This window comes from Sebastes fasciatus, chromosome 14 (genome assembly GCF_043250625.1).
Source record: "Sebastes fasciatus isolate fSebFas1 chromosome 14, fSebFas1.pri, whole genome shotgun sequence".
Taxonomy (NCBI): domain Eukaryota; kingdom Metazoa; phylum Chordata; class Actinopteri; order Perciformes; family Sebastidae; genus Sebastes; species Sebastes fasciatus.
The window spans coordinates 24,928,683-25,000,771 of NC_133808.1; the positions used below are offsets into that span (position 1 = coordinate 24,928,683).

The 72,089-nt window shown below is 41.3% G+C and overlaps 2 protein-coding genes across 3 annotated transcripts; one reads left to right on the top strand and one right to left on the bottom strand.

The window, feature by feature from the left end:
* Nucleotides 1-4,586: 4,586 nt before the first annotated feature.
* Nucleotides 4,587-11,522, top strand: umps (uridine monophosphate synthetase). Its single transcript, XM_074657496.1, has 10 exons — nt 4,587-4,850; nt 6,265-6,418; nt 7,396-7,520; nt 7,644-7,831; nt 7,913-8,010; nt 8,166-8,326; nt 8,418-8,535; nt 8,642-8,817; nt 8,911-9,025; nt 9,831-11,522. The coding sequence occupies exons 1-10, from the start codon at nt 4,701-4,703 to the stop codon at nt 10,007-10,009; spliced, it is 1,464 nt and encodes a 487-aa protein (XP_074513597.1). The 5' UTR covers nt 4,587-4,700; the 3' UTR covers nt 10,010-11,522.
* A 5,986-nt stretch (nt 11,523-17,508) lies between these two features.
* On the bottom strand, nt 17,509-51,701 carry fn1a (fibronectin 1a). 2 transcript variants are annotated; one of them, XM_074657498.1, is made up of 49 exons: nt 51,408-51,701; nt 49,412-49,537; nt 49,174-49,311; nt 48,727-48,858; nt 48,392-48,529; nt 47,419-47,577; nt 46,692-46,889; nt 46,246-46,428; nt 45,730-45,906; nt 42,001-42,156; nt 41,580-41,708; nt 41,257-41,400; nt 36,795-36,916; nt 36,537-36,705; nt 35,895-36,080; nt 35,528-35,656; nt 35,213-35,302; nt 34,930-35,124; nt 32,374-32,649; nt 31,948-32,211; nt 31,244-31,338; nt 30,719-30,887; nt 30,513-30,599; nt 30,011-30,202; nt 29,186-29,458; nt 28,469-28,583; nt 28,267-28,343; nt 27,863-27,952; nt 27,411-27,677; nt 27,194-27,310; nt 26,880-27,044; nt 26,605-26,760; nt 26,383-26,496; nt 25,991-26,260; nt 25,582-25,793; nt 25,173-25,260; nt 24,843-25,028; nt 24,629-24,718; nt 23,693-23,884; nt 23,478-23,567; nt 22,438-22,546; nt 22,071-22,290; nt 21,722-21,892; nt 21,489-21,627; nt 20,685-20,852; nt 19,710-19,835; nt 19,416-19,522; nt 19,153-19,272; nt 17,509-18,954 (listed from the first exon to the last, which is right to left on the bottom strand). In XM_074657498.1, exons 1-49 carry the CDS (start codon nt 51,535-51,537, stop codon nt 18,886-18,888), a joined length of 7,515 nt encoding a protein of 2,504 aa, XP_074513599.1. In that variant the 5' UTR covers nt 51,538-51,701; the 3' UTR covers nt 17,509-18,885. The 2 variants fall into 2 exon arrangements, with proteins under 2 accessions (XP_074513599.1, XP_074513598.1); XM_074657497.1 differs by having other exon boundaries at nt 32,374-32,652.
* Between the last annotated feature and the right edge of the window lie 20,388 nt (nt 51,702-72,089).

A 72,089-nucleotide genomic window follows, 5' to 3' on the forward strand; every position in this document is an offset into this window, starting at 1 on the left:
GTTTACTGTCTTTTAAGTGACACCAAGCGTTTTAAAAATAATAATAATGGTAATAATAATAAAAAATAATAAATAATAATAATAATAATACGGAGCAAATATGTTTAAAAAAAGTTATTTTTATAAAACGGTCGCTATATCGTGACAGTAGTACATGAAACAGGTAACCTGAAAAAAATCATGTGCCTCTGTGTCCTCTGGTGTCCCCCGGTGCTCCTAACGGCATCTGCAAGATTTCACATACCGGAGGAAAACAAGCAGTAAGAGCTGATCTGAGGTCTGCTGTCCAGCTGCCGTCTATGAGAGCCGGCTGTCATCATTCACGAACTCCGACCAAACGGTCAAACTAGGCAGCACTGATCAAATATGAATCAATATTATATTACATTAATGCCTCTTTCTCGCCTCAAATGTTTTCAGAATCATCTTGTAGTGCACAGTTTAGTTGTAAAATTAGAAAGTTTGTGACGCGTTACCATTGAGAAATCTGGTGAAGGAACGCCAAGTTTCGGTCACATGACCAGAGCACAGCCAATAGGAACGCTCTCTCAATGAAATGACCTGTGATTGGTCAAAGTCTTGCCGTCACGGGATGGAATTTTTAAAACCTAAAAGGGAGAGAGAGAGAGAGAGAGAGAGAGAGAGAGAGAGAGAGAGAGAAAAACAAAACAAAAAAAGACCCATATGCCGGATTTACATCTGCAGGGCAGCTGCTGGAGCAGCTCACCCTGACAGCTTTTCCCTGAGTGGCTCCTGTGAGCTCAAGCATGAAGCTTAAGACTCATTATCAGAACCACTGAGAGGCAACTACAATGGAAAACCACTGTAGGGATATCTCAGGTGAGACTAGCACTTGCCTGGCATACACAAGCGGGTGATTTGAATGACAGAAAGGGGTCCTATAAGTAAACTTTTTTGGGAGGCCCGTGACATCACATATGACGTTCCGTGTCATGTGTGACGTCACATATGACGTCACACATGACACGGAACATAAGCCCCGTCCAATAACTAGTACTGCTGACATCCCCTGTGACGTCATACATGACATCACGGAATTAAGAATCCCCATGTCACATTCTCGTTCTGGAATACAGTACTATATAAACTTCACTAAACCACAGTGGAGGTAATCCTGTGTAATGCACTAAAGCAGGTGAGTTTACTGTCTTTTAAGTGACACCAAGCGTTTTAAAAATAATAATAATGGTAATAATAATAAAAAAAAATAATAATAATAATAATAATAATAATAATAAATAATAATAATAATAATAATAATAAATAATAATAATAATAATAATAATAATACGGAGCAAATATGTTTAAAAAAAGTTATTTTTATAAAACGGTCGCTATATCGTGACAGTAGTACATGAAACAGGTAACCTGAAAAAAATCATGTGCCTGTGTCCTCCGGTGTCCCCCGGTGCTCCTAACGGCATCTGCAAGATTTCACATACCGGAGGAAAACAAGCAGTAAGAGCTGATCTGAGGTCTGCTGTCCAGCTGCCGTCTATGAGAGCCGGCTGTCAATCATTCACGAACTCCGACCAAACGGTCAAACTAGACAGCACTGATCAAATATGAATCAATATTATATTACATTAATGCCTCTTTCTCGCCTCAAATGTTTTCAGAATCATCTTGTAGTGCACAGTTTAGTTGTAAAATTAGAAAGTTTGTGACGCGTTACCATTGTGAAATCTGGTGAAGGAACGCCAAGTTTCGGTCACATGACCGGAGCACAGCCAATAGGAACGCTCTCTCAATGAAATGACCTGTGATTGGTCAAAGTCTTGCCGTCACGGGATGGAATTTTTAAAACCTAAAAGGGAGAGAGAGAGAGAGAAAAAGAGAGAGAGAGAGAGAAAAACAAAACAAAAAAAGACCCATATGCCGGATTTACATCTGCAGGGCAGCTGCTGGAGCAGCTCACCCTGACAGCTTTTCCCTGAGTGGCTCCTGTGAGCTCAAGCATGAAGCTTAAGACTCATTATCAGAACCACTGAGAGGCAACTACAATGGAAAACCACTGTAGGGATATCTCAGGTGAGACTAGCACTTGCCTGGCATACACAAGCGGGTGATTTGAATGACAGAAAGGGGTCCTATAAGTAAACTTTTTTGGGAGGCTCGTGACATCACATATGACGTTTCGTGTCATGTGTGACGTCACATATGACGTCACACATGACACGGAACATAAGCCCCGTCCAATAACTTGTACTGCTGACATCCCCTGTGACGTCATACATGACATCACGGAATTAAGAATCCCCATGTCACATTCTCGTTCTGGAATACAGTACTATATAAACTTCACTAAACCACAGTGGAGGTAATCCTGTGTAATGCAGATTTTACAGTATAGTCAAGAGCTTTTAATGTAACATTTAAATATATTCTGAAGGCCTATCTGTAAATGATAACATTTGATTGTAAATTGATCAGTATTTACATCCAAATTGAGTATGAAAAACAATTTACAAAAGGTAGAATAACAGATCTTCCACCTGGAGGATGTGGAAGTTTAAAACACAAATAACCCAACAGTATTATTACATAAACTGGGGAAAAAAAGTTCGGAAACTTGTGTTTGGTGGATTATTTCTCTGTTTTTACAATGCTTATTGGCATTGTATTTTACATCGTTGGAAAGCCTGTTTATTTACCTTTACAATGATGTCCAATTTGTAAGGATCATGCTTTTGTGGGATGAGCAGCACAGCTGAATATGTGGGTAGCGCCCAAGAAAAATTTGCCAAAATGCTCTGCGTTTTTAGAACATATAAATTCAGGATTTGAGACAGTTTTCGAGTCCACATAAAGGTCTGCAAAAACAAAAGAAACTCTACACCGGAATTCATTCTCCCTGCAGAGTCGGGTAGTGGATGACTGGCTTTTCCCAAAAGTTTCTCATCTGGGAAACTTCTCTCAAAAGGTCAAAACCTATAGGTTTAATGTGTTTCATTCTGAGTTTCTTTCTTACATAAAAGCCCTTAGAGTCATGAAAAACAAAAATGCTTTGAAACTTCTTACCATAATAGAAGAATATGAATTACAGGTACAGCCCCATAGCCCTTAATTTCATTTATTATTATTTTCATGTATAATTTTACATATTTTATCTGTTCTTGTTCTGTATGCACCTTGACCTTTTACTCTAATGCAATGATCTATGAGCCATGTTGTTTGTAAATCAGAATTTGTTCATTTAAAAAAAAAAAAAAAGAGTGGGATAGTGGCTAGAAGGGAGTTTTTGCAAGTTTTTGCAGATCTCATATATCAGATTTCGCAGTTTGCGAGCTCCCTTCTAAGACGACAGCAGCGTCGTGGAATACTGCGTTCTGATTGGTTCTGCCCGATTTCCGGTTAAGGCATCTCCCCTTTCAGAATAAAATTAATACATTTAAAATAAATTTCACTCAAGAACAGGAAATATTTCTTGAGTAAAAATTTAGACACGTGCACAAAAGCTTAGATCAATGGTCGTATCAGAAAGAAAACACATTATGTACTTCAACCAATCTGTCTTTCTTCTTGTGCTGTTGTAATTTTCCTCCTGCTCAATAACATTTGATCTTATCCAATGAATATTATGTGTCATCTGTTTCAACTATTAGGAGCCTACCTATTAAACTATATGTTAATATATATAATATGATATGTAAAAATAAAAAATAAAATATAAAAATATAAAATAGTTGCAGTGTTTACACAGTTTTAACTTCTCTGTTTTTCTATTTTTTTTACAATGTTTACATTTTTATATTTTTATCTTAGTATCCTAAGTTTACTTTACTTATCTGTACATACTATAATATACTAGTTGCAATGTTACACAGTGCTGTTCACACATTTCTTTATTCTAGTAACTCTTTACTTAATGTACGTCATTTTTTTTGTTTTTATTCCATACATGCTTTGGCAATGTACACGTGTTTACCATGCCAATAAATCTCTTTTTAATTTAATTTAATTTAATTTAATTTTAATTTAATTTAATTTAATTTATTTTATTTTATTTTATTTTATTTAATATAATTTAATTAAATTTCCTGTAGACCTGCACTTTAGCTTAATTCGCACTAATAAGCTAAACTCTGTAACCTTCATGAAAATCTCTTTTTAATTTAATTTGATCTAATTTAATTTAACTTTATTATATTTTATTTTATTTTGTTTTGTTTTGTTTTGTTTTAATTTAATTTACTTTAATTTAATTTCCTGTAGACCTGCACTTTAGCTTAATACGCACTAATAAGCTAAACTCTGTAGGCTTCATGAAAAAAAATCTCTATTTAATTTTAATTTAATTTAATTTAATTTAATTTAATTTATTTTGATTTAATTTAATTTAATTTGATTTAATTTAATTTATTTTGATTTAATTTAATTTAATTTATAAATAATTTCCTGTAGACCTTCACTTTAGCTTAATTCGTACTAATAAGCTAAACTCTGTAGGCTTCATGATAAAAAAAAACAAAAAACAAAAACACTATAGGCCCTGAACAATTTCGCTGAACTTTGAAATACTCTCACCGTCAGACTTTGGATGACGCTTTTATTCTGAAGAACCAAGAGCGGAAGTATTGTTGCCGCTGAGGACGCAGTGAGAGTCAGTCAACACGTTAGTTAGTCGGCTACAAGTTGTAGAGAGAAAACTCCTGTTAACCCTCCTGAAAACAGACAACATGGACCAGGTCTCCCTCGACAGTCTGATCCTGAAGCTCCACGATGTGGACGCGGTGAAGTTCGGAGAGTACAAGCTGAAGAGCGGCATGATGACACCCATCTACATCGACCTGAGGGTGCTGGTCTCACACCCGGTGCTCATGAACCAGGTAACAACAAACACGTGCTTCTGCTGCTGCTGCTGCTGCACGGCGTGGGCCCCTTTGACTTATATATATGTCATTAAAGCAACAGCACACAGCTATCCAAAGACTACATGTTGTTATAGTAAAATGTAAGTTTCTGGGGTGTTTATCAGCTAAAAGTGAAAGTTGTTTAACCTCCACCTTCATGCAAGATGTGATTGTGTAGCAGAAGTAGAATGGTTGCTGGTAGACTGAAGGACACCACTCAGACCAGGAATCAGGATCTGCACCTTTATTTGCTATAAGGAGCAGCACAGGGCACAGTCAACACCGAGACATGGCAGGCTCTTTCTCAGTCCCCTGTGCAAAAGCTGTCCATGCTTTGCCCTATGTGTATTTTGTAGAGTATACACATATAACAAAATACAGTTATAAATAAAATATGTGCACACAAAAAAAATGCAGAAGCTACAAGTGTATTTTTAAATCAGTAAATACAGCAAAAGCTAAAAGAAAATAAGAAATAAATAAAATGTACAGCCCCTGAAATTAAATGTAATACTTTTACTAGGTTTCTAAACCCTCCAGTTTACATGGAAGTAGAAGCATTTCTTCATAAAATAAAATAAATGCACTTTAAATAATGAACTTATCTTCACATTAGGTTACTCAACTAATCCTTCCTTAAAACTACACAAGCAAAACATACAAACAACAATTTAACACCATAACGCACCTATAAGGAGCAGCACAGGGTACAGTCAGTAACTCACCCAAAACACTTCATTCATGCTTCAAAACTTTAAGTTATTGTGTCAGTAAATTGGCCACCAAAATGAAAAATTGTTTTTTTTGTTATCATGTGAGCTGCATTAGTCAAAATGCTTAGATGTTTTTTCACCATGGCAGAAAACCCTGGAAATGATTCTTGTATACAAAATCTCCCTTTTGTTCTACTTTTTGTAGACTATACCAGAATATCAGTTGTGTCTGAATCTGAATGCTCTTGTGTATCACACTGAGCTGTTAGATTCCCATTTAAACAGCAGGTCAAAGTTTACTGGGAAAAGTGTAGTAGCTACAATATTGTATATACAGAAAATATAGATATGATATAATAATATAATTTAGATATGCACACTTGTGTTTACAGTAAATGCATTTGGGTAGAAATGTGTTGCATGTATTATAAACAGAAAATTCACCATACAGTGAACGGAACATTTGCTACAAAATGACATCCATGGCAAAAAAACAAAGCCCATAACAATGAAAAAAGCTGCGTAGCAACAACAACTTGTACCTTCCCACAGTACATCACACCATGTCCTAGATATTCATGTGGACTTCCGTGTGCCTTGATTGTCATGTAGCCCTTTACCTATAACACTGCTGCATTTTAGAGTCCTCACCCGTTTTGTGTTGCTGTATTTTGCAGGTGTCAACTCTCATCTACCAGCGAGTGCTGGAAGAGGAGCTCCAGTTTGACTCAGTGTGTGGGGTTCCTTACACAGCCCTGCCTATGGCCACCATCATCTGCTCCAGACACGAACTGCCGATGCTCATCAGGCGGAAGGAGGCCAAGGACTATGGTGGGTGGCCGGACGACTAGGCCAGCTTTATTTATCAAACGTTCAAGAGTGTTGACCAAACCACAAGTAAGACATTTTGTTATTAGGATAGAAGGGATGGATGTTTGCAGCATCGGAAGCAGATTCCCGTTCATTCCTAGGAGGGTTGCTCAGTTGGCGCTTGAAGCCCAAATGGCTCAACTGCTGAGTGATAAAGTACCCGGATCATCCGTCGATCTTCCGCATCCATTGGGCCCATAGAGCAGGCGCAGTAGCGTTTCCTTTAACTCCGCCTCCCAGCCCTTTGTCTGGCGCTCATTCACATGAATGGAAGAAGGGAAATAACTCTTTATTCTTTAGACTTAATGATTTAAATAAGGACTATTCAAGTGTTCATACTGGGAAGTTGATTAACCTCAAAACAAATTATCCGCTGAGTTACAGACGTCTCTTTCCCAATGTAAGTCTATGGGGAAAAATGGGCTCAATGGCACAGACACGGAAGTTGTAGTACCGCAGTTTGGCCACTAGGAAAATTTGCTTCACAGCCCGGCGCTCTTCCTGCGGGCTTTCTCTATATGGCTTAAATGTTCACTAATGCAACAACTCTTACCAGTGATGCTATAGCAGGTCTATCTCTCAACCGTGAAAGACAAACACTTACTGAGAGCTGATTTACCTATTTAAATAACCTCAACTTGCTTTAGATAAGCGCGTTGTTCCTTTTAAAAACAGTGAACACTGACCTGCATGCAAAGCCGTCCGTCAGCCATAGATCTCTCTGGCACTACAAAGCTAACAAGACAATTGTAGAAAATCTAGAAAGTTAAGTTTCCCTCTCCTCTAAGACAACCTCTATGTATACGTGTGAATCAGCAGAAACATTTACTCCATTGGAAGATGACTTTGCCAAGGCCTTGAATTAGAGTAGAAGTGACACAATAGCTCAAGTTTGTCTAGAATAGGGACTCATAAGACTCCTTGTGTATCCCTTCTAGGAACCAAGCGTATGGTGGAGGGCTCGTTTCGTGAGGGGGACACATGTCTGATCATTGAGGACACGGTGACCAGCGGCAGCAGCATCCTGGAGACGGCTGAGGTGCTCTACAAAGGGGGACTGAAGGTGCACCGTCAAAAAAGATCACAGTAGAAATGATGCTTTTTTGTTTGAATGATCACTGTAGTAACGTTACCAAGGGCAGCACAGTGGTGATAATCGTCTTTTGAAATCTTTTACCGGTTCCAGGTGACAGATGCCATAGTACTAATGGACAGAGAGCAAGGTGGTGTGAAGATGTTGGCTTCTCAGGGGATCCGCCTCCATCCCATCATCTCCATGTTCAAGCTGCTCAACGTGCTGCTGGCAGCCGAACGCATCGACGCCAAAACAGCCCAGAGCGTCCGCAAGTTCATTCAGGACAACAACACGTTCAGGTACAGCCGCGTAGTTTGTGTGTGTGTTTGAACGCATACCTCAAATGTAACAATTTCTAAAGTAACATTTGCCTCTTTCAGCCCCAAGGACGGGAATGGCAACGGGGTTCCTGCCACCAAGAAGCCATGTGTGGAGCAGGACGTGGAGCTGAGCTACGCAGACAGAGCCAAACTACCAAGTATGTAGTCTTCCGAGCTAGTCAAGTGGCCAGCACTACTACAGTAATGCCTCTGCAAGGTTACATCCATATTTTCCACTCTTGGGGCATGATTTTAGTGATCTTTTTAAAGCATTTATAAATTTACATAGTGAATATTGCATTTTTGTCTGCAGACGTCCACCCTCTGGCGTCAAAGCTGCTGACGACCATGGAGGAGAAGCAGTCTAACCTCTGCGTGTCCGCCGATGTGACGAGCAGCGAGGAGCTCCTCCAGCTGGCCGACTCTCTCGGCCCCAACATCTGCATGCTGAAGACCCACGTAGACATCCTAAAGGTCGGAGAGAAACAAAGTCCATATTTTTACAAAGGAGAAGAAACGCCGTCACGACAAATGATCCTAATGCTCTTCTCATGTCTGCTAACAGGACTACACAGCGGCCTTCAGCCAGAAACTGCAGGCTTTGGCTGAGAAACACAACTTCCTCATCTTTGAAGATCGCAAGTTTGCTGACATTGGGAACACAGTCAAGCATCAGTATGAAGGTGAGAGGACTTGTGTATGAAATACATCTGTCTTCAAGATGACTTTTGGAAAAAAAAAAAATGTTTTGTTAATATTGTAAGTATCTTCATCCAATTTTTGTCCTAGGTGGTTTGTACCAGATCTCATCGTGGTCCCACATAGTGAATGCCCATGCGGTGCCGGGGCCCGGGGTCGTGAAGGGCCTCAGCGCTGTAGGAAAGCCTCTCGGCCGAGGCTGTTTGCTCATAGCACAGATGAGCTCCCAGGGGTCACTGGCTACTGGTGAATACACACAGGCGGTGGTAAGCATGTCTCTGCATTGTCTAGGTTCACTCAGATGTATAGTCCATTGTTCAGGGTTCCCAGTTTACAGTTTATCTCTGTTATCTTTCCAGCTGACGATGGCAGAGCAGCACTCAGACTTTGTGATTGGGTTCATCTGTGGCTCTAAGATCACCAAGAGGCCGGAGATCATCCACATGACCCCCGGGGTGCAGATGCAGGCTGGAGGTAACATTTGACTTCCTTATTTTTGACTTTCTTCTTTGTATTCGTTTCCTTTGTTTTCCTAGAAATATTGTAATTTACATTCACAAGTTTATATTTACATGTAATTAATTTGTTTTTAAAAGGATATACATACATACACACTTGTATAGATGCATACGTACACACTTCAACTTCAATATTCTTTATCTGACATGTGTCTCGAGTGACCACTTGTGATCGGGTCTCACTTTCCAGCGCTATATGCAAATAAAGACGTACATCTTTTCCGTTTGCAAAGACCAAATGCAGTTTGTCTTTTGAATTATTTCATTTACTTACTAGACTAAGAAAAAATAATTTAATTCACCGTGCTGCTCAAAGGTTACCGGCAGCTACCGGCAACTTTTAAGGTGCGATGTTTACTCGATGCATAAGTTCACGTCGTGAATCAGTCAACACACGTTAAAGGTGCTAAATGCAAGATTGGGAGCATTTCTATTGCCTCCTCATGGCTCTCAACATGGCGACAGCGGAGGGACACACAGAGGCAGAGCAACTTCATTCTCTGCTCATGTAGAAATTATTACACTATATCTTTACCATTCCAGTTGGTTTCATATAGGCTCTCTTGCATGACATACGCTTTAGTGATGATTGGATCTTCAAGCACTTAATTATATGAATATGGGTCGTTCCGTTGCGCTCTGGCTTTGACACAAGGAGGAGCTCTAGTACAAGAAATGATTTCTGGGCCTGCTATCAATACTCCTCAACAACCTCCCTCTTCCTCTGTCTCCCCTCCTCACCCATCCCTTCTCTGTTCCAGGTGATGGGTTGGGCCAGCAGTACGCCACCCCAGAGGAAGTCCTCTGCAACAAAGGCTCTGATGTCATCATCGTCGGTCGGGGTATCCTGGAGGCCTCCGATAGGCTGAAAGCTGCTGAGTCGTACAGAAAGGCAGGCTGGGAGGCTTACACAAAGAGACTGGGCCAGAGCGGCCAATAGGAGCTCAGGACTGGCATCCGCATCGTTATGTCTAATTTCAAATTGAACCTACAACTCTAATAAGGATCTTTTAAGTATTTTCTCTTTTACATCTTCAAAGAACACCAGTGTGCACATAGTTGTATACATAGAAACATATGTAGACATTTGCAGGAGGTACCTGGCAGGTGTAGGGAACCAGACACTGATTCTGTCCTATTAATAAGCTGCTTCTGATTCCCTCCTATGAACTGCACAACTTGATTTTCACAAATCAACACATTTGGGGAAAATGTTTCAGTACTTCTTTTATGATGGTGAATTCTTCCTGTCCAGGTTAAACCATGCAGGGTTGGAGATGCGATGTGGATTACCTAGAATAGCTAGTTTTTTTTTAATGAGTTGGCTGCTAAAGTCCACTGAGGATTTGTTTGTTAAACAGGATTACGAGGTGTTTCTCATTCCTTTCACAAAGACTCCTTCTTCCAGTCAGGCTGAAGCTTTTCTGTCGCCACAAGACCACCATTCATCTGTATGCTTTCATATAATTGCTGAAATACTACACCAAGATTTGTAGTACAAATAAGAGTGGGTACGGCTGAAACTTTTTAATGGTTGTATAATATCTAGGCTGTAATTCAGGGAATTTTCCAGCAGTAAATCACAGCTAGTGACAGAGGTATTAGTGTTGAACTCCATCTTCACAAAGTGTTAAGTTGATTTTAAACCTGTTTGTACAGTTACTTTGTTTCATAGCAAAGGGAACAGCTTGGCCAGTCATAATTTACTAATGAACGCTGGGTTTCAGATAATGTTTTGACCGTGGTCCTGACTTGACTATGCTTTTCTTAAAGGGAACACTTCATGTAATGAATTTCATAGGTCAACTACAAAATGATGGCTTTCTATTTGCCTGATTGATTTCAACGTCCGAAAGAGAATGCGACAAAAAACTGTGGACCGTTTGAGTGTTCGGCCTGCTTGATATTTATTTTTCAACCTTTTCTCAACAGCTGCAGTTGTTTGATTATTAGTTTGGATGATCAGTGTGTAGCCCCTCAGATGGTTTTTAATACTTTAAAGGGAATACTAAATGCAGCCGGGTTAGACGTCACATCTGTCTTAAGTCCAATGTCTTCCGTCCACATTGCTTAACTCAAAATAACAAATACTGAGGTGAGAGATATAATTTCAGTTACAATGTGACACGATCAGTGATCCCAGTTGTTCTCTTTCATCAGGTTTGTTAAGACAAAGAGAAAATTGCCTTCAGTTTCTGACACCTCCCTCTAAAAGTAAACAGATTTTTTGTAGTCGGTTTGTCCTGGAGCCATGACAGTTGTGCTGTTAGTACTACAGTAGGCCTACATGCAGGGAAATGGCTTCATGGTGATCCTGATGTATTCTCATACTTGGTTAAGTTTCTAATCCAACAGAGACCTTGTTTGGCTTTTCCCCTCCATGACTAAAAGAAGAAATGCAATGTCTTTTTTTGTAATGTGAATACTTCAATAAATCCTGTGTTGAAAAACTACTTTTTTTCATGTTTAATATTGCTCCCCTATGGTACATATATGTAATATGTGGCAAATTTTTCTGGGGCGCTACCCACATAATCAGCTGTGCTGCTCATCCCATAAATGCATGATCCTTACAAGTTGGACATCATTGTGAAGGTAAATAAACAGGCTTTCTAACAATGTAAAATACAATGACGATAAGCATTGTAACAGAGAAATAATTCTCCAAACTTTTGTTTCCCAGTTTATGTAATAATACTATACTAAAAAACTACTTTTTTCATGTTTAATATTGCTCCCCTATGGTACATATATGTAATAGTACTATACTGTTGGGTTATTTGTGTTTTAAACTTCCACATCCTCCAGGTGGAAGATCTGTTATTCTACCTTTTGTAAATTGTTTTTCATACTCAATTTGGATGTAAATACTGATCAATTTACAATCAAATGTTATCATTTACAGATAGGCCTTCAGAATATATTTAAATGTTACATTAAAAGCTCTTGACTATACTGTAAAATCTGCATTACACAGGATTACCTCCACTGTGGTTTAGTGAAGTTTATATAGTACTGTATTCCAGAACGAGAATGTGACATGGGGATTCTTAATTCCGTGATGTCATGTATGACGTCACAGGGGATGTCAGCAGTACAAGTTATTGGACGGGGCTTATGTTCCGTGTCATGTGTGACGTCATATGTGACGTCACACATGACACGGAACGTCATATGTGATGTCACGGGCCTCCCAAAAAAGTTTACTTATAGGACCCCTTTCTGTCATTCAAATCACCCGCTTGTGTATGCCAGGCAAGTGCTAGTCTCACCTGAGATATCCCTACAGTGGTTTTCCATTGTAGTTGCCTCTCAGTGGTTCTGATAATGAGTCTTAAGCTTCATGCTTGAGCTCACAGGAGCCACTCAGGGAAAAGCTGTCAGGGTGAGCTGCTCCAGCAGCTGCCCTGCAGATGTAAATCCGGCATATGGGTCTTTTTTTGTTTTGTTTTTCTCTCTCTCTCTCTCTTTTTCTCTCTCTCTCTCTCCCTTTTAGGTTTTAAAAATTCCATCCCGTGACGGCAAGACTTTGACCAATCACAGGTCATTTCATTGAGAGAGCGTTCCTATTGGCTGTGCTCCGGTCATGTGACCGAAACGTGGCGTTCCTTCACCAGATTTCACAATGGTAACTGTCATGTCTAGGGTTAACAGGCCACTGTTAGAATGTTGAAATGCATTATGGGTAGACGAGGAGAAGAAAGGAAAATAAAGAGAACGCGCTAAGCAGCAGACGTGTGGTCCCTGTTATTGGATTCAATTCGAATATCCCTGCTTAATTCAGGAGTAAGGCAGAGATATAACAGTAACGCGTCACAAACTTTCTAATTTTACAACTAAACTGTGCACTACAAGATGATTCTGAAAACATTTGAGGCGAGAAAGAGGCATTAATGTAATATAATATTGATTCATATTTGATCAGCGCTGTCTAGTTTGACCGTTTGGTCGGAGTTCGTGAATGATGACAGCCGGCTCTCATAGACGGCAGCTGGACAGCAGACCTCAGATCAGCTCTTAGTGCTTGTTTTCCTCCGGTATGTGAAATCTTGCAGATGCCGTTAGGAGCACCGGGGGACACCGGAGGACACAGAGGCACATGATTTTTTTCAGGTTACCTGTTTCATGTACTACTGTCACGATATAGCGACCGTTTTATAAAAATAACCTTTTTAAAACATATTTGCTCCGTATTATTATTATTATTATTATTATTATTATTATTATTTATTATTTTTTATTATTATTACCATTATTATTATTTTTAAAACGCTTGGTGTCACTTAAAAGACAGTAAACTCACCTGCTTTAGTGTCAAGTAGTTTTAAGACCATATTCTGTGTTTGCCAGTAGGTGGAGGTATTGGCTTTAGTATGTCAGCGACTGGTGCTGTTATTCTTCTGTAGCAGGAAGTCAGCCCAGTACAAGAGTAACACAGTCAGGATAGCAGCATACAAGAAAGTCGACGTTCATCCATGACTGTCCTTTTACTGTGTTACAGAGCAATACATGTACCTGACACCTGGATGGAAAAAAGGTGTCTTCATTCAGTGTGTTGGTAACATGTGTCATACTTTGACAATGATTAGAGCAAAGTTGATGATGTGTTGTGGCTCCTCTTTGACACAAGGAGGAGCTCTAGTACAAGAAATGGTTTCTGGGCCTGCTTACAATACTCCTCAACAACCTCCCTCTTCCTCTGTCTCCCCTCCTCACCCATCCCTCCCTCTTCCTCCTCTCTTCCAGGTGATGGGTTGGGCCAGCAGTACACCACCCGAGAGGAAGTCCTCTGTAACAAAGGCTCTGATGTCATCATCGTCGGTCGGGGTATCCTGGAGGCCTCCGATAGGCTGAAAGCTGCTGAGTCGTACAGAAAGGCAGGCTGGGAGGCTTACACAAAGAGACTGGGCCAGAGCGGCCAATAGGAGCTCAGGACTGGCATCAGCATCGTTACGTCTAATTTCAAATTTAACCTACAACTCTAATAAGGACCTTTTAAGTGTTTTCTCTTTTACATCTTCAAAGAACACCATAGTTGTATACATAGAAACATACGTAGACATTTGCAGGAGGTACCTGGCAGGTGTAGGGAACCAGACACTGATTCTGTCCTATTAATAAGCTGCTTCTGATTCCCTCCTATAAACTGCACAACTTGATTTTCACAAATCAACAAATTCCTTTTTGATAGTGAATACCTCCTGTCCAGGTCAAACCATGCAGAGTCGGTGTGTTGATGTGACTGACTTCACTATGTTTCTTTTAAAGGGAACACTTTATGTAATGAATTTCATAGGTCAACTACAAAATGATGGCTTTCTATTTGCCTGATTGATTTCAACGTCCGAAAGAGAATGCGACAAAAACTGTGGACCGTTTGAGTGTTCAGCCTGCTTGATATTTATTTTTCAACCTTTTCTCAACAGCTGCAGTTGTTTGATTATTAGTTTGGATGATCAGTGTGTAGCCCCTCAGATGGTTTTTAATACTTTAAAGGGAATACTAAATGCAGCCGGGTTAGACGTCACATCTGTCTTAAGTCCAATGTCTTCCGTCCACATTGCTTAACTCAAAATAACAAATACTGAGGTGAGAGATATAATTTCAGTTACAATGTGACACGATCAGTGATCCCAGTTGTTCTCTTTCATCAGGTTTGTTAAGACAAAGAGAAAATTGCCTTCAGTTTCTGACACCTCCCTCTAAAAGTAGACAGATTTTTTGTAGTCGGTTTGTCCTGGAGCCATGACAGTTGTGCTGTTAGTACTACAGTAGGCCTACATGCAGGGAAATGGCTTCATGGTGATCCTGATGTATTCTCATACTTGGTTAAGTTTCTAATCCAACAGAGACCTTGTTTGGCTTTTCCCCTCCATGACTAAAAGAAGAAATGCAATGTCTTTTTTTGTAATGTGAATACTTCAATAAATCCTGTGTTGAAAAACTACTTTTTTTCATGTTTAATATTGCTCCCCTATGGTACATATATGTAATAATATGTGGCAAATTTTTCTGGGGCGCTACCCACATAATCAGCTGTGCTGCTCATCCCACAAATGCATGATCCTTACAAGTTGGACATCATTGTGAAGGTAAATAAACAGGCTTTCTAACAATGTAAAATACAATGACAATAAGCATTGTAACAACAGAGAAATAATTCTCCAAACTTTTGTTTCCCAGTTTATGTAATAATACTATACTAAAAAACTACTTTTTTCATGTTTAATATTGCTCCCCTATGGTACATATATGTAATAGTACTATACTGTTGGGTTATTTGTGTTTTAAACTTCCACATCCTCCAGGTGGAAGATCTGTTATTCTACCTTTTGTAAATTGTTTTTCATACTCAATTTGGATGTAAATACTGATCAATTTACAATCAAATGTTATCATTTACAGATAGGCCTTCAGAATATATTTAAATGTTACATTAAAAGCTCTTGACTATACTGTAAAATCTGCATTACACAGGATTACCTCCACTGTGGTTTAGTGAAGTTTATATAGTACTGTATTCCAGAACGAGAATGTGACATGGGGATTCTTAATTCCGTGATGTCATGTATGACGTCACAGGGGATGTCAGCAGTACAAGTTATTGGACGGGGCTTATGTTCCGTGTCATGTGTGACGTCATATGTGACGTCACACATGACACGAAACGTCATATGTGATGTCACGAGCCTCCCAAAAAAGTTTACTTATAGGACCCCTATCTGTCATTCAAATCACCCGCTTGTGTATGCCAGGCAAGTGCTAGTCTCACCTGAGATATCCCTACAGTGGTTTTCCATTGTAGTTGCCTCTCAGTGGTTCTGATAATGAGTCTTAAGCTTCATGCTTGAGCTCACAGGAGCCACTCAGGGAAAAGCTGTCAGGGTGAGCTGCTCCAGCAGCTGCCCTGCAGATGTTAATCCGGCATATGGGTCTTTTTTTGTTTTGTTTTTCTCTCTCTCTCTCTCTCTCTCTCTCTCTCTCTCTCTCTCTCTCTCTCTCTCTCCCTTTTAGGTTTTAAAAATTCCATCCCGTGACGGCAAGACTTTGACCAATCACAGGTCATTTCATTGAGAGAGCGTTCCTATTGGCTGTGCTCCGGTCATGTGACCGAAACTTGGCGTTCCTTCACCAGATTTCTCAATGGTAACGCGTCACAAACTTTCTAATTTTACAACTAAACTGTGCACTACAAGATGATTCTGAAAACATTTGAGGCGAGAAAGAGGCATTAATGTAATATAATATTGATTCATATTTGATCAGCGCTGTCTAGTTTGACCGTTTGGTCGGAGTTCGTGAATGATGACAGCCGGCTCTCATAGACGGCAGCTGGACAGCAGACCTCAGATCAGCTCTTACTGCTTGTTTTCCTCCGGTATGTGAAATCTTGCAGATGCCGTTAGGAGCACCGGGGGACACCGGAGGACACAGAGGCACATGATTTTTTTCAGGTTACCTGTTTCATGTACTGTCAGGATATAACGACCGTTTTATAAAAATAACTTTTTTAAAACATATTTGCTCCGTATTATTATTATTATTATTATTATTATTATTATTATTATTATTTTATTTTTTTTATTATTATTACCATTATTATTATTTTTAAAACGCTTGGTGTCACTTAAAAGACAGTAAACTCACCTGCTTTAGTGCATTACACAGGATTACCTCCACTGTGGTTTAGTGAAGTTTATATAGTACTGTATTCCAGAACGAGAATGTGACATGGGGATTCTTAATTCCGTGATTTCATGTATGACGTCACAGGGGATGCCAGCAGTACTAGTTATTGGACGGGGCTTATGTTCCGTGTCATGTGTGACGTCATATATGACGTCACGGGCCTCCCAAAAAAGTTTACCTATAGGACCCCTTTCTGTCATTCAAATCACCCGCTTGTGTATGCCAGGCAAGTGCTAGTCTCACCGGAGAGATATCCCTACAGTGGTTTCCATTGTAGTTGCCTCTCAGTGGTTCTGATAATGAGTCTTAAGCTTCAAGCTTGAGCTCACAGGAGCCACTCAGGGAAAAGCTGTCAGGGTGAGCTGCTGCAGCAGTTACCCTGCAGATGTTAATCCGGCATATGGGTCTTTTTTTTTTTTTTTCTCTCTCTCTCTCTCTCTCTCTACAGTTCACGGCATGTCAATGAAACCTGATGCAACAAACTGAATGCAACAACTTTATCAATTCATTTGACTTTAATTTAGCGCAGACTATCTGTGAGTTGATGTTTAATTGGTAGTGTAGTACTGCTGACATCCCGTGACGTCATACATGACATCACGGAATTAAGAATCCCCATGAGAATGTTATTCCCCAGAAAGTCATCTTTGTTATTGTCCATGACAAGACCATAAACAATGTCCTTTTGAGAGAAGGTTATTGATTTATATTTTCTTTCTGTCAAACAACCAAATAAAGACAACATTCGGCTTGGATTTTGTCCGTTTATTAAAAATATTCAGTCCACAGTAGTTCAGATTTTGGCACCAACAATATAAAAACAAGTTAATCAAAAAATAAAGTGTACACCCCAAAAAAGCATTGAACAAAATGCCTGAATAAAAGGGATAAATAAAAGAAATGAATTAAAAAATAAACAAAAAAATACAAAACATTTATGTAATTAAAATGCATTTCACTTGGAAATAATGGTGAATTTTCCAAAAGGCCAACATTTCTTTTTCTTTTCTTTTTTTCGAAATAACAGTTTTGGTCAGTCAGCTTTTGCTTTATACATTTCATAGGCACTATACCTTGTGTATCTTTTAAAATACCCACATTACAGATCACAGAATCACATCTACATGGTGACTTCAAGAGCCTATCCTGTAATAATAGCAACGCAACGTTTTTTAATACCAACTCAAAAGTAACAGTGCTTATCTTTTTAAGGAAAGTTTGTTGTTTTGAATTTCTTGTAATCTAAAAGAGAACTCTTAGTGACCCGTTGCTCTGTTCATCAAAATAGCAGGATGCTGACAGTATTGTACGTCTTTTACAACTGTAATCTCCTTCATTACAAAGAATGCTGATTATCCAAGATAATAAAAACTGTCTAATCAATTTAATTTAAATCTGACTGAGATGGTCTGGTTTGTCTAAGTCAAGCTGAGACGACTGTAAAAGTTGTTTTGGCCAACAAAGTAAATACTGCATGGCTTTAGAAATTCCTTTGCTGATTTGGAAATGTCTAAGGACCCAGAAAATGCATTGTACCATTACCTAAATATTGTCTGAATATACATTAGTCACAGTGAGACTCAAAATGTAACAACAGTTATTATCAGGGAACATAATTATAAAAAATCAGACGCATTTGAAGTGGTGTGTTTCGACGTGGTCAAAGGAAGATAATCGTCATGGAATGTCCCAAAGCAACAGTAAAAAATACACAACAATACTGCATCTGGTGTGTGTGTGTGTGTGTGTGTGTGTGTGTGTGTGTGTGTGTGTGTGTGTGTGTGTGTGCGTGTGTCAACACTATAGGCAGGGTTGAGGTGATAAAGCAGCAGGATTTTTGCTCTAACAGATTGATGTCAAAAACTCCTCGGTTGAAGAATTCCTTCTTTCTACTGAAGAAGAAACATGAAAGGTTGGGCAGATGTTTGAAAAGGCACAGAGGTTGGTGTAGAAAAGTCTTGTTAAGGCACTTAAATTTGGCGAGGGAACCTTTAAAAAGGCACAGATCTGATGGAAATGTCTTCTTTTTAGTGAAAACAGGAGGAGGCTTCCTTCTTGAAGTGGTAGTGACGCTGTAAGGGGTCTCACTTCTTCATCCTCCTTTACTCATACTCCTCCTCCTCCTCTCTAATCTGACGGGGTGTGAATGTCTGCGAGCAGCTCCGGCCTCAAACACTCGATCGGACACTGGATGTTCTGGAGAGCAGAGGAGGGAAGGGCAAGAAGAGAGAAGCGATGTTGTGATTTATTAGTTTTGACTTGGTTCACAGCAACATCCTCTACATCAATGAGAAATTACAGATCACCAAATCTATGCTGATTTGAACACTTTCATAATGGGTAGGGCTAATAATAGCAGAATATTAATAGTAAAACTTATAGTGAGACACTGACCAGTTTGCGTAGAGCGTTTTCTCTGTACCGGTCGAAGACATCTGAATGAACAGGTTGAAGGAGGTCAGCGTCCACATCAGTGTGTCCTACCGGCCTCTTGCAGTCCTCACAACGCCAGCCCTGAAGAGAAGGAGGGAGAGGTTGATGCTCACACACACACAACACACAGTCTGAACACAAAGACTCCATAATGTAGGTTCTGATCGTAATACGCATCGACATTACCCATAAAGCAGCACTGAATAGGTTTTTGTGTTACACACCTGTTGTCCTCCATAGCAGGTGCAGGTACAGATGGCGCCCAGGTATTCCTTCTGCCACTGGTTTCCCACCTGGTACATTTTCCCATCGTCGAAACATGTCGACTCATCTGGAGGTTGAGAGTTTCATATCAAAGATCAGTTCTCAATTCATTTCACAACAGACATGAATGGGCAATTGAATATCCGTGAAAAAGAACTGAAAGAATAAATATAAAGGAACCATCCTGTATCACAAGCCTGACGTCTCAGTGAGTATAGTTCTAGTTCTGTGTGTGTGTGTCAGTCTATACTTACGGGGTTCACATTTGAATTCTCCCTTGCCATTGCCCAGGCAGGTACAGCTCATCATGTGACCGTTCTCAGCCTGGCGATCCCACTTCTCTCCGACGCGATAGTTATTATTGTTGTCATGACACCACTCTGAAGGAGGGAGGAGACGTAGGAAGAGAGAAAGAGCGAAAGAGAGTATAAAGGGAGGGAGAAGAGAAATGCATGAGGATGGCGTGGAGAGGGAGGAAAGTTGGATCGGAAATGGCAAAGACGGGGAGAGCAATTCCAAAGGTCAAACTTTTCCTCTTCACATTGCAGATAAAGATTCACAGAAACTGATTTTTCCACACAGCTAAATTCATAACATCTGTAAAACAAGCATAAAACACAATCTGAAAAAAATACATTTGTATTTCAAACAACATGTGATCTCATCCTTTAAATTAGACAGAGTGTGAGTGAGTTTTTCTGGTTCCCAGTTGAATACACACATTGTCCCAGTGGAGACACACACATAGACATACAGGCGGGTGATGGATGGTGATCTCAGTTTCTGGTATTGTCGTGTTAGATACATGGACAATACAAATAACTGAGACTGAAGCTGGCCAGTTAGTTTAGCTGTCTCTGTCACAGGTTAAAGAGGCAGATCAGAGATACCAACATGGGCAGACCACAAACAGACTATATTCAATTAAACAGTCTGCTATAAATGATCTAGTTACCGTTGCTAAGGCTGCCAATGCCGTCATTTTAGTACTGCGTGTTGCTGCACATAGAACAATTCTATGGCCTTTGAACTGTAGCTCAGGAATTTATAAAGTGCGTGACGTAAAACATTGTTTTGTGTCCCACATAACTCCAACAAGTCTTTTCAGTTTTGTTTATGATCCTCTTATAAATTCCTCTTTGAGTAAATCACATAGAATTATTTGTTTTCTAATTCCATGGTGTGTTGTTTGCAAAGCATGCTGGGATGGGGTTATTAAGCTCACTCACTGGATGAATCACATCTAAAGTGTCCGCTGCCCAGCCCCAGGCAGCGGCACCACAGCTTGAAGCCCGTCTCAGACATGCGCTCCCACTCAGAGCCAACCTCTTGGTAGGTCTGCGTGAACGTGTCGTAGCACACGTCCCGGTTGCCGTTAATGGGGATGTCACCTGGAACTAAGGGATGGAAGAAACAAATGTGTTGAGAACAGAGCCATCTGATGTGGTTTACCTTCACAAAGATAGATGATGCACACATTATGCTCTATAATTTGATTTAAATGTTATAGTCATCAAATTGTTCATATTTAAACATTGTTAAAAACATTTATTATAGTGTCTCTATACAGTTACTATTCATAATAAGATTTTATACGATTAACTAATCGTACATCTTTGTGTATACATGTGCTACATAGGAATGCATATTAAACTTTAAACATATTAAAGAGGACCTATTATGCTTTTTTGCTTTTTCCCTTTCCTTTAGTGCGTTATAGGCTATAGTTTTTTATGCTTGTAAAAGGTCTGCAAAGTTATAAAGTCCACACCAAACCTGCCTTTTCTCCCGTAACGTGGTGATGTCACCAAGTAACACTTAAGCATAATACCTGCCTAGTGGCTAGTTTAATACGGCCTTAAACAAAGCTAGTTAGAGCGGAGCCGGAGCAGAGTCCGAAAAGTTAGGTTGACCAATCACAACAGTGGGTCAGCTGACCAATCAGAGCAAACTGGGCTTTTTTGGGGAGTATGCACCTGAAAATAAGCATTAATCTTTATTGTTGTGAGAGTGGTCAGAGAGGACTACTGTACCAGCGTTGCCAACGGTTACGACTTCCTCCAAAACCTTCTCTTTAGCCCCGCCCCTCATGGCCTCCACTACGATGTTATAGGAAGCTCCGGATGTCAATCCAATCAGCGTGGCACTGTTGGAGGTGCCAGGAAGACGCATCTATATGGAGGAAGAGAAAGTTAATAAGAGGTCCTTACTTCTCCAGCAGTAAATATGTATGTGTGTCTGTGACTATGTGTGTGTGTGTATATACCTGAAAGCCTCCCTCCTCCAGGTGTGTAATGGGATTGCAGGACACCTCATACTCTGAAGTGTGAGGGACACCAGACCAAGAGATGGTCGTGATCGTCTGTGCTTCTTGGGGCAACTCTGTTTCGTTGTCAGGGAAACCAAACGCAAGACCTGGCAGGGGACCGTCGCTCACCTGCAGGATCAAACATAAGAGTACAGAGATCATGTGAGGTCATAAAATCATATATACACTTTTATTTTAAATATTAAAGGCTCGACAGCTAATATATTAGTAACCCTGCTGTTTAGCTTCTGTTTAAGTTCAATATTTCTGAAGAAGATTTACAACAGATAATTTAAGTCTCACACACCTTGACCAAGGGTACTCTGTTTCCATCAGGGCCTGCTACCGGAATATAGATCAGAGGCTCTCTGAGAGTCGGTCTCATGCCTTCTCTGGGTCCACTGAAGGGGCCATGGAGTCCGTTGTTAGGGCCCAGGTTCTGGTACTCGGTGTAGATGTGCTGGCCCTGCTGGCCCGGTATGTTCTGGCCACTAGTACCAGCCAAGTGAACCTGGTTGGTGTCAAAACTGGACACAAAAAGAGAGAGAGAGCCATGAGGAGAGAATAACAACAGGAGATGCAAATGGGAAAATGAATGGAAAAAAATGAAGTGTTCTTGGTCTTGCATTTTTGTGCTTAATTAATAATTTCATTATGATTATGCAGGTTCTTACATCTTGTCATTGAAGGCCTCAGGGACATCCAGGATGTCAGTGGTGGGTCGGTGAGGAACAGGAAGCTGTGGCAGCTCGGGGACCAACAGCTGATGATCTGGAACTGGTTCTGATTGGACAAGAGACACATGGCTGTTATAAGCAAGTAGTGCAAAGCAAATGCACTGATCCACTAGCAGGTGAAAACACAAGATGGTTGTGTTCTCTGGGAAATAGTCAGTTATCAAATTCTTTTCAACAGGAAAACTAAAATATAGTGAAGATTTTAAAGGGTAAACATGTTTCTGATGGATCCATAAAAGCCCAGACACAGACTGATGTATAATGAGGTGTGTATTTGATCCCAGTACAGGCTATAGTTGCGACCTGGTTGGTTGTGTCAAGGGCTATATGCTGTAATTCTACATTAGCAGCAGTTCGACAGCCAGCAGAGGGCAGCAGAGCATAGCGCTCAAACATATGGCAATTGTTAAAATGTGGGAAAGATTACTTATTACTTGTCACTTCGACAATGTTGTTGCCAACAGAAACAATTCATGCTGTTATGGCTTAAACGTCTGATGTAGTTAAAAATAAGTTTAAAGAAAAGAGAAGTTATTCTTCATTACAACAAATCAGCATTATCAGACCAAGCTCTCTCCTCGAGTGGAGACACGAGATTACCTCACCTAAATAGTGCAATTCTTGGCACAACTCCTGAAAGTGGGTAATATAAAAACAGCCCATAATGTTGTATTTTATAGTTTTATGAACTCTTTTGTGGGAAGACTTAATAGTTGCTAGTTTTATGATTCTACAGCAGCACCAGTTGTATGTAATACTTCAGAATATCATAATCTAAAATGAAAGGATGATAGGGATACAGTTTCCGTCAATGCCCTGTTTCTCAAAAATGACAGTGTAGTCTTTTGACATTGTCACAATGTCTTGAATATTTTCAACATGGGAGCAATCTTCACTTTAATAAAAGAAAAAAAGTTAAAGATCTGAAGTTTGCAAGGGGCCATTCACGCCAGCATGTGGTTGGTGGGTGAACTTACGTGTTCTGGCCTTGCCCACGAGAGCTGTGCTTCTCAAAGCATTCTGCAGCGCCACAATCTTAATGACGTACTCCGTTCCTGGTTTCAGACCTAACGAATACACCAAAAAGTTACAAACATTTGTTATTTGCCAAATTTTTTTAATCAATGTATTTGCATGTACGTATGTTCCATTTTGTTTACTGTGTACAGTAAATGTCATGCTCCACACTCACCATTGATGATGGTGTAGGTCTGGCCTGCATGTGGTCTGGGGATGACCTCTCGAGGCAAACCCCCGGCCTCCTCATAGGTGACATAATACCCGGTAACCCCTGGGCTGCGTGACGACTCCCAGGTGAAAGAGATGCTGTTCGGGTTCAGGGAGGTAAAGCGGATGTTGGTGGGCGGGACGACCAACGGTTTGGCTGGAAGAGACAGACAAATAAGTAAGTACTCGTAAAAACTACATGTCATTAGACACTTAATAAAGAAACATAAAATAACATCTGCAAATTACCAAAATACTGATTTATATGTAATGAAGTTTGTCCACTCAGCATTATGTAAGGGCAAACAAACTAAAGAGGGTAAAAATGTTATATTCACAAATTATAGTGAATCTGAAAATATTATAATGCTGGTTTGTGATATTTTTATTCTAAAATTTGAAGCACACTTCATTAAGTTGTCGTAAGATCAAGCTGCTATCAGCTTAATTTTCCTGATTGAACACTGGAATCCACATTAATGAAGTTTTTTGCTGTTACAAATATATATATATAAATATTGTGAAACAGCGGTAACGTGAGCCACGGAGTGCAAAACCGTGGTACCGCCAGCCGCCGTCTGACTTCCGTTGCTCCTAAAGTAGTGCTATTATGGTAAGGATAGCCTCTGGGCGAGGCGACCGGCGTTACCACAGTTCACTTTATCGCACTCCACGTTACCGCAGTCTTGAAAGGGAGGAGGGGTGCTCAGTTGGTTGCAATCTGCAACCACACCACTAGATGCTGCCAGATCCTACACACTGTACCTTTAATTTATTGGTTTGTTTTCTTTTAGAGCAGAAGAATAAATATATATACACACACACATTTCTTGCCATCACGGCAAAGACGTAACACTCAAACTAATGACACTAACACAGTAGGATAGAGCTGAATGGTTACCTGTGGTGGCAGTGAGTGTGAGAGGAGCGCTGCGTCCGTTCCCTTTCAGTGTATAGATGTTGATCTTGTAATTGGTGCCTGGCTCCAGACCTGAAGCGAAGACACAGTGACAGCTCAGTGAGGGATTGTGTGAGCTTAATATTAACAGCTGTTGGTTTACACTACAGTACATCTTTGTGTGTGTAAATGCTTGAACTTTCTCATATCTGTGTACCTGTAATAGTGAATGAGCGTGAGTCGGCGCCGATGGTCCTTTGAATGGGTATGTAGCCTGTAGAGGAGGTGGTGGGAGTGGCCTCAACCAGGAAGCCAGAGATGGTTTCTGTCTTGGAGCGCCAGGTCAGGGTAATGGAGGAGTCGTTAACATCGGAGATACGTACGCGGCGAGGGGGGCTGATGTCTTGAGGTAGACGAGGAAAGACCGAGAAAGTAAGGGACAAGAATGGCCTTTTTGCACAACACAAGAACTATCCGTCTGTTTTCATGAATCAAAACAATGAATTCATTTTGTCAGAATATCACAATTTATGAGTTACAAACTCACTCTCCAGGGTAGTGACCTCTCCTTGGACTGGCCTGCTGGTCAGAGAGTTTTTCAAAGCGTAAACATGGACTTCATAGGCAGTTGCAACCTACGGGAGATGGAGAAAAAGAGACTTCAGTCTCTCACAGTGTTGCACAATCTCCACAGGACTGAGTTCAAGTATACTGGCTGCAGCTGCAATCATGCATGTGCATGCATGTGTACCCACAGGTATGAGTCTGCCATCAATCAGAGCTTGTCATTTGTGTAAAGATAAAAATGTACACATTTTGTTTTTGTTTGTTTTCTCCTTACGGTTTGTTTACAATGTGGTCGCAGAATATAGTTTTTGGAGCAAATAAAGTTTGCGAACCATCAGTTGGAGAGTTAGACCGTCATTCGGCTATAGGGATGCTACACCCACACTCACCATGAGTCCAGGGATGTGTGCCTGTGTGGCGTCCGGAGCCAGGTTGATCTCCTTGGTAGGACCGCTCTTGTTCTTTGGGTTCACCACCACACGGTAGCCTGTGAGGCCAGTCAGGCCATTTAGTCGGTTCTCCTGACCTGGCACAGCCCAGCGCATAGTGAAGGAGGTAGGGCTGACCTGGGAGAACTGGAGGTCGGTGGGGGATGAGATGGCTGGAGGAGGACAGGAAATAAAAAGAGGGTTAGAGGGAAACAGAGCTCATCGAACACTGTCAAGTCAGAATAAAGGATTTTACACTTTAATACCATGGGCCCAAAATTCACTTTGTGTTTGGTTTCTGAACTTTATTTTTCACTTTTTCTTCTCTGCATCACATTTTTCAACATCTAGCACTCATTTCCTTCCGTACCTGTAGCTTGTGTCCCGACCAGTGGCGTGCTGGCTGTGTCGTCGTGCAGAGCGATGACCTTCACGGTGTATTCAGTGCCGGGTTGCAGACCGTAGATAGTCGTAGACTCAGCATCTCCTCGGGGAGCAGGACGCAGCTCTCTCTCACCCTCCTCCGGACTTGAATACATGACCCGGTAAGATGTGACGATTCCCTCAGGACTGTCCCAGGTGATCCGCAGCGAGGTGGAGTCGATGTCTGAGAAGGTCAGGTCCTTGGGACGGTCTACATCTAAAAAGGTGATGGGAGCAGAGAGAAGGGGTGGCAAGGTTAGAGAAGAAGGAGGACAGGATGTTTTTCCAATTTTGGCAAACAATATTTCACAAATATCTCTGTAGAAAGCAATCCCTTACTTGTTATAGCATTCACCACCAGTGGAGAGCTCTCTCCATCTTGTCCAAGAGCATATACGCTCAAAACGTACTCTACTGTGGGCATCAGTCCTGAGAAAGTAATCTCTGTCTGGTCTGGAAAAGAGAAGGACAAGGATACAGAAACAAGGAAGAAAGAGACATTAGAAGCCAGAACAAGTTTAAGTCTATTCAAACTTTAAAATACTGACAAACACTGCATACCTGGAGCAACCACCTCAGTGAAAGACTGTCCCTGTCCATTTCTGGGGACCCCGGTCACCCTGTATCCCTTGATTGGGCCCTGGGCGGGGCTCCACTTCACAGTGACGCTGTTGTCCTTCACGTCCATCACCTCCATCTCAGAGGGAGAGTCGACGCCTAGGAGAGGAAGACGGAGAGATGAAGAGGAGAAAGCTGTGAGTGGAATGGAAACATGAGGGGGGCAGGATAATCACAAGAAATTGGTGACTGTGTTTTGTCTCTGGGTGTGTGTGTACCTGTCTTGTGCATGACATAGATTGGAGTGCTGGAGGCGGGGCTGTCTCCTCTACCAGTCACAGCGTAGACGGTGACAGTGTAGTCAGTACCAGGCATCAGGTTATTGATTGTGGCGGTGGACTGAGAGCCGGGCACTGTGAACTCTTTAGGATTACTGTGACCTCCTGGATAGAGAATGATAATGTGATAAATGTTAGAGAAACCAATATTTGAATACTCAATAGACTGATGAACGGACCAAACACAACATTTCCACAATAAGTGAACACTGTATGAACTAGAAAAAGAAAATAAATACAAAAAACAAACTCACCGGACTCTCCGTGAGTGATCCTGTAGTAGCGTACGGTGACAGGTGGGGCGTCCCAGCGGACGGTGATGCTGGTGGGGGAGGAGTCCAGCACTTCCAGGTCAGTGGGAGCATCAGAGACTGGAGAGAGAGAGTGAAGAGCCAGAAACAAAAAGATAAATAAACATGATAACATGGTGAGTTACTGGAGGAAATCAAATATCAAATCAGGATTTCATACTTGTCTTCTGTTTCCCGTTGAGCGGCAGGCTCTCCTGGGTCCCGCTCACTGCGAAGATGTTGACCAGGTACTCCGTGTCTGCAATGAGTCCCGTCAGAGTGAAGTGGTTCCTGGATGGGGGCAGACGCTCGTCCTTGGTCCTGCCGCCGCTGACCATCTGGTAACGCATACGGTAGCCGGTGATTTTGCTCTGGGGGGCGAGCCAGTGGATGGTGAAGGAGTTGGTGAAGATCTCAGAGAAACGCAGGCCGACTGGTGAATCCAGAGCTGAAAAAAGTTGGGAGATACAGAGAAGGATGCATGAAGGTGCAGCAAAAAAATCTTTGATCATAAAGACAAAACATGTTTTGAAAAGATCACCTAAATACTACAATTTACAGCATCTGTGCTTCTTGATACTTATTTCTGGACTTATTTACCCTTGCTGTTAAATTAGATCATGTTGGACTCACCTGTTTTCTGGGTGCCGACAACGGGCGAGCTCTCTCTCTCCTCATACACACACACCACGCTCACCAGATACTCTGTGTTAGGCAGCAAGTCTGTGGAGAGGGAAAAAGACATAAATATAATAGATCTGTCAATCGATTAAAATAGCTAATCGCGATTAATCGCAAAATATTCACACATTTTTTTAATCTGTTCAAAATGTACCTTAAAGGGAACTTTCTCAAGTATTTAATAATCTTATGATAACCGACATGATAGTATGAGATGGTCGGTACCAATGGATTCCTTTTCATATGATGCCAGTATCTTTAATGCATTATCATCGCATTAACTTTGACAGCCCCAAAATATAGTTGTTTGTGTGTCTTTGTGTTGTTGTGTATTCTTTGTTTTTGCTCTAACTTACTCCTCAGCACCACGTTGTTACTCCGGCCGTCTGCGCTGGTTTCTGTAATGTCATCTTCATCGTCAATGGGATGATACCTGAATAATAACAACAAGGAGTCATTTTGTGTTATGTTTTTTTACATGTACTAAAACCAGTGTGTCCTCAAGATAACATCTGAATGCTGAGCTTTAAGAACGGTTGTTGTTGTTTTTTCTCGTACCTGATGAGGAAGCTGTCGATGTCGGCGGTGTTGGGGACATTGGGAGCGACCCAGGTTACCTCCATACTGTCTGGTCCAACCTGGCCAAAGCCCAAATCAGTGGGTGCTGGTACAGCTATTGAGACGAGAGAGCAGAATGTATTTTGTTATTGCTCAAGTAAAAAAAGTAGCCAGATAATAATTCTTTGAAAGAGTGAGGAGACAAATAAGGGGAGAAAATAGAATGCAATGACTGAAAGAGGAAAGTATTCACACTAGCATCTTTTTAAGGGAAGAGTGTGTGTTTTATGTGTATGTAAGTGTAAATCCATCTGAAGTTTTACGACATCTTAAAAGTGAGAAAACAAGCCGTGTTTGCATTGGGGGGCAAAATGAGCCTCAGTATGATTAAACGCCGCAACTAAAACCAGATGGTCCTCACATACACACTCAAACAAAGAGGATTATTAAACTGACAACACAGCATGCTGTGCAATTACATCAGCAACTTAAAAGGGTTTGCCTTGAAGAGTAATGTCTCAGGGTTAACAAGAACCTTATTACATTACATAACTCAGCACACACACTGTGATTTGTGTCGCCCTCGCTGGGCATCTCAAGTAACGCCGTCTATCTGCCTACAGGAGAGTTTTCACAGTATTCTTTTTTATAACTGTATGTATGTACTGTTAAGGATAGTAGTAGTAAAGGAAATGTTTTTGGTTCAGTGGATCTTACAGGTGTGCTGAGTGACTGTGGTGGGCTCGCTCTCGCCATTCTCCGTCACAGTGATCACGCTGATGTCGTAGTCGATGCCGGGTTCCAGTCCGTAGACGGTGTAATGGCCGGTCGTTGGCAGAACCGTGTCTTCGAAGATGGGTATGGTCTCGCCGGCTGCCACCACTGTGATCCTGTAACCGGTGATGGCCGTGGTGTTGAGTGGCGACCAGCTGAGACTGATAGTGGTGTCGCTCACGTCCTTGAAGGTGAGGTCCGTCAGCTGTGGGACTTCTGGGTAGGTGGAGGGAGGATTGGAGGCGAATGGTGTGGAGGAAGAAGAGAGAAGACAACAGAAAAAAACACCAAACAAACGAGAGGCAAAGGTGGAAGAGAAGGAAAGGGGTTGGACACAAGGGCCAGAAAGAGGAAGTGGTTAATGTCTGCTTCCAGTAGGGTGAGATACTCAACATATCACACCAATGGAAGAGCTAATGCAAGGCTGCTTTTCCTGGTATATATAAGCATCTGGTGAGGTTTCATCTGTTATTCAATGAAGCGTCTCCAGTGAATATTATTCATATATACACAGGTAATACAGCATTAGTGTTAGAGCAGTGATGCTAACTATTTAGTATCTGTTAAATGTTGAAAGCTAATGTGTTATTTTTTAAATATTAACTTTCAACATAATATATTAATTCAAAAATTGGGACAGTTTGCTCTTACCTGTTCTAACAAAAGGATCATGAGAATCAGACACAAACACCCTGAAATGATGGTTTGAATATCCATACCTCATGGTCTCAAACACCCATTAAAACCCCAGGACTATATCTCACTCACCAGGTGTAATGATAGTTGATATGGGAGTGCTCTCCATATCATCCTTGACAGTAACAACACTGACGTTGTATTCGACTCCTGGACTGAGATTATCCAGGGTGCAGGAGTTCTGACCCGCCTCCACAAACTCCTCCACGCTGTTTCCTTGCTGTCCGTTGGTGGGAGCGCATGTCACTCTGTAGCCGGTGATGTCTTAGAGAGAGAGAGACAGAAAAACTAGGTTTACCGCCTCGCAGCTGTATGCCTTCAAGTTGCAGTTTACATCCATGTCTGTCCAAAATGTAATCACTTCATCATTTTATCCTGTTAGACATTTGTGGGAAATTGTCATAAATAGCATATGAATTCTTATTATGGTCAAAAATGTGTTTTGAGAGGTCACAGTGACCTTTTGACCTTCAACCACCAAAACCTGATCAGTTCATCGTTGAGTCCAAGTGGACGTTTGTGCCGAATTTGAAGAAATTAGCTCAAGGTTCGGTTTTGCATCCCGAGTGTGTACCTGGTGTAGCGGCCCCGTTCCATTGGACGATGAGCTCTCCGGTGCCGGGGTTAGACTCCAGGTTGAGATCAGTAGGAGGAGACAGAGCTGCAGACGAAGAAGAAAAAGAGGAGTCAGAGGAGAAGGAAAGGGTAAATATTCATAAAGAAGAGACATTGGGGGGACAGAGAAAACAGAAGACAAGAATAAAAAAGGTTTATTCTTACGTGTGATCACCCGGCGTGTGACCGGGGTTCCCTGCTCGTGGCCGTTTATAACCGGCTGGACGCTGTAGGTGTACTCCACTCCCGGAGTCAGACCAGAAACGTAAATACTTCCCGAGTCAGAGGTCACATCTCTGGGGGCTTCTCCGCCCTGACTGGGACGAACCGTCAGCTGAAAGATAAATGCACACAGTGTGAGAGAGATGGCAGAGATTGGGGGGGGTACAGGAGGTAAAGGTCAGAGGTCAACGTTTTCCCAAGAACATGGAAGCCAGTAGAACATTCTCATCTCTGGTGTGACATATTCGGATCAATCACATTTTAACCCTGAGGTCTTCAGTTCCCGTGTTATCTAACTCCAATGGGGCCAACGCACTAAACCAAGACTAACTGGAATGTGCTTTCCACAGCAGGAAGGAAACAATCTGAAGAATATCTTTTAAGGGGCAGAATGGGGAGCATCAGATTTATGAATATGTGGGTGGGTGATGGGGTATAATATACGTTATGTATTAGCAGTGAGTGTACCTTGTATCCAATGTGGGGAACTGGAGTCCAGGAGATTACGATGGAGGTGTCGGTCACATCAGTGCTGAATTGAGGAGCGTTGCCCATCGGCGGGTCTGCAAACACACACAGAGAGGAAAAGTGTGTTCTGATTAGTTTTTGTCTCGTGGTATGTCAAGTGAGAAGATTTACATATGACTGCATGCATATTCAGAAGATTGCACCTATCTTTCTGTATCAATAACACCAGCGTCCTCTACTCATCTTAAATAACCAATCTTGGTTTTCGAGGTTAGTAGTCCTACATATATTGCATCGGTTGCATTTTATTTCACTGTAACAATGCCCACATGTATTGTCCCTGTGAAATAAACAAAAAAATAAGACAATCCCTCAAAATAGCTTATTTCAGATCAGATTTTCTGAGAACTTTGTGTTGGTATGTGGATGACGTAATTGTGTATCATGATATCTCGATATATTATTTCATCACGATACGATTCCATTTGAAAGACGATAAATCATCATATTGAATTATCGGCCATCCCTACATGTAACATGACACTTTAAAAATCGCTGAATAATAAAGTCGTACCTTCACTTTGTCAAACAAATAGTATAATTATTATATCAGTCCAACCCTAATCTAAACTCCAAAACACATGCAGCCTTTGAGCAAATATACAGGGGCTTCACACTCATTTGTGTATACATCAGACACTCACTAGTGGTGAACACAGCGCTCTCTCCTTCACTCAGTGTATTGTCTTGCTCTGCGTGCAGCGTGGCGGTGTACTCGGTGTCGGGCCTCAGGTTGAGGAGGGTGTACTGAGTGAGGCGGGTGGGCAGGCGCAGCTGCTTGGGGTTAGAGCCCTCCACGGTGAGGAAGAGACGGTAGCCGCTGATTTTGGCACGAGGGGCGTACCAAATCATCACAGCGCTGTCCTCAGTCACGTTGGTGAAGTGGATGTCGGTGGGAGCATCAGGCTCTAAAAAGAGAGACGTCAATAACACAGTTAGATGTGGATAGTTTAAATTTGGTTGTGAGGACCATACCAGAGGTTTCACATGTTCTAGCTCATTATGTAAAAGTCACATATATTATACATTACAGACCATTTTCCAGGTCTGAGGGTGTCCGTCATACTCACTAGTGGTTTGCTCCCCAATAAGTGGTAAACTCTCCTCTCCGTTGTGAATGGTGAAGACGTTGAAGCGGTACAGCGTTCCAGGCAGTAGGTGGGACACTTCGATGTAGGAGTTTTGACTGACCGGCAGAGTCATCTCCCTCTGCGCAGAACCAGACTCATCGACGGGGAGGGCGGTGACCCGGTAACCCGAGACGTCGCTGGATGGGCCGGACCAGGTCAGAACGATTTTCTTATCGGACACCTCGAAGAACTGCAGGTCTGTAGGAGAAGAAACTTCTTCTGGGGATAGAAAAAAAACAAACATTACAATTACATTCTTTAATATCTATTAAGATGAACGTACTCCTCACAGTGTTTACTGTGTAACAGAAAAGTTGATGCCTGTTACATCATATTTTAAATATTAGCTGCTAAAAAAGGCAAGGTATGTGAAAATCCAATTCAATTCCATGATCTCATGGCTGTGTTTTCATCTTGCAGGTGATTAAAATAACAAAACTCTTTGATACGTCATTTAATGCATTTGCATGTTGCAGATCATCAGAGCCCACACTGGTTTATATATACATAATCATATTATATGTGTTGTGTGTAACACAATTTCTACAAGGGAAGTTCAAAATCATTGCACTGCTTCAAATTTTTGGACAGACTGGATGGCAGGATACACACCAACATCTTTAAATAGTAAACAGCTGTGAAGAAGAGTTGGACAGAGTGCAGCGAAAAAGAGGGGGGAGATGTTTGTTCCTTGACGAGACATTAAGGAGAGGTAAGAGAATGTAGATTCAAAGTTCAAAGTAACTCAACTACTAGTACTATGCTTTGCTCTGGATGTTTCCATTGTTTCCCAAAGGGCAGAGCCCTGGTGCCTCCTACACATCGCTCTAATTTTACACCTCCCTGCTGCACTCAGAGCTCAGATTATTTGCACTTTAAACCTGTTCACTGCTGATTTATAAAAATACAAATAAAAGTCATGCATCACATATGTTTTACTTAAGTAGAAGCACAAAAGTATTGGCATCAAAATAGTCTTACTTGTATCAATAGTAAAAGTAATCATAATGAAGAATGGCCCATTTCAGTATAATATAGATTATATTACTGGATTATAATTATTGATTCATTAATGTGTAACTTTAATGTTGAAGCTGGTAAAGGTGGAGATCATTTTAACTACTTTATACTGCTGTGTGGCTCAATCTATAATAATACATCAGATATTATATGTTGATAAAATGTATTAATAATCTGAAGCTATGAACTAACTAGCAACTAAATGTGTCAAATAAATGTAGTGATGTACAAAGTTCAATGTTTATCTCTGAAACGTAGAGGAGTAGGAGTACAAAGTCACATAAATGGAAATACTCAAGTAAAGTCTCAAAAATTGTCTCAAGTACAGTACTTGACTAGATCTACTTTTCACCATTGGTCATAGTGAACATCTACAGAGTGGGATTCACTCGTCTGTCCGAAGATGGCGGCACACCCTCTCAACTAGGTCATGCATCTTTAGTCCATCACACAAACTACAAACAAGCATGCACACACACACAGACACACGCACACACACGCACACACACGCACACACACTTTTCCAGCATCTGCTCAACTGGCCCAACAGCATGTTCGACCTGGCAGACTGAACAGTTTTACATAACTCTAAAGTCAAGCAGAATGAGAGTTCAACAGCTGTGAACTCAATGACTTCACTTTCCATTGAAACACGTTTCACTTCTAGTATTAACAATTGGAAACTTCGACATAGATCAGTGACTAAGCCACAGGACGACTTGCAGGGTTCTGGAGGGGGTTCCCTCATGACAAGAGCAATAAGTCAAATTCATATGAAATACAGCAGAGCAAATGATCAGATGATGATATTTAAGGATCAAAAATTACCTAATAAATCACCTTTGGTGTAATCATTGTGAAAGTATCTGGAGGGATTGCGGGTGCTTTCAAAGTGCCAGCAATTTTCTCCCAAGAGATGCATTTTAATCTCTTGGAAGTCACCCTTTTTAAAATCAATACTTTCGTTTTGGTAAATATTAGCCCTTACGCCTTTCTAGGTATACATGCAGTGGCTCTTTAGAGGATGCACAAGTACACAGACAACGGTTAGAGCTGGTTGTAGAGATCAAAACAAAAATCCCAAGCAACTAAAACCTGAATATACACATATGGAAGCAAGTGTTGACTTTAAAAGGAGCAATATGTAGCACTGAGAGCTAGCGTTTAAATGGGTAACAGCAGCTCAAACTCAAAACATTGGAGCCGTGGCCCGTCCGCTCCTACATATCATGGTCATTTTATGATTTATTAAAGTAAATATATTACATATTGGTCCTTTAAAAGAAGAAAAAAGACCCAAATATTAAGGATTGCGTCTCCAGGAATCCATCCAACTGGTCTTAACTGGGCCCGACGCTCTCTTTCACGCTCTCTCTCACACACCCAAACACACACAGAAAAAGCAACAGCTTACTGAGTTCAAGCTTTCCAAATAGCAGTTAAGTCCCCTTTGTTTCACACATCTCAGCCTTTTACCTGGCAGTGGATCTCCAGCGGTGGTGACCTGTACAAAGATGGGCTCACTCTCCAGGCTTTCCTCCACAGCGTAGATACTGATGTTGTACATCTTCCCGGGTCGAAGGTCACTCAGGGTCACAGACGTCGCCGTGTCGGGGAGAGTCAGCTCCGTGCTTTCGCCTTCTAACGACGGTGTGTAGACGACGCGATAGCCTGCACGGAGGAAGAGACCGTAGGGTTCATTGGGCGTACTGCACAGTGATATATTTTGTTCCGTGACGTGTGTCATACAGTAGCTTACCAGTGATGGGAGCCAGTGGTTTTTCCCAGCTGATCACCATGGACGTTTCTCCCAACTCCTCCACTTCATGCTCAACGGGAGCATCAGGTGCTACGGAACAAATGGGGTGGGAGAAGGAAAATTACGACTGCTGAGTTGTTGTATTTTTTACTGCATCATTTAATTTATAGTCTTTGGCACATGTTCATTAGGCCGCTTGCAGCTCTGGGATTCAAGACAACATTTCAGTCTAGCAGCTGTGAGAAAGGGAAAGAACTTCAGAGAAGAGAGACGGGAATATGAAATGGGAGAAAGTGTGTAGATGTGCCGACTAACCGGTGGTTTGAGATGTAGTCAGAATGAGGTGGTCCTCTGCGCCATCTGTTACCTCATAGACGTTAACAGTGTATTTCCTCCCAGGTAGAAGCTCATTAATGTTCACTGAGGTAGCTGTATGGGGCAGGTCTGATAGGAAAACAAATATTATATTAACACATTTCATGCATTAGAATATTTTAAAGCAGCTAAAAAAAATGTTAAAACCTTTTAACCACTGACAAATTAAAAGTACTCTGCCTCGGTAAAATATCTATTATTTTGAAATCAGGTCAAAATACAATGCACAATATGTTTGCAGCCATTCATATAAAACCCAACTGTATTTTGTATTCATGTTTGAGTATGTGTATACATCTGCTCTTACCTAGCACCAGGGCCTGTCCCATTCCCTGTCCCTGCTCACTGAGCTCATACTCTACTCTAAAACCAGAAACCGTGTCGGAGGCGGAAACCCAGGAGATGACAAAGCTGCTGGAGGTAATTTCGGTCACCGACTCCGAGATGTCGACCACAGGAGGTAGTTGGGTGGTCTCGCCTTGTGATGTCGCCACTGCAAGAGAAACAGAGAAAGACAGAGATGGAAAAATGAGAGAGTTGGCTACTTGATGCCTCTGAGATCAGAAAAGGCAACCCTGCCCAGGAAAACTCTTTTTTTGACCAATTGGGCTTAGGTTTCATGTCGTGTGTGATGTCATATGTGACGTCTTTCTCTCTCGGAGCACAGCGTGTCAATGTAACCACTTTTTAAACCTCAGTGAGGAGTTCCCGGTTAAATAAAAGATACATTTAGGGAGCCGACAGAACAAAAAAGCAAACAAATGATTGCTATTTCATGATGTTGTCTTCAATATCATCTTTCATATTTCTTTTTGCAAACCAGTGCACATTAAGCAGTGATAAGCAGAAAACAAATACCAATGCCTAAACCGGCTTGCATGGAAAAAGGTAGCCAAATAAACTGTCAATACTGCTTAAACAGCAATGTGGAAACTCAGCCTCAACTCACGTGATCCATAATTGGTGGTGAAGTCAAAGCGCGTGACCTCTTGGCGTCCGAACCGCAACACGCTGATTAGCTGACCCTCGTAGGTGATGCCCGGCTTCAGACCGGAGATGGTGTAGGAGTTCAGATGGCCAGGGATCATCACCTCCCTCCATGGGTTGGCAGTGTTTTTCTGTAGAATGTGATGAAGGATGTTAGAAAAAAAAAATAGAAGAGGCATCATTTCTTTGTTGAACTGTGAAGCTCAATCAGAAAACTCACCACTTTCCATTTGAGGATGTACTGGGTGATGTGAGCAGACTGGGGGGCGTTCCACTGAATGGGGTGGGAGTTGGGTTGGTTTGCAGATTCAGTTATGATCACCTGGACGGGACGGCTACCACCTGACAGAGAGACAGAACAAAGACAGAGGGGTGAGCAGTTATACAAAATAGACAAGTATTGTAGAGCAAAGATATCATCAATGTTTCGAAGCTTCGACCACGGCCATGGTATTGACCTCCAAATCAGTATTCAAACGCTTTTTTTGTTTTATATACTAGTATGTAATAATAAAGTATAAATTCCCAATAGCTCATGAAATAAGGAATAATCCCACAACATTATTCATTATTTATATATTCAACATTAATTCATGTTAATTATTCTCAGACGAATATCGCTGTTTGTTGTGTAAAGGTGTGTATGTGTGTACAGAAGTGCGGCGGCACTGTCCTGGGCACAGGGTAGACGGAGACAGACAGACAGAAGAACATCGACGCAAAGCTTCGAATACCTTCAAATATTTCTCACCAAAGCCCGAAAAATGGTATTCGGGACAGCCCTACTGTGCACAGATTTAACAGATAGGAGGAGGCATTTTCAATGTTGTAAATACCTTAACTTTGACACAGAATCTAACATGGCGAGATACTGGCTTCTTCTACAATCGGAGAAGTTTCAGAAAGTTAAACTTTTACGTAACCCACCTTAACGGCGAATGTGCATTAGCGAGTGTGCAGCAGTATTTCCCTGACAGAACACAGAAAGAGGGAAAACTAGCACGTCCCTGCGAGATTCCAGCCCAGATTTCAACAGCTGGAAGGGGAGAAGCCTTTCACTCTACTTTCTCTTCTCTATTTCATCACATTTTCTAACATTCCCTGTTCTTTTGGACAGACTTCTTTTGCTGCATGATAAGTTCATTTGTAAAAGAACAGCATTTAGAGGGGACTTTACGAATAAAAAGTGCAAATATAGTGGACTAATTTCACAGTGAAAAGTGTTAATGTTAACGGTGTTAATGTTCTTGATTCCCTCGTAATTTTTCTTAACAGACTCTTTTAATCTCCAATATCTAACCTTAGCTAAGAGTTCTCCACGCTTGAGATCACTGCAAATAGCAAACTGTCCTCGACCAAAGAAATTTAAAGAAACTTTAAACTGTGTGTTTACCTGAGATGTGCTCATAAGTTTCTTGGAAATACGTCATTCAGCATGAAAAATGCCTAAAAAAAACGACTAATCGATTAAAGAAATCTTAGTCGACTAAGACCAAAATGATGAGGGGGCAGCCCGAGTTTATTATCTGAACAATTCAGTAATCTTCATTATAATGGGTTTTATCATGGAAACACTTCATGTGATAGACTTGGATAGGTTTGATAAAACACTTGCAGAAGCATTACAGAAAGGTACGTGACGTTACAACGCTCTACAAACAACAAGCATCCAAGAGGAAAAGTATGCTGAGACAACAAAAAACAGTTGGAAGCAATAAAGAAAGTGTGAGAAAACACCTTGTTAAAATGATACAGCCACGCCGATAACACAAAATGTGTAATTTATTGTGCTGTATGAGCCCTTTCCAGTCCTACATATGCAGGTTTCGATGCTGAACTGAAATCCTCAAGTCACGGTACACGCTGCCAAACAACCTTTAACAGCTGTCCCACGTCTATGCGCGTTTCCTTGGAAAACCCCGTAGCTGACAGGAGCTCAAACATGTGTATTGTGTCATTACTACATCTGACAGCAAGCTGGATAAACTTAAGTTCTGTATTGCAAAAGCTGAATATAAAACAGGTTTAGCCGAGGAAGAAAAAAATGCAGTATCTTCACTGGATTTCGGAAATGAACAAAAGGGCTATCAAGTCATCTTTAATGTAAACAGAAGTCATGTGGCGAGCAGACCCCTGACATAAGCTGTGCTGATAGAAACTGGTAGCTTCTATAAAGAACTGAGGTTTTCTAACCACTTTTCCAAATAGCAGACCTGTAATCAAAGTTTCTGAGCAAGTGGCTCGGTTAACCAGAAGTTGCTAGCAGATACACAAACCTCAAAAACAATCTGGGACCAATTACTGCCTATTACAGACCCACAGGCCACTGGCGAGGGTAAGGGTTACGAGGAATCAGATGTGGGACGCAAATGAAAACGGATGCACACTTGCAGTGGATAAACTGCATGCAGACACGCGCACAACCCCCAGCATTACGTGCACGCGCGTCCCCCTTTTACTTTGCACACGCAGACACAACATTTGATTCTCGATCTTCATACAGACGCACAGCGAGGTGGTGATAAGGACCACAGTAAAGGGAAGTATTGTTGAGAGTCATTCTAACCCCAAAAGATTAAAGATTAAATTACACTCCAGACGAGGAGAGATAAACGCAGACGGCAGAAAAGAAAACAACTTTTTTTTTTTGAAGATCGTATCGATGTGGTGTTAAATCTGAGACTTGTGAAAACCCTTAAAAAAAAACCTCACTTCTTGGGTTTTCCATTTTTACCTTTTATGGTGTTCTCCCCAGTAAGCCAACTGGCTTGGAGTCTGGATTTGCCTCTTGCTGCCCTTAAATCTTAGCATGCTGTATTTTGTATGCCTATGCACACACACACACCCCCACACACACACACATAGAGAGAGAGCAAGTTCACAGCTGGTTGCTATTACAGCTACTTACGGAGGAATACTGCCCTACATTTTGTATCTCCCGTCAACCTGCTTCACACACACACAGCAAATAGTTTACGACAGATTTGTTTCCACTAGCAAAGCTTCAGTCATTTAAAAATTTAATATCAAATATATACCACCATAATACTGTACAAGTGCATCACTATTTTACCAAGAAGTAGCGGAAATGGGAAAGGTATGGGAACAACATCTCATGTTGCTTTCTTCAAGGATGCCATAAGTAAACAACAAAGCCTCCAAAGGGACAAAGACCCTTAAAGTCAAGACAAAACTGTGAGAAAGCTTTTCGTTTGGTAAAAAAGTTGGTGTGCAGTGACGCCGTCTAGCCAAGCTGGGTTGCAAGTCAGCAGGGATGAGGTAACTTAACCATCAGGGCTGCATAATGCGTTGCGTAATGAAGCATGACTTTATTCTAAATGATACTTGCTAAGGGCTTAAACTGTAAGACACAAGGTTCAATTTAAAGTGATTGCTAAAATCCAACAAATTGAAAACTGTTGTTCAACAGGCTTTAAATGTGTTCACATGGTAGGTGTGTGTTTGTGTTTGTGTGTGTGTGTGTGTGTGTGTGTGTGTGTGTGTGTGTGTTTGTGTGTGTAAGGGGGGTGGCGTATACACTGTGTTTTGTACAGCTGTGGCAACAGCACAGGGGATGTGCCACATGCTAGCAGGAACAAAGGCTCAGAGTAGGGGGTGTATCTGTAAAAGAGGAAGTCACACCCCCCCTCCCATCGCTGTCTGTTTCACATCAAAGTCAAGGGCCTCATTTTCAAGGTGACTTAAGCAAATATGTTTCACTGCGGGAGTTGGAGCGTAATTTGTAGAGTTGGCTCATTTTACCATCACTGAACACGTCCTTACTGAGGATTAAATATCTAGTTTACAGTCGCTACCAAAAATCATACAGGCATCAACCCGGCTGTGCTATTTCAAAATACCCAAAGCCTCAACAACTTACTAACACTAACATTAGATGATGTGCCACCTCTAACTCTGAAACAGCAGTGAACGGAATAAAAATAGTACCAGGGACTGAAACAGGATCAGGACGGGACTGTTTTTTTTCTGAACAAAAGTGGCCAGGTGGACAAAGACGAACAAACTCAAGATAGTAAGAGACAGACGGAACATTTACACCATGAAGGTGTTTTGTGATATGAATGAAATCAACATTGCAACACAGATGAAGGCCAGAAATGGACGAAAACATTTAGTTTTCTAGACCTCCGTAGATAAATTGAGTTCTCGTCATTGTGTGCGACCCTCCTCTGTCACCAATATAATAAGGATAACACACTGATTATTCTCAGCAGGGGGAAACTGCAACATGAACCAGCAAAGCCTTTTACAACCAGATATGTCAAAGGCATCCATAGAATGGCAAAATCTCTGACCGTTGACAGATTTAAATGTATATTGTCCTACAGTATCACTATAGGGCCGGGCAATATGACAATATATATTGTCAGAATGATGTAAAAATGTCTATCGTATATATTTTTTCTATACCGTTTCTATCGTGATATAGGCTAGGCTTATATTTATTTAATTTTTTTCTCTAGAATTTCACTTAAAACTGTTAAGTTTACTTTGCACTCAAGTTCTTAAAATGAGAATGTACTCAAGAAAACATGCTATATCGTGAGATATATATCGTTATCGAGATATAAAATGACCTACATCAGGATAGAAGATTTTGTCCATATTGCCTAGCCCTACAGTATATCACTATGTACAGTATAATATAGGTAACATCTTACCAGGGTAGGACTGCTGGGGCTCGCAGCTGAGCTCTCCAATGCCATTGCCATAGCAATAGCACTTGTACATGATTCCTTGAATGACTTTATCCCAAGACTCTCCGATCTTATAGAAGGCTCTCGTCTCCGGCTCCTGGCACTGATCTGAGGACAGAGTCACATAAAACCGCGTAATGCAACAGGTGGAAGTCTTGCAAACACATAAATACACAGAATTATCAAACAAATGAACTGAAATTTGGGCCATTAAATCAAATTAGTTGGTTGAGAGACTGAAGGACCAAATGCCTGTAAGATGTAAACCTGTAACACGGTAAACTCACCGACGGCATCGCACTTCCAGCGACCACGCCCCTGTCCAAAGCAGGTACAGTTCATGGTGTAACCCTCCTCGTGTTGTTTGGTAAAGGTCATGTTCACCTCATAGGTTGAACTGTCAACGATACACTGGTCTGAAACACACAAAGATATATAAAAACATGCAATGACATGGAGGAGAAAATGTAAAATTAAGCTTCTACACTGCTTATGCACATCTGTTCTTCTGAACTGTGTGTGTCTGTGTGTGTCTGTATGTGTGGAGGCTGGGGTGTGTGAGATGCAGGTGCAACTGATGCCCCATAAAGTGCAGGTGTGCAGCCTCACTTTTGACCTTTTGGCAGGTGAGAGATTATATCAGCTGTGACCTTTCACCTCTTCACTCAGAGCATTCTAATATTACTCTCTAATTATTACCCCACACACCTTTAAGCTGGGAGTAAGCAAGACAGCTCCATTCTCCTCGGCCATTGCCGACGCAGGTGCATCGCATCATGTGACCCAGAACATCGTGCCGTTTGTCCCACTGGTCTCCCACGCGGTACATCACCCCTTCACTGGTCGTACACACTTCTTCATGGGCTGGAACACAAAGGACAAAACCAGTTACAAAAGCGCAGGCTAATATGTTGTGTTCTTGATTCACTCCGACTCAAGTTTGGACTTTTGGGGAAAAACTGAAACAAACTCATACATAAAAAACTAAATAGCATACATCCACACCTATGACCACATATATCACACAGAGTTGTCAGTAAGACAAGCAGTGCATATCAACAGACACAAACACTCTATGATCTCCCTTGGAGATCACCGATTCTACCCTACAATTACTACACAAGGCCGTAGAGGATGCAACCACCGCAGAACACCTGTGTTCATACAAATGAAGAAGACTTTCCAGGATTGAAAGCCAGAAACAGCTGTCTCGTGTCCTTGTGTGTATGAATGGCTGTGTGTGTTCACCATATGTTCACCGGTAATTACATGAGTGAGTTGTTTTTAATCAGGAAAGATAGAAAGTGTGTGAAGGTGGGTGGGACAGGCAGAGACCTGCATCTATGAATGTGTGTGTGTGCGAGGGAAAGAAAGTGCTTCCGCTTAAACTGCAGGCCTGGTGTAAACATGATTTCAGTAGTGAGAAAATGTGTGACTGTTGGAAAGAGGTTCTTCACATTCCTGGTTATTTTAGTGCAAATTCCAGCTTCTTTTGTGAGTGTTGACCTGGATCCAAATTAAAGAAAGGAACACGGCTGCAGAGCTCACAAGGAAGCCCTCGAGTTTACAACGGTGGCTAAAACTAGCATTTATTGTTGAAACACACATGAGTCAGTTGCAGACTAAAGAGGAGCAGACAAAGCTGATATGCATGCATGCCCACGTAGATATCTGTTTAACTCTCCATGTAGGGTAGGAAAGGTGGAGGAGGTGGAGATAAAGAGCAGACCTGCTGTCTTGTAGCCCAGCCAAGACTCTTCTATGCCAGGCAGAATCTGGACCAGAGCCTGACCATGTGGTTCCTGGGAGTAAAGATCATGTGGACTTGGGTTTGGTGGCTATGCACCAAGCCCGTGACTTGGGGCGGAAATACAGGGGCTGGAGATTTTCAGGACATGGTTTAGAATAGTCAAGTAGCTGGGCGGTGGTTTGAGATACGCAGTGGCCAGGTCGGGGGCTCAAGCTAATTTAGGCATTTGAATGAACAGAGTAAAGGTTGGTGGACTACATGTAATCCATATGACTTTATATCATCATTAAGCATTCTAAGGTTCGAGATGATAGAAAGGCAACAGTAACTCAAATAACCACTCGTTACAACCAAGGTACGCAGAATAGCATCTCTGAACGCACAACACGTCGAACCTTGAAGCAGATGGGCTACAGCAGCAGAAGACCATCCGGTACTAGCAGCGGCCACTTTATTAGGTACACCTTGTACCTAATAAAGTGGCCGGTGATCGTATTTAATAGTCAATTATCTCTTTAATTGCTGTGCAGTGCTTGTCTTGTGGCTGGTATGGCTTGTGTTTAAAATGATTGGAGGCCATGTCTGGGTGTGTTTTCACCCCAGTTGTCTAGCTGGAGGTGATCTGGTGCTTCTCACTATTTAAAATAATTCTGTTCTCCAGGCATGGAAAGTCTTTAGAGCTGCTTCAATCTGTTCCAGTTACAAAGGGTAATCTACGATCTGGATGTATTTGGCATCAACTCAACCTTGTTTTAAGATTCTACAATCAATCTACATTTATCTCTTTAAACCCAGTCAGTACTTTCTTATGGTAATGGGAACCACAGGTTTAATGACTCTGAAAGAGGCCATTTGAAAACTTAACTGGCTGTTTGGACATTGCAGCCAACAGCCCAGGGAGCTACAACAATGTCCTCCATGCAAAACAGGTTCGGAACTACCTGATAGCATGTTAGTCTCGTAACATACAAACATACCTGATAGTATGTTAGGACTGAGCTGCAGAGGAAAAAAAAGAAGATCTGGTGCCGACATGCTGAGCTGCACTGGAGGAACAATTTTCTTGGTGCAAAGAGATTTTGAAGAGGGACTGATTTAAGTAATTATGATCATGTTTTTGAGTGGTATTTAAGTAGGAAGAAAACAGTGGATTTAATCATGTAAATGGTGAAGTTTGCATAATGGAGGTGGAGGCTGTGGCCCTACTATCCCGAGAACACATGGCAGACACCAGATCAGCCAATCCAGCATCTTCCCAGATGACTGCCACAGGTGGAGCAGAAGGGCCTCCAGACTATTACTGTTCTTTAAACGCCGCCATTAACATCTCAAGCACCGTGTTTGTTTTGACAACCCTGTGAAGCCATTAATGTCAATATCAAAGACCCTCTGCTGCTTTGACTGCTGGACTGAGTTTAACACAGACAAACCCGCTCTGACACCGGCTAAAGGGCATGAACGCTGTCCTCCCCCCTCTTTATATCTTGACCGGGTGTTGTTAACAACAGGGTGTCGGCCTAAAGGTGGGTCTCGGGACCGGAGGAGGCATAGAAAAGGAATTCGGAAGAAAATTATAGCTTTAAAAAAAGATGTAGAAATCAGTACAATCAATCCTCCCATTACTTGCTAAGTACTAGTTAAGTTCATCGTCTATAGCACGATCCTTTGACTTCAGAGCAGAGCTAAACAAGTTTGAACTTCTTCAAGGATCTGTCATGCCACACTGCAAAGGATAATACAAAAGATAAGTTCTTATGAGATAAAATAAATCCAGTGCTCCATTTTTCTGAGAATACAAAGACTACTTTATCTCAGATACGTCCTATCGTAGATGTTTCCACAGACTGCTGCCAACCAGACTATTCCATCTTCTCTGTGTCTACTCTGATGTAGACAGGAAGAAGAAGGATGTTTTATTTAAATCCTATTTGTACTACATCGGACTGCACTCAAATCACACTAAATTCAAGCAATGAGATAGACCTCAAAAGTTCCTCTAAAAGTATGTTTAAAGAATCAACAACAAAACAAAAAATCAAAATGCATTCGCCTGATATCTGAATAACTCTTCTAGATGTTCATAGTTTTTTAACTCCTTGTTTAATGTTGATGCCATTATTACCATTTCATTACTCCTTCACAGACATTAGTGCAGTGTCAGTGACCCCCTGGTGTTTCAGCCTCTTTTGTTACCCATGGAGACCTAATTGACACCTAAACAACACATTTCTAACAAGGCAGGGACTTCTGTGTGAATTTGGCTACACTATCAATAAAGGTGTGAGAACTGTAAATTAGATGATGTCTGCGCCATCAGCCCAGACTCCCTCTTAACATCACTCTGATAATGGCTTTTATGTTAATTAAATAACGTCACCCGTCAAATCTTTTCATCCTCAAAGGCCATGTTAACTCGTGGGCGGAGATACATTTTACTTAAGTCAGGGAGGGACATTGCAATTAGCTGTGCTAATCACGTTAGTGGCCCCCGTGGCTAGCAAGCTTTACTGACTTGACTTGCAGACAAATATTTTTAAACTGATGTGCGTGAAAAGGAGCTTTTTTAATGACATTGTGGCCTAAATCTGCTTCCAGTACCACACAACTTCAAACAACACCACCATCTCCGGCCCAACTCTGTCCACTTCCTTTTCCTCTCTCTCCATCACACACACATAATTACTTACCAGCCATTGGACAGAACCCAAAGCGCTGTTCTCCATCGTAGTCTGTTGTGGTGCCGCACCACTTCATGCCATCTCTACGACCATCTGCAGTACAGTCGGTGTAGTTTCGGCCATTATAGAGGTAGGGGAACTGGCACAGAGCGCCGTTAGAATTACCGCCGCGTGTTGCCACCATTACTGTTAAAAGAGAAACACAACCGTATCAATACATCTCCTGTTTTAAACAAGATAAGCTTCTACCGAGAATAATCACACACTTCAGATATGATGCAGTTGCATGTTGAGGCACTTGTGGGGTTTTGTTTTATCCAAGTCAGTAAACTCAGCTATTTCTTTAAAGAGATATGGACTCATTTAGCTGACATTAATATTACATTAGTCATATACTGCTGAATCATTTCCACAAATACTTGGGTCTTTCTTCTGACAACATAACGAAACGTTTTGAATTGTTTATCCCTTGACAACTATCAATTTCACATAAAAATTCCTATGTGGTTAAACACATCTGCTCACCATTCTTCTCTGTACAGAAAGAATATTTCTGGTCCGTCTCATGGTCAGAGGAGGTGGAACACCAGAGCTGTCCGTCGCTGCGTCCATCAGAGATACAAGAGTGGTAAGTATTCCCTTTGTAGACGAAGGGGAACACACAGGGCTGACCTCCAGAGTTACCGCCGTACACAGGAGCTGGTCCGTCTGTGTGAAGACAGAAACACACACAAATACAGAGTAATCAGATTAAGACAATAGTTTGATTTACCTTCACTATGATATCACCATAAGCACAATTCTTATGTCAGATTTTTCTCAGAAATTTGAGTTAGTATATGCTTGTTATTAGCAATTTAGACAACATTATTGTGTATCATGACATCTGGATATATGATTTCATCACAATCTGTTTCGATTGAAAGACGAGTGTGCTGTGAAGTAGTAAAGACAAAAGGACCATCTCTTACCCCACTGTTCACAGCTGACTCCGTTGCCAAGACAGGTACAGATCATCTGCTTGGTTCCCTGGCTCTTCATCCAGCGCTGGCCGATGTGGTATGAAAGTCCAGCATCTGTCCGGCATGGTCCGTCCTGGGCAACCTCAGGAACACCGGCTGGCTGGTAGACCGCCGGCTGGATGTTAGTGATCACACGAGAGCCAGTGCCTGGAACGTAACATTGAATCCAGGTCAGAGCAATATCACATTAAAGCATCCCAAATGAAACGTGACGTGTTAGGTGATGATGTAGCTAAAACATGAACATGAAACTTAACAAAAAACACAAGCATGCAAGGTTTGTACATGACTTCATGTCACATGTGTGTGTTATACTGTAAAACATCTGGCTTTCATTTAGACTCAAAGAGGACTGCTCTGGATATCAATGATTATGTTCCATTAGTTTTTTTACTGTCCCTGAGTCACGACGAGCACATGTTCCTGTCTCACAACCAATAATCACTTCAAGCCACTTCAAGCACATTTCTCCCGCTAACTCTCCCATGCTTCATCTCCCTGTTCCCCGTCTCTCTTTCTCATGAGGTCATGGTCATGTGTTACAATACACGTCTTTCTCACTTCAACACTTGGCACTTTTTATCTCTCCCTCCTCACAGCATCTGTTTCTGGTATACATTCTTCTCTCCACGCAGAGAGAAAAGGAGGGACGGGGATATTATCATTCATTTCTCACCCAGGCCAGTGGTGTGAAGTGAAGCATGTCGCTCACACTTCCACTCCCCTCGGCCGTTCCCGGTGCACAGACACTGGAGCGAGTGGCCTCGGGCGTCCGTCTTGGTCCACGTGTCACCAATACGGTAGGAGGTCAGAGTGTCCTGGTCGTTACAGCGATCTAGGAGAGAAGGAATTCATTAGAAATAGATGGAAACTGTGAGACAGCAATGAGGTCCTTCTGGGTGGGAAACATGGTGAAAGCTTTATGCAAATGTGCAGAGTGGATGTTTAAAAGTCTGCAGTGGTTCTGTGCGGAGGAATTCCTCCTGGCCACCAGCTGCTAACATGTTTGTGCCTTGAGACGTTGTTGATAACTTGTTGAACATATGAATGATAACAATTCATTGATAACCTCCACTGCTAAAAAACGTCCAAGGCCACCCTGAAGTCTCACATGCGACAACAAGCCTTCAGGGAATGACATTAATTCTCATCCATTACATCAGCCAGCATCATTAAGGATGTTAAGTTAACGGTTCTAATTGGAAACACAACTGGGAAACATTTCCTCCACAGCCTGTTAAAATCTCACAACACTAGATATACACTGTTTGCCTTTAGCTCTGCCAGTATGGCTAGAAGAGTATCTGTGCGGCGCTCCATGAGGATTAAGCTGATATGTGTGTGTGACACATGTGACTAGTTCAAAAACAGCAGCAGTTAATTTAATTTTCTGCTTGTGTGCGGTTCTAAATGACCCAGTTTTTCCTGTCAAGTAGAGTTACATTTGTATAGATGGAAGATACACAAAAGGAGAAGTCTTGAAAACAAATCAATGAAAGCAATATGACGAGAAAGTCATTTTTTAACGCTTGAATTCTTTGGAATTTGTGATGTCATTGTGATGCTGCTGCGGAAAAAGGAAATATACAAAAACTGGGGAGGTGACAGTTCGATAGATAGAATAAATAATTAAAGAAAGGGTTTCTTACTTCTGGAGGTGCATGTAATGCGTCCACTTCCTTCTCCAATACAGGTGCAGTCCACCACCATCCATCCCTGGTACGGCTTCTCCCACGTCTCCCCGACATTGTAGGATGTTCCTGCCGTGTTGTCATAGCAACGCTCGGCTGCAGGAAACAGAGACTCATGAGCTCAATTCAAAACTTTTTTTCACAAAACACTCAATACAGAAATATCCTAAACATTAAGTTTATTCATTAACTTACTGTAAAACAAAGAGAATGACTAATACATAATGATGATAATCCATCATTCCCACCAGGTAAACACAGTCTGCTAGTCAGTGGCTGTCTGAATGACTCACCGACGGGTTTGCAGGTCCACTCTCCCTTGCCGTTACCCAGACAGACACACTCCAACATGTAGCCTCCTGTCTCGTGGGGTCTCCTCCAGGTGTCTCCGATCTTATATGAAGCCCCACCCTCATGACAGCGGTCTGCGTAGACAGAAGGAAAAAAAAGGATGATTATATTAGAGAGGGGTCGATATGCATGGGAGTGTTTGCACAGAGAGAAAGCGAAGGAAAAGAAACACACGCTCAGACATTTCTCCCATTATCTAACCACCCGGTTAACTGCTAACAGCTGCACAGCTCCAGTTGCTAATCAGCTGTGGAGAATATGGAGATTAACCAGTTTACTGGCATCGGTCTGGCAGACCAGCATATGCAATAGAAACACATGAGCTAGGATGTGTGGTCTGGGGTTAGGACAGTTTAATGGCAGCTCGTTGTAGAGAAGAAAACACACACTGGCGATGGTGCAGCTGATCTTTCCCCTTCCTGATCCAATACAGGTACAGTCCCAGATCATGCTGTCCTTGGGTCTCTCATAGGTTTCTCCCACAGTGTAGGACTGATTGTTGATCTTATCAAAGCACGTTTCCTCTGCTGCAGGGAGAAAACAACGGAAAATGAGTGTGTGTTTTGTTAAAAGGGTGAGATAAATGAAGATGGACTGAAAAAATGAGATCAATACACACAAACTAACCTTCAGGTTTGCTTTTACACTTGATGCCAGCGACTCCATGGCACGTACAGACCAGAGTGCTGCCCAAATATGGCCGTTCGAACTGGTCATTAATACCGTAGAACTGACCGTTCTCTATACAACCATCTGACAGGAGAAAATAAAAAAAGAACAGAGAGAAAATACAGCGGATGAGACTTTGGAACAAGTTGGAATCAGGCAGCAGGAGGTTAAATAAAACACACCCCTCCCTACATTCAAACACATACAGTAGAGTGTAGGGAAAATGTGTGTGAGAGAGAGAAAACACACTCCACCCTCACACACAAACACTGTACCTGCTTACCATGTCATTTTTTTCAAAGTGGAAAGACAAATGAAGCCACTGGAAAATGGTCTAGCCCTGAGCATAACTACAAAACATGCTTTCTTTTTGTTTTGCACCAAATTAAGCAAAACCTAGATAGGAATAAACTTGCTAATTGTGGGACAAGCCTCCACCCATGCCTGTGAAATTGACCCTGGATGTGTTAACTTGACTTCAAAAGCCCCCAGGGCTGAGTAATAAATCATATCCACCTTTACTCTCTCTCTCTCTCTCTCTCTCTCTCTCTCTCTCTCTCTCTCTCTCTCTCTCTCTCTCTCTCTCTCTCTCTCTCTCTCTCTCTCTCTCTCTCTCTCCCTCTCTCTCCCTCTCTCTCTCTCTCTCTCTCTCTCCCACACAAGGAATGGTCTTTTGTTCACATCTCATGACTTCACATGCCAACATCTCTCTTTTTCTATTTACAATTGTAAAATTGAAGCCAAGAGTTTATATTTATTTATATTTCTCTCTCTCTCTGAAGCTTTGATCATTAGCATTCACACATGGATGGAAGTTGAGAAGGAGATCAGAACAGATGTTGGAGTTGAAGTTAATCCAGTGACTCCAAGATCAGAAGTTATAGCGACTTATTATGCTTTTGTGTGTCGTTTATTAACCAAATGCACAATGCATTACCTAATATATGGGATTGTTTTAATTGCAAAGACACTCAAACACACCACAGAGACTACAGGGACACGACCTGAAAAGATGTGTCCTGTAGACTTTACATGTTGCTTTAAAAAAAATGCCAAACACATGATGGAAATTAACTGTAATTTCATCATTTACCCTCAAACTATCTTCAGTCAAGTGACCTCTGGTGGTCCCCGGTTAAGGAACCACTTACTCCTAACAGATGTTGGAGTTGAAGTTAATCCAGTGACTCCAAGATCAGCTGGGTTTGCAACTGATTATGCTTTTTGTGTCGTCTATCAACAAAATACACAATGCATTACCTAATATATGGGAATTGTTTTAATTGCAAAGACACTCAAACACACCCGAGAGACTACAGGGACACGACCTGAAAAGATATGTACTGTAGACTTTACATGAGGATAAAAAATGGCAAACACATGATGGAAATTAACTGTAATTTCATAATTTACCCTCAAACTACTTCAATCAAGTGACCTCTGGTGGTACCCAGTTAAGGAACCACTTACTGCTACAAACCACACTTTTTTATACCAAAATAAGCAAAACCTAAATACGAATAAACAAGTTAACTGTGGGACAAGACTCCACCCATGCCTGTGAAATTGACCCTGAAGATCAGAACAGATGTTGGAGTTGAAGTTAATCCAGTGACTCCAAGATCAGAGGTTATAGCAACTGATTATGCTTTTTTGTCATTTATCAACAAAATGCACAATGCATTACCTAATGTATAGGATTCCAAATTGTTTTAATTGCAACATCCCATAGACTACAGGGACACGACCTGAAAAGATGTGTCCTGTAGACTTTACAGGTTGCTTTCTATCTCAGTAAAAATGCCAAACACATGATGGAAATTAACTGTAATTTCATCATTTACCCTCAAACTATCTTCAGTCAAGTGACCTTTAATGATCCCCAGTTAAGGAACCACTTAACTTCAACATGTAATCCCTCTTGTGACTATAATAACTTGTGTAAAAGTCTTACCCTGAGAGACTGAAGGGACCTGATGATGCTGAGTTTGTCGCCGGCTCCTGTGCGTCCCTTTGGGCATGCAGTTCACCGCGCTCCCGATGCAGAGCGCCACCAGCACCCTGGCTATGGTGCTGCAGGACATACTGGGGTTTTAATGCAGTGCTCCTTGTGCAAAGTTTATTTCACCGGAGACGGAGAGAAGTCGGTTCCAGTGCAACTCTTTATTTTCTTTTTACGCGCTCCAGCTGCCTCCCAGATCGGTCCTCTCCTCTCCAGTCTGCGGCCACAGTGTGCAGGTTAGCAGTCTGGGGGAGTGATTTATCTTTATCTGGGCATGGCTTGTGTTTCAGGAGGGAGGAGGGAGGGCCAACAGGAGAGACCGACTACCCACGCACAAGTGAGGCACACAAACGTTTACGAAACAAAGATGCATTACAAATTCCACATCATAACTCTTCCTCTTTACTATTTTTGGCAAAACAGAAAGATTATTTTAAATTGTCTCCATGCAACACTAAGGTAAACACATTATATTGATATCATCATCATGACGAGGCAATGCCCCTTTAGCAGATTTGGATTACTACACCAGGTTAAAATGTATACAGGGCCCCTGGCAACAGATCCATCCACCTACAGTAAAAGTTGGAGGTTTAGGACCCTGTGGCCACAGACAGGTGTTATATTAAAGTCTGTTACCCTGTTGAATATGTCCATTTCATCCAGGGTGAAAAGAAAATCCATCAGTAAACTACTGAAACCTCCTATAATTTCACTGTTGTCTTAGTCACTATACTACGATGTAGTATTAGGGCCACATTGAGGGAAAAAAAAAATCTGAGATTTCGAGAATAAAGTCATTACTTTACGAGAAAAAAATGTGTAATATTACAAGAATAAAGTCGTATTTTTATGAGGAAAAAAAGTTGTAATTTACGAGAAAAAAGTCGTTACATTACGAGAATAATGTAATTTTACGAGAAAAAAAGTCGTAATTTATGAGAATAAAGTCAAAAATTTACGAGAAAAAGTTGTAATATTACAAGAATAAAGTTGTAACTTGACGAGAAAAAAGAAAATAACGTAAATTATTATATTACTACTACTATGCATATATATACTAATATTATGACTTTAATCACATAATAGTATGACTTTATTCTCGAAATCTCAGATTTTGTTTTTTTCCTCAATATGGCCCTTATACGCCGTCGTACCATCGTACCATCGTACCACAGACCTACAACAATGATGAATAAAAATGAAAATGTAAACAAAAATAACAGTTAATCATTTCCACAAATTTTTTTTAAAAATCCACAGGGAGCCACTGGAGAGGAGCTAAAGAGCCACATGTTGCAGACCCCTGGTCTTTCTGAGCTACTTCACACTTGGCGGGTGTATTGCTGTGGACCCATGGGAGTGCAGTGTCGAATTTGGTGCAATTTGGACCAGCGACACATTCAATATTAATCAAATTTGAATAAAGAAGAAGAAGAAGAAGAAGGGGGCGGGGCTACAAGGCCCTGAAAGCGCGAGCATGACGTCATTAACGGACGGACCACAGTGTTAATTGGAAAAGAGTTAGCAAAACTGCACAGCTTCTTGACTACTCTTCAAGTTTGATGCTGGATATAGCATGCTAATGCTACATGAATTCTGGATATAGCATGCTAACGTACAGTTACCTGGAGTCAACGAGCACGAGCGGATAACCTACAGGGACAGCGCCACTCTGCCATTGCAAATCAAATTGCGCATTTTGACGGAATTGCAACAGAATTGCGTTGCTAGGCAACAGCTTGAGTCCATGTGTACTTCCTGTCAACTGATGACATTAACATCCACTGCAACAGGAAATAAACTGGGACACATTTAGAATGTTTACGTTTAAAATTGTGTCAAGGGTCTAAATATTGTATATTTGTGACATCACAAATGGGCAGTAATCCTGACAGCTTGTTTCAAAAGCTCAGTTTCTGAATACGGGCTATGTGTAATTCATCATATTTTAATTATTATATGTCTTGTGATTAAATCTCAATCTGCAAAGTAACCAGTAACATCTCTCTGTCAGGGAAATGTATTAGTAGGCTTGTTTTGCTCTGAAGTAGAAGTACATAGTAAGTAGTATACAGTTGAGTTGCATATTTTAAGTGCTTTTTGAAAGTTATTTGGTTCATGTTATTGAAGCAGCACAACCTTGCTACAGGACGTTGATACTATGCAGTGTATTGGCCTACACACAGTCCTGGATGTGATCTGCAGGAATTAGGTCAATGTCTGCGTCAGTGTCTGGAAAGTTTCCAGTAGCCTAAAGTTTCAATGTCTGGAAATTGTTTATATGTCCAGGCGTTTTATTGAAATGAGTCCTCTGTGATGCAAGCTAACTTCTGTAATGTGCAAGTCAAGAGATCAAGTTTCTTTTTTACTCTTTCTCCTCTCGTCTCTCTGGCTGGATCTCTGTCCTTTTCTTATCAGTTGATTCTTTTTTTTCCTGTGCTTTGGCTCGTCTTAAATCTGTCCATCCAGTTTAAGTATTCAACACCATATAAAGCAAGAGGAGTTATCCTCATCTGTCCCTGACATTGCTTATTTCCCTTAGTGAGTGCTTTGTTCAGTACTTATTTGTGGGAAAAGCCTTTCAAAGTTTCTAGAAAACGTATACAAATGTAAGTCAGTTAGGCATTTGCGTTTGGTTTTGTTTGGCAATTGGAATAGTAAGGCTGAGTTTTCTTTATCACTCTCCTTTTGTCCTTTTCCTTCATTTTGGTTGCATTTTCTGTTTTAAATATTGCATATAGTGACCACTTTGTTAATGGAAACTTACAGCTTTGCCTAATCACTCACTCATTTGTTTCCTCTCTCCATGAGTGAAAACTTCCTGCCATGACTTTAGTCACTTCCAGACAATTTTGAGGTTTAAACAGTCATGCATGGTGAGTCCCTGAATTTTTCCTGAATAATAGAAACTGTTGTTTTGGAACTCCTGTGAGTCCACCTTGAAATGCATGGATGCATCAGCCAAGTTTTAAAATAAATGTCCCACGTAATGATGATGCGGATACTTCAGCACAGTCAAACAAAACTGAAAAACAAAATCTTCCAGCCCGCACAAATGAAAAACACCACGCAGGGGGTGTCATTATTTCCACTGCGATGTCATGAGCTCAGCTGTTACAGCAGTAAAACTGATAAATCGTCAGTCAGCTGGCAAATCAAGTCAATCAAGATGTGGTGAAAAGGGAGTACAGGCCCTCTAATAACTGGGACCATGTGGGCTATCTTCTGTGTGTCAGGAATTCTGCGGGGTGTAGACACATTTTCGAGATGTTAGAGCGATTTTGTGTTGGCATCGTTTGGCTCTACCGTGACATTTGTGTTAACACTGTCTTTTATTGAGCATTTGTGCTGCACAACGAGGGAAATCATTTTGGCACGCCATAGGATTCATCTGTTGCATTTCGTCCCATGCATGGGAAATCCGTTGGCTAGCATGTGGACAGAACACAGACTGTCTGTGGGTTTCTTCCCCCCCGAGAAGATTGATAACTCAAAGACTCAACAACTGTATCCCTGTCAGATTGAAGGTCTGAGTCATTTTATGTAGAAGGATGTGCATGCAGGTCACTCTGACTGAAGCGCTGCGGTCACATTTTGTGAGCGTACGTGTTTAACAGTGTGTTCATCTCAAGAACTGAGGAAACACCACTTCTGAGAAGAGGCGCTCCACATATGTTTTTAGTTACAGACTAACAGTGTAATTGCAATCTGCTTGTCTATCTTGTCTGCATGTATAACTCATCTTCCAGTGATAGTTATTCTCACTTTGAGGTCTTTCTTTCCATTCATCACCTCCCCCTAAATCCTCAGAATACACTCATCTATATAAGGACATGTTTGTTGCATGGCGATGTCACGTAAAGGTGAAGAGGTGAACAGGTCATCTGATATATTACTGACCTTTAGTGCGTTTCCTAATTATCCGTGGAGGCATTGACAATGTTGTGTTTCTGTTTTGAACTTGAACTTTGAGCCTGTGACAACAGAAAATTGCAAAATTTGTACCACAGAGGGACAATCGTCGGGCCCGCCTAATAACAGAGGAGAGGAAAACAATATGTCATTACATCATTTTGTAATAATGATGTAGTCCTAGTCATATCAATCTTATGTAGTGAGATAGTTATGTTATGAAAGCATTAGCCACTACTTCCACTTGGTGGTGGCTTCTTTAAGCACTCTCTGGTTACTTCACCGACGACAATTTCATACTTTGATATTCTAAGTTTGTCCAAAAACATGGTAAAGTAGCTTTTTCATCATCATTTATTTACAACTGTTCTTCCGTCTTCTTTACCCCCCCCTCACACGACTACCCCAAAGTGAAATCATTTCCCTGTGGTGTGGTTACCGGCTCTAAACCACTTCTGCTACTGCAATGCCGGGATCACTGCTGATGAAGCCGGAAATTTCCATTTAAAGCCATTATCTGGTTATTGTGCAAGCTCACTGCCCGCTGTGGCTTCACATATAAATATACAAACATTCTTATGGTTATAAAGACTGTTTTTTAAGTGGTAATTTGCCATTAAAAGGGAATCACGGCAGCATGGTCACAATGAAAACTGCGACAATCATTTCCAGTATGCAACTTGGTTACGTTGTTGTTAGTCACAGACATAAAAAACTGACTTTTTTTCCACATGACTGTGCTGAGCTTATTAAACCTTACACTGTGAATGGCCTCATGCAGAGGATGTAAAAGGGCGTTGTTGTACACCATTTACAGTTAGATCTTTAACGATATCAGATTTTCACTTCACGATTATCATGGCCAAATTAATTCACGATAACAATATTATCACAAAGTCTATAGAAAATGTAAACAATAATAATAATGTTATCAGATTCATATTTTAACTTTGTTTATTGTGCGCTTCGTCCCTTTTTTGGCAAATTAATCACACTCAATGGATTATTTGTACAATATTATCGTATTATTAACATGATAGCAATATTTGATTTTTTAAAATATCACAGTTATCAATACCGGTATATCGCGACACCCCCAATACATATGATTTTATTAAAGGGACTGTTTGTAACTTTCTTCTAACTCACACACCGCGCACGTTCTCGCTGTCTCGCTCCACCTCTAGACGTGAACGTGCGCTCACTCCACACTGCAGAAGAGTAAGTTTAGCTCTGAGAATATCTAGTGAATGTACAGTGGACTTTTGTGCAGAAATAACTGCTGCAGCTCCTCCAGACCAACAGAGGTTTTCCTGTGTCTTGTGAAGTGACGGGGCTCCGCAGAGAGAAACGTTATCGTCTCCGACCGGGTGCCGGTGTCTCCCTGCGGACGCAGTCGGGAAGCGATAACGTTTCTCTTCCTGCTTCAGCCCCGGCACCGACCCGCTTTTGCTGAAGCAGGAAAAGCCAACACTAGGATCAGCAGTGATTCATGGAGAGACCTTCGTCTGGTCAGCTAACATTACTGCCAAGCAGCTGAAATATAGAGTGATATTGTGGTTTTAGCTGACGTGTGTCGCGTCACTGTTTTGAGCAATGCTCGTTCATGTCTATGTAGAGCGAGCAAGCGCGAGCCCGACGCTGACTTTCATTGACTTAACGGCCGCAGGTGTCGCTGTTAAGAAGCATTTCTGAAAGTTACAAATAGTCCCTTTAAATAGTGTAAGAATTTCTATGTCTTTTGTCCCCAGTAAACTTCTCAACTGGGATTTAGCAAAAGGTTTGCAGACACTGGAACAGATTAGACAAGAGAGGCTACATTCTTGTTTCGGATGTTTGGAAAGATCCGGATCTGGGAGGAGAAGAGAAGAGGAAAGTGGGAGAAAAGAGAGAGAAGATTAGAGTGTAGAAGTGTGGATATCTTTTGAGAAGGTTTCAGTCTGACAAAGGGGAATTATGAATAATCCTAAAAGACATTGGGAGTAGTCGGTGAAATAGAGGCGACGTGATGTGAGTGAATGCAGAGTTGAGAAATTTGGGCAGAGCTAGGGAAGTTTTATGCTGATGTGTGGAAATCAAACTGTAACTTTGTCATTGCATTACACAACACACTCAGAATGATCATCCTGAGAAACGGGGCAAGGGTGAGGAAGGAGGTCACAGCTGCAAAGTCTCCGTACAGCTGCTGCACATTCTCATCCAACTTTCTCTTTCTAAGCCCTTCTCTTCTCCAAATCTCCTCAAAATGTTGCTATTTAAGTGCCGTCTGGCCTCTTTCTTTCTCACATTGTATTATATGAAGTGTCCTTGCACTGAGTAAGTGGTCATTCCTCACATATTGTTTCAACGTCCCAGAGCAGTTACTGTTGGCTTTCTCTTCTCGTCTTACACTATTCTTTTCCAGCATTCCTTTCATACAGTGTTTCCCATTTTTAAAATGTCTTTCATTCCTCTATCTGCCCCCCTAACTGCATCTGTAATTTAATCTTATGTGTCTCCGTGTTTAATTAACGCCATATTGAGACATGAGATATGCTCTGAATTTTGTATTGAGCCCCTTTGTGTTGGATATCGTAAAAAATTGGAACGTTTTAGGTTTCTGGAAATATCAAGTCTTTATGAGTAGGGATGCACCGATCTGACTTTTTCAGTCCCGATTCCAATAGCGATACCTGGGCTTTGGTTATCGGCCGATACCGAGTACTGATCCAATACCAGTGTTTAATTAATAAACTGTATGCCTCACAGTGTGGAAGTGACTGGGATCATTCTTTTAAGTGTAAGGCAACATCAGGCTTGACGTGAACATTGCTTTCCTAACTTTGTAAAACAAAATGTAACAAATAATAGATATGCATTTACTGAACTATAATTTATTATTAAAATAATAAATCGTACACCAGCAACTTGGTAAAGAAATCTTCAAAATTAACAGGAATTACGATTCCAGTGGAAACCTTGTTAATGCAGCAACAGATTGGTCAAATTGGTGCAATTCAAATTCCAGTATATAATGTATATACTGTAGTATATAAACATATAATTGAATTGAATGGATTGGCAGATGCCAAGATGATTTATCCAGAATCTTCATATGTTTAGTCAGGCACTCACCTTTATTCTTTCACAATAGTTGTGTCTCTGGGTCTGCTAACACACCTGCAGTATTTATCTATATCTTGGCAGCAGTCAACACTATGTGCACTTAATGTACATAAGGATTTCTTTCATGTGTCTTATTTAAAAAAAAAAAAAAACTTGAATCCTACAAAAGCAACCAAATACGTTTATAATCTCCGTCAACATCTCTTCTGTTTCCCTCCCCCCTGTTTTCCTCTCGTTCTCCTCCAGCCTCCCCCCTCCTCCAGGGAGATGAGGTCACAGTCCGATGAAAGATGGAGTGATTAGGAGTTCGGTCTCCACACTTTTCTTAGCTGGATTAGCTCTCGATATCTTCAAAAACATCTCAGTATTTATAACTGGTCAGACCTGGTTTGAAATGGGGCATAAATCATTGTGCAGCTGAGTAGGCTAAATTATTGTCCTGTTATCCTCCATCCAGTCAGTAGCCACAGAAACAGCTACTGTTAACATTTGTCTCTCAGTATCACAGATGTTAGTTTTACAGAGGTGGCCTTTAAAAGATAAAGTAGTGGTTAATTGTCGAGTGTGTGTATAGGATTTGTTTTAGCGTCATATACTGCATGATGCAGTTAAAACATGTTTTGGAGTGGGTGCTGTCCCCTGGAGATTCTGATATCTGCCCACTCTGTGTGACCTTAGTCATAGCCATTGGCTTCGGAGACGTGCAGGAAAAATCACAAGAGAGCCCAACAGAGCGTGAGAGCAATATGACCCCTAACCACCTCCACAACCATTAGGCTAGCTTCAGTACACCACAGATATGAGTGATTCACATCGCCAACCATTTAATTCTTATGGATAGACAGGAAACATCCCCAGTGTGTCATGTGTACCTCATGGACCACTTCCACTGTTATTGTCGTGGGAATGACGACTGGTTTTATGTTGTTTTTCACCATGTGGAAAGTGTGACACTCAGGATTTTGTTATCTGTCAAGGTAACATATGAGCTCTTTGACGCTCATCTGCTGTGGCAACCTAAAAAGTGAATTAATCATTGCGTTGTTTACAGTTGGGTAAATCTTTGGTTCAACTCCTCAAGACCCAAGCCAAGTTCCCATGGTTTGTTTGCCACCAGGCGTGGCTTAGGTGTGTGAGAGCCAGTGACACCATAGCGTGAGACGCCACGGAGAGGCGACTGTTCGTTCTAAACAACAATGACGGCTCCTGAAGAGGTTAGTGTGGATGCTGCGATAGCATCAGTCATATCAGAGCTAGAGAGTTTCTTCATTAAGAAGCGCAAAGTACGGAACTAACTGATGCCGATGTTATCGCTTTCGTTATTTTGATTTACAAATGGTTCATCCAATCACCTACCAGGTATATTTTGAAAGTGCCTGGCCTTTTCCAAACAGTTTCCAATGACGGCTTCTCAGATGGTTCTGTGAAACAAATCACCTGACAGGGTCAGGTTAGGTTAGCCCTGAAGTTTGCAACAACCTCGGCCCAGGCTTGGCTATTAAGGTGGACCAGCTATTCTCATTTTAGTTTTGGTGGAGCGGCTGCTGAGTCGATTTCAACACCTAGTGGTAGACTTTGGTATACCGTTTCGGTCCGGTGTTGTGAAAGCGGTTTGAACATTTTTACACCAGCCCAACCCTAGCGTTGTTTATCAAACCCCTGCTTTACTCAACATATTCCTTTATCACCACATCAGAAACTCACCTTGAATGTTCACATTGATGCTCATTATTCTTTAACCTAAAGTGAAGTTTGGTCATAGTAATTTCTTGCATTCATTGCTTGTTAGATTTTTTTCCTGTCACCACTTCTGATTATGCAGATTAAATGAGATATAAACCTCTACTTTTCAGATAGAAAATACAAAGTGTTCTTACTATTTATATGATTGCATGTAGCACAGTTGCTATGTTTGTTTCATCATTTTCAAGATATTTCTTAGGAAATTCTTGTAGTATTTTTTGTAGACAACATATACTCTTCCCTTGACTGAAGCATGTATTTTCTGGTGGGACCTCATACATCCAGTTTTACAGCTATCAATAGCTGTGTCCCACATGTAGAAAATAGTTCATGATCTTTCCCCGAAACCAAATCATTGATGGTAAAAAGCCCAAACCAGAAACCAGAAGAGAATACATCTGTTGATCATGAAAAAGAGTTCTTTTTTGAGACAAACTAACCCAAGCAGTACTGTCATATCTGTTAACTTCAAAGAATAATACACAGATGGAAGCTGCACTTAATTGAAAAGCTCATCTATAGACTAAGCAGCTGTGTTCTGAAAGCAAACAGCCAGTAAATGCAGACTGTGAGTGTTTGCTTATTCAGTATTACAATCGCAATACTGCGGGCTAAACAAACTAAGGAGGCAAAGTGGGTTACATTTGCTTATTCAGAGTTTATGAATGCATCCTGTTTCATTCTCTCTCTTTCTCCGTCTTTCTCAACACCCCACTTTCCTCAGATGTCCCCCGATCCCTCCCTCTTCCTCTGTCCCATCTTTCCATCTACCCCCCTCGGCCCCCCGTAAACAAACAGACAGATGATGTCATCACTGCAGCATTTGGTTTATCTCCTGGTGACAGACCATAATGCACTGGGCTGTCGAGTCGACCCCCGCAGGGAACCAAAGCTGGATGGGAGGAAGTTAGAAGTTACAGAGGGGTGTGGTGGTTTCTCTCTCTCTCTGTGTGTGTTAAAGTCAACAGATCTCACAGACAGATGTGAATTGTGCTGTATACTAATGGCACCATAAAAGTATAGCCTATTCACCACCTTTTTTTCCAGGCAGCCCTCCGTAAGGACCGTTAAACACACCTATAGCATCTAATAATGATCAAATGGATTTACAGCACCACCACTTAGAGCAGCTGTTTTGAAACGTTTGTGGTGTTGTAGGGTATAACTATGAAAAACTTCTATACGTATAAAACGATTGTTAATTAAATTAAAGTGAACTCAAGATCTTAGATAAGATTCTTAGATTTTGTTTAAAACATTCAAATTAACTAACATTATAAAGAATATGAAGAGGTTACAGTGTTAACTTTATGTTAAAGATGTATTGTGTTGCAGAGAGATCTACTGAAATGAGCAGCTAGCCACGGACCGTCCTGTTTGTACCTCAAGAGACGATAGTGAGTCACTGTAGCGTCCAGTCTGCCTTCAGTCCAGCGAGAGGACGAAGAAGTAGAGCTGCCCCGAGGGCTGGTCAATCACATTGAAGGTACAGCCTCCAGTTAGTGGCACAGTAAACACAGAGATGGCTGAATGCATTGCACCTAGATTTCTGCAGACCAGACAACATGTATTTAACATTTGATAGTTATATAATATTCATGTGGGTCAGAAATGCACTTGCCCAAAGTCATTTTTTTACTTGCCCCAATACAAATTGTTTTATTTATTAGTGACAACAAAGACTAAAGTTAATTGTCATGTTTTATCTCTCTTGCTCTCAAACTTAGGGCAAACTGCGCAATTTATAGTCGGAGTTCCGCCCACATCTTTTAACGCCACCCAATTAAACTCCCGTTTCAAGGATAATTGAAATGCTCACTTGCCCTTCAGCTCATAAACCCAATGCCATTTTCTCGTAAGTGACCGATCGGTACTGAGCATGTGCAACTCTCAACAGAGATGAGAAGGAAGCGAGATGGCTCACTCCTTAGCTACTGGATCGGGCAAGTGAGTTGCCAGATTTACTAGCCCGACATGGCATTTTCCTTGCCACGGGCAATCCTTCATGTTGAGCCCTGAATAGTTTTTGTTTATGATTTGGAGAATAAATATTTACACATGGTTGATGCATAATAGTAACAGCGGTGTTGTGTTTTCCAGTTTGTTTTGCATTTATTAGCTTCTTGTTAGTAAAAAATGGAGAGTAAAAAAACAGAACTTTTCTAAATTAACACATTGTTTACCATACTGATCATTAAAGTGCATCATGTAACTGTAGATGATGAGGGCTGTTTGCTTGGCAGCAGGCTTTTAATTTGGGAAAGTCTGAGTAGTTTTCCATTTCACCTTGCACTCTACTGTCCTTTTCACTGACCGATGAATCACGATCAATGATTGTACAGGATGAATCGAAATGTCAGTTTTAAGGCGTTGCAATGTTTATTCCGCTTGTTTCAGCTGTTTTGTAAGTCAGTAACCTATGACAGCATTTCGTTGACATTTTAACTTGGAAAACATCGTCATCATAAGTTTGCAGAAATCACCAGATATATAACATTATACATACCATTTCTAAAAATAACTTACTGATGCCCCGTTTTTAGTTCAGACGCAGACTAAACACTGTCCTAACTTATGTGCACAGCCTGAAAATGAGTTAAAAGGCTTCACTATATATGGCAGAAGTAATTGTTTTCATAAGTCTGGGCCCATGTCTGAAATGTGGGTGCTGGTCTGGGAACACAAATCAACTTCTGGTTTATTTTTTATTGTCGGTTCCCAGATTAGGATGTCCATCTCCTAGACGAGAGTGATATGTGTTCCTGTCTTTGGTTATTAAGGAAAGAAAGGGTTTGGCTTGTAAACTTGTTGGCAGATTGAAAAATGTTACTATCTATTAGTGGTTGAATGGACAAAGTGCTCTTTAGGGTACTTAAGAAAGATGTATGAGCCCAGACAGTCACCCGTCTGACCTGGCTGTCCCCCGTCTGACTTGAAACATTTAACATTCTCATTTGCATATGTGCAAGTTTCTAACCAAAAATATGCAAGAAATAAGAAAAAAAAACAAGAAAATTACATTTCATTCCTGTAAAATTAGTTATTTATTTCAATATTTATTCCATTTTTATGCTTAGAGGTGATCAAAATACGATATATATTGCCAGTATTGACTGTTTTCTCAGCTCTATATGAAGCTATAAATCTCATGTTAGTTACCAAGGGAGATTCAGATTGGGGTTTCCATGGTTACCCCATAACATTGGTGAGGAATTCCAGAGTCATAACTAGATCACAGAATAGAAAGCTCCAAGAGGACAGGAGGGGGGTTGAACCATACTGAATGGAAGAATGTGGGGGAAGAGAAAAAGTGAATGAGAGAGAAGGCAAAAGAGAAGAAGAAGAAAGAAAGAAGGCAACCTCCAACGGCATCGCGCACAAAATGTGTTTGCTTGAGTCATTATTATATCCTAGAAAAACAGTTACTGAGCACAGAGGGCATGGAAAGTCGGTACAGCTGGGAAATTATGACTTCCCTCAAACGTCTGAGTCATACACAGTCATGTTCTAATTAGAGGTACATAACTACAGATGGAGATGTTTGGGAAGAGCTGCATGTGTCCTGGATGGAGCATGTGTGCTTTTATGCTCTTAGGGCAGTATCATGAGTACATTATGTGCAAAACACTGCGATGTGGGATCAGAGGTTGAAAACTATCTTCCTGTTTCACATCACTTTGTTTCCGTCATCCAGCCACAAGAGAAAACAAAAACAGTTTCTGCAATTAGTTGCATTATCAAAGTAGTTGGAGAGACATGAAGCAGCTTTACATGAGCCATGGCATCAACACAAGTTATCACACCTAGCTCAGCGACACTAAGCTGACGCGCCACATGGTTTGTTACACATCTGAGAAACAATCTTTGGAAAGTGTTGGAAAAGGGCAGGCTGTAGAGCAAATTCTCCCACCGGTTAATAAACTTGTGACAACCGATTACCCCGGACATTTTACAAGAAAAGATGACGCTCAATAAATGTACAACGCTTACTTTGATCATGTTGAAGTTGCAGGCTTTAGTTTACTTACCAGTATCCCGTAGTCTGGTATTATGGCGTTGGTTCTATACCCTATGTCATACATGAGGTTTGTGTATTAAAGAAGTATAAAATTAAATTTTCCTTCTACCTCTGTTTGAATTGGAGTGTTACATCATAACCTGCGTGAGTCAGTTTGGTGGAAACAAACTGGGAAATTCATACACTTCCAGATGGCTCTGTACTGTACTAGACACTCCAGTAGCATTAGAAAGACATTAACTGGACTGCTGTTATGACAGAAGCACCAGAGAGTGAGTGAGTGAGGGATGGAGAAGAGAGAGAGCGGTGCATGTGTGATCAAATGGGTTATTACATGTTTATGTTATGTTGGTGTATGAACTTGTATTCTCTTTTCACTTTGTCCAAGTAACTGAATACTTAAAAGCAACAGTGCTTTTTGATAAAGATTTGTGCATATCAAATTTATATCATAACAGGTCCAGTCCTCATTGTGCTTGAGCAGGATTTAACTACTCCGATACAACCGCATTCGATACCACTTCACGGCAACGCGACGTTAACGGTCAAAATTCGTGCCTTGCATGCAGAGCTGCTATGGTTGAAGTGCCTAACAAACAGCCCAGCTGCAGCGATGTCCATCATTTACCGTCAGCTGCAGTGTATGTGCAAAACAAACAACTGAGTCCCCAGTTCACCCGTCTGGGAGAGTTAGCAGCCACAGTGTTGCGTGCATTGTCGTGGACACGAGCAACCACATTAGTCTCAGTTTAGCTGCGAGGTTGTCAGCTGTGTGTCTGGCTGGTAAACTCTGCAGTGTTTCCTCCAGTGTATTGCAAGTCTGGTCTAATGTTAGCGAGTGTCAGGATGAGAGAGAAAGAGCGTGTGTGTTGAAAAGTATGAAGTTCGCAGTAACGTTATAGCGAGCTGTGAGCGTAGCAGTAGCAGTGTGTACAGTTTATTTATCGTTGAATAAATGCTACAACTCCTCAAGACTCAAGCCAAGCTCCAGTGTCTTGCTTGCCACCTGCTGATTTAGCCCCAAAGTTAGCAACAACTCCGACTCAGGCGCACTTAAGGTGGGCTGACTTTTGAGGTGGACCAGCTATTCTCCTTTAAGTGACAAGCCACAACTCTGAGTTTTGCTCAGCCTTTTTGTATATTTAAATATTAAATGAATTATTAACATCCTTAGTGCAAACTATGTTCTGTTTCTATCAGGAAAACACAAAATTGAATGTTAAAATGTTAGCAACAACAATTAAATTTGTTACAGTCAGAAAGTGAGGAACATCTGATGAAAATAAAACGTGGTTTCAAAGTTTCAAAGTGGCTTTATTAAGTACTTGGTATCGGCAAGTACCCAAATGTAAGTATCGGTGCATCCTTACCTGTATTCTTGGATCTTGCTGAGGAGGGGGATTTTAAATCTACACTGTGAAAGTGTAGTATACTTGTGTGTGCATGTGTGCAGTAAATAGAAGAGATCAAGAGGAGGTTTTGGTTCCTTTCATGTCTTTTAGAGGGGCTACATTATTAGAGGAGCCTCTGCTGCTTTGCTACCTGTCCACTGAACCAGGACGGATAAATGAGTCAGTCCTTTGATGTAGCGCAGTGACCTGCTCCCAAATATCTGCTCTGCTATCAGAACAGAAGAGTGACTGTTTGACTTCAGGCAAGCAGCCCGCTCTGCTAAAGCTCTTTATTAATCCTTCTGGCAATATACTGTGCAGACGAGAGAGATGAAAATGAGAAGGGACAAATACCACATAGGAGATGGCTCAGTTGTGAGGACAAAGTACAGCTACAAATAATAGGTTTCAGCTACTACAGGAGTAAAAGTATAAGACATTTAAAATAAAGGGAAAACTATTTACATCCAAAACAGTGTGTAAGATTACTCAAAAAACACCCACTCCTTGTTGAGGATATATTTAATATTCATTTATTACATGTATTGTGTCTGTTTAGCATGTCCTCATGTTATGTGTACTATATGGCTCCAAACCGCAGTGACCCTGGACAGAGTAAAGGCTGCATTCCCACAAGATCAGGCGTTGCAGCGATTCGCCGCAGGGTTGTGCGGAGGTCTGGGCGAGTTTAATGGCCCATTAACTGCAACGATTAATGTCTTTTGTTCCCTCATGGCTGGGTTGTACAGCTCTGGATACGTGATTGGCCAACGCAGCGTGACGTCGGATTGCGTTTCTCCAAAAGTTGATTCTGTTTCTACTTTTCAGCCACAGGCCGCTGCGTATTTTTTCGGCTCCCCCTGCGGCCGCCGTAGCTTTAACATTTTCCTATCACTGGGGCGTAAATTAAAATACAGGCCAATGCTTCCCTTAAAATCCATCTACAGTAATTTTGTATGCAAATCATGCAGTTAAGTAAAAAAAAAAGTCAATGTAAGTTCAATGTAAAGTCACTATAGAGTAAAAAAAAAAGTCCCCTCTTAAGCAACAAAAACAGATTTTCTGATTGACTCAGTTTACTGTTGCGTCAATCTTGTCTTACTTTCTGCAAAGTGCGTTAGAAAGTGACGCCAAGGGCTCCTGACAAAACGTCAGTATGTGACCAGTTGGGATGTGTTGCAATACAATACAGAGGGGGAAAAAATGGTACCTACTGTATCACATCTGTGATTGATCCACTTGGATAGATGAGATCAAGAAGGAAAATGTAACACAGAATTGGCCACAGGCTCACACTCATACCCCACGCACAGATTTTAATTAGAGCCACTTATTTTTGAATCATTGGTGTTTTTTGTTTTGTTACACTATATTATGATGTCACTCATGTTTCCTTACTGCAGGCTGTAAAACTGAAAGGATTAATAACTTCTGCAGCAGATGAACCCCAACTAATACCTGGATGGCTTTGTTGTATCTGTGTGTATTTCAAAGTTAGAGCAGTTTAACAACCAACACAAGACTTGATACAACAAAAGGTTTCAGTTGATTAAATTATGTCTAGGGAAATAACAATGATTCACCACTTTTCACATTCTGTAGACGCTGAAGCACTTTCCCCACCATAGATGGACATAGCCTGCTGCATCTGGTTGTGTGCGTGTGTGTGTGTGTGTGTGTGTGTGTGTGTGTGCGTGGGCATGTGTGCATGGGCATGTGTGCGTGGGCATGTGTGCGTGCCTCAGACATAGCAACATTATCGCTTTGTTTTTTGAAACAACACAAGTCCACTGTAAAATGACACTCATTTAAAACAAACTTCTCTCTTTGCCCACCAGCTGCGGTTTAGCCAAATGATTTCACCAATAAAGAAAAGAAAACCACACACATTGTGAACCTCCACATTGGTCATTGGTGGTGTCCAAAAATTCTGTCTTTTATTTCACAAGTAACCCTTTGAATACTTGGGGATTGTCAAAACATTATTTTGTCTGATGTGTAATTGTACGGGCTTAAAATAGAGCGGCTGTACAAACAGTCGCAGTGACCTGCTCTATGGTTACTTTTCCGGCATAGTCAGAGATACTGGAAAACGCTTCCAAAACGGCAAAGAAATAAAAACAATAAAATCTATTAACAGAAAGCAACTCTAAAAGGTTTCTGACAGTTTTGGCTCAGGCTGCTGTTTCAACTGATTTAATGACATCTTAATAGAACATCGTACACATGAAATGATGATCAAAGTAAATGGAAATCATCTCTTATTGTCACACAGCACAGCACACAGTGAAATTTAGTCTCTGCATTTAACCCATCCTAGTATAAGGAGCAGTGGGCAGCTACTATACAGCGCCCAGGGAGCAGTTTGTGGGTTTGGTGCCTTGCTTCAGGGCATCATAACCTCAGCACTAAACTCTCTTTTTGCTGCTTCTATCTATGTGTCCTGCTTGTCTGCAATGTTGTTTTATATGTATAAATGTCACTGCTGTTTCTACTGCTTTTGTGTGTCCTTTTCCAACATTTAAACTGCGTGTCTTTGTTTTATGCTTTTGTTCTGATGTATTTTAGGAAGTCTTTTAAACTGCATGGCCTGGTTTTTGTTTTGATGTATTTTAGGAAGCCTTTTATAATAACTTGACCAGGGACAACAGATGAAAAATAGCCTTTTGGCTAATTCTGGCATTTCTTTATGCCGTGTGGAGAAAGAGGAGAGCTGCTTTCTTTCAGCCAGCAGCTAAGTTTGCCACATTTTAAGATATGTGGCAAACTAAGCCAAACAGACTATATTGACAGCTTTTGTTTTGGCTTAGCTGAGGGTTATGTTGTGCCTATAGTTTATGAAGGGAATAAAATAATAACACAGAGGCTCCGTAGTCTGCACCAAGGCGGCAACAACTTTATTACTCCAACCGTACTCCAATAACAGCGCAACACCGCTTCACTCCTTCCGTTCCACACTTCACAATAAAATCCATCTGATCCAACAGATGGAGAGGGCTTCAACACACATTTAAAACCCTGTTTGGCTCTGATAGGACTTGTTTTGAAGGTGTAATGTATACTTATACTATAAGTATCTAGATCGTGTCTAGATCCAGCTGAGATGCATATCTGGAATCTGATGCATCTGATACGCGTTTCAACTTGTCCGATTTTGCTTCCCTGCTCACATTTGATGGAAACTGCCACCACTGCCAACCACAACTCTACACACATTTACAATCATCCACACAGGAGCATTGCAGTGCCTTTTTGGTAGTGAGGTACTGGAAATGTGAGCAAGTCGTCTGGCAGGAGGAGTTTGTCTTTTTCTTTCTATGTCTACCCTCTCGAGCATCTGTTTTTCTCCTCTGCGTTCTACTGTAAATGTCCTTCCTCTTCTCTCGCTCTCCTGTTTATTGCTTCGTGAAGTTCTTTCTTTCACACTTCTTTTTTTTTCTCTCTTCTGCTTCTTTCAATAATTGTCCACACCCATTTTTCATCCATTGTCTCTTCCTCTTCTTGTCTGTAATTAGTTTCATTCTCCTTCCTGTCTGGATGTCCCAAGTGGGTCTGAGAGCCTCCATGTCTTTATTCATTTAGCTGAAACCTCTAATCAGTGATCACTCTATCTGCCTTGCAGTCACTATATAAAAGATGCTGTGTCAAGATGTCTCTACATGTACGTGTATGGGTGTCTACTGTGACTCTGTGTGTAAATCTTTGTCACACCCAGTTAATACATCGTGATAACAGCAGGATCGGACCCACCTGGTCCTAACGGAGTTACAGAAAGTGTGTGCGTGTGCCATCACTTCACAAGTTGGCCATTAGCCATTGAGATAAACACTTAATTACCCTTCTGCTTAGGTTGCTAGGCAGAAAACAGATTTGAGAGTTTCCTCACATCAAAGAGAAACAGATGCGGCCGTAATTTGTCACGTTTTATCTTCTTCCTTTTAATCTACTCGTCTCCTCCCCTTCGCTCTTCATCTCTCTCTCTCTCTGTCTGTCTCTATTTCGCTCTAGTCTCACCCTTTCCCCTGTTTCTCTCTGTGGCTTCATCCTCCCCTCAGTAAACAAACAAAGACAAACCGTTTCCGCAACCCAGACTTTGTTAGTTCAAACCCAATCTGAAATCTGTCATTGAAACACACCAATGTTGATGGATACATTACATTTAAAAATTAACTTTTTCATTTTTGACATATTCTTAAAGGTGCTAAATTTCCAGAGCATTAATATATATAGCAGCAAACAGCTATTTACTATGTAAAGATATAGTATGGAGTATAACGTCTACCTGAGCAGAGAATGAAGTCTCTCTCCCTCTGTGTGTGTTGTAATCCGAGCTTCTCCTCGATTTGTTTACAACGTCATGCGTGCTTTTAGTGCACATTCATGCATGTAAGCGTGCCCCACTGGCTAGCTCACGGCCGTGTGCTCATACGGTGACTACAACTGATAACGCCGTCACGACCATTGGTGTCGTTGCGGAAGTGTTGCACCCACTCTCTGGTTCCCCCTCAGGTAAACACTGTTAGCTTTGTCAGCACTTTTGCCGTTGCTTTGTTAGCACCGTTAGCTGCGAGTTGCGGCTTGCCGTAGCCATGTTGAGAGCCGTTGAGAGGCAATAGAAATGCCAATCCCGTATTTAGCTCCTTTAAATTCATAGAAACAGTACACATATTGTTGTGCTTATCTAAGGAGAGCTGCAGGGCTCTGAATGGAATATGACAACAGGATGCACATGATGCTCATAAGAATCATCTACCAGTCCATTTTTTTAAATCTATTTTTTCAGTGCTGCATGTCTCTAAATATTATGTTAATATAATGCTGTTGTTGTTGTTGGGTGGAAAAAAACACTCTTTAGTATCCAGATTTTTACCCAGCAGCAAACATATGCAAGCCCATGCACAGACAGTACTGTAGATGCAAGTGTAACCGCCCGTAATGAGCATAATTGCACCACTGACCTAAAATCATCATGCAGTCCTCACGAGACTCCATTTTCAGATGACGCAGATACAAAAGAGAAATGAGATGATTACCAGGCAAGCAAGCAAGCGGAAGAAAGAAAGAAAGAAAAGAGTTGGAGCGCTGTAGTACAGTTGAACTTGGCAACTTTTCTGAGCGAGCAGAGGGAGAGAGAAGAGAAAAGAGCATGAGACAGACCTTGGCTTTCTCCCCTTGTCACAGGGCAGGAAGTTTGCCAGACTAGCCTTCTATCCACAATCTGTATATCAGAGTCCCATTCCTCCTCCTCCTCCTCCTCCTCCTCTCTGTCTTTTTTTCTCTATCTTCCCCTCAGTCACTTCCTCTGCTCTCACCTCCTCACCCTCCTCCTCCATCTCTTCTCTAATTTCATCTTCATCCTGCCCCCACCTCACCCTCCTCCTCCTCTTCCTCCTCCTCCTCCTCCATATCAGTCTTTTAGACAAAGATAAGGAGTCAGTCAAGTAAGGCCTTCCAACTTTATGTTCAAGAATGTCCTGTTTGCCAGAAAACACTACAGTGTATGATATTGAGATTTTTATATCTTTTTTGAGCAGTGTCATATTTTCTTAAGCGATGCCAAAAAGGAAAGACAGCATCCTGTTTTCCATGGACAAAATAATAAACATGATTTGACACTGATAATCAGGGCTGAGGTCATACAACTTTGATCATACAGCAGATTAAAGTGCAGATGAAAAGAAACAGATGTATAGTCGCTGTCAAGTTGGCAGTAAAGTTTTGAATCCAATGATTTGGAATTCCCCAAATCAGTCACTTGATCTACCTTTTTAATCTCCTTGACATAGCAATTTTGTACGTTAATCTTGGACATATAAACTAAATCTCCCCTTATAGTTTCAGCCCAACATGATGTCAGGGAGAATTTGAGGGCCTTTTGAGAGACCTAGAGACAGTCATGGTTAATTTATGAAGCTAAAGACTTAATGAATCATAGCCAGAAATAACAAACCAAAGACTCCCTTGCTGTGTTGTCTTTAACACTGTGATCCCACCGTGGGTCATTAGAGAGGGGGGTTTCAAATACGTAAGTCTTGTATCAACACTGATTTGAGTTCACACAGAGTGGAGAGAAGAAGGAGGTAGGTATATAGAGAGAGAAGAGAGAGTGTGTACGGACGGAGAGGATAGTGTTGGAATAGATGAGAAAGAAAAAAATATGATTTCACAATTGAGAGGTAAAAGGGGGATTTTAGATGACTCGCTCTTCACCCCACACAAACATATCCAAGTTCCCAGCATTGGTCTTAAAATAATACACTTCCCCTGTTGGAAGAAACTTCAGATTTTCAAGAATAGAAAATAAAAAGCAGTTCATTGCATGTGGCATTTTGAAATCACGCAGCTGTCTTTAAAGATGATATTGATAACGTTCAGCCAGTAGATGTCAAATTTTCCTTTCCCTGTTGTATTGCTTTTACTTCATAACAAGTTGTTGCCAGGAACTTACTGTCAATCAGCCGT

Bases quoted from the DNA above. Each gene is read 5' to 3' on its own strand.
- fn1a (XM_074657497.1), bottom strand. From the start codon at position 51,537: ATGTCCTGCAGCACCATAGCCAGGGTGCTGGTGGCGCTCTGCATCGGG. The intron at 48,859-49,173 runs GTGTGTGTTTTC...CTGTCTACGCAG, and splicing joins GATCAGCTGCACCATCGCCA to ACCGCTGTCATGAGGGTGGG. The intron at 20,853-21,488 runs GTACAGTAGTCC...TCCATCCCTTAG, and splicing joins CGTAACCGTTGGCAACGCTG to TTCCAGGTGACATCCCCATT.
- umps (XM_074657496.1), top strand. From the start codon at position 4,701: ATGGACCAGGTCTCCCTCGACAGTCTGATCCTGAAGCTCCACGATGTG. The intron at 7,832-7,912 runs GTACAGCCGCGT...TGCCTCTTTCAG, and splicing joins CAGGACAACAACACGTTCAG to CCCCAAGGACGGGAATGGCA. The intron at 8,327-8,417 runs GTCGGAGAGAAA...GTCTGCTAACAG, and splicing joins CCCACGTAGACATCCTAAAG to GACTACACAGCGGCCTTCAG.